General features: G+C 36.5%; 2 protein-coding genes and 1 long non-coding RNA gene across 6 annotated transcripts; 1 reads left to right on the top strand and 2 right to left on the bottom strand.

The window, feature by feature from the left end:
• Positions 1-22439: 22439 nt before the first annotated feature.
• LOC113333441 lies at positions 22440-24569 on the top strand. Of its 2 annotated transcripts, none has more exons than XR_003351991.1 (2): positions 22440-22778; positions 23778-24569. XR_003351991.1 is itself a non-coding variant. In XM_026579914.1 (2 exons), exons 1-2 carry the CDS (start codon positions 22589-22591, stop codon positions 24263-24265), a joined length of 354 nt encoding a protein of 117 aa, XP_026435699.1. In that variant the 5' UTR covers positions 22441-22588; the 3' UTR covers positions 24266-24569. The 2 variants fall into 2 exon arrangements, 1 of the variants encoding a protein (XP_026435699.1); XM_026579914.1 differs by having other exon boundaries at positions 22441-22778; positions 24102-24569.
• A 441-nt stretch (positions 24570-25010) lies between these two features.
• On the bottom strand, positions 25011-47731 carry LOC113333665 (protein ILITYHIA-like). The gene is made up of 60 exons (XM_026580089.1): positions 47334-47731; positions 46121-46497; positions 45883-46014; positions 45341-45722; positions 45072-45218; positions 44742-44926; positions 44508-44634; positions 44336-44409; positions 43299-43375; positions 43176-43212; positions 42919-43085; positions 41731-41914; positions 41266-41343; positions 40997-41116; positions 40825-40884; positions 39528-39653; positions 39305-39404; positions 39035-39204; positions 38624-38926; positions 38425-38541; positions 38208-38309; positions 37980-38129; positions 37207-37371; positions 36942-37118; positions 36667-36789; positions 36403-36483; positions 36189-36305; positions 35342-35514; positions 34915-34992; positions 34668-34815; positions 34313-34435; positions 34149-34205; positions 33966-34076; positions 33692-33883; positions 33417-33599; positions 32538-32648; positions 32346-32415; positions 32186-32264; positions 31992-32094; positions 31613-31783; positions 31356-31478; positions 31151-31264; positions 30759-30865; positions 30514-30565; positions 30317-30423; positions 29875-29934; positions 29680-29794; positions 29359-29469; positions 29123-29260; positions 28917-29039; positions 28719-28790; positions 28379-28491; positions 28059-28217; positions 27591-27687; positions 27323-27505; positions 26478-26672; positions 26223-26393; positions 25989-26121; positions 25838-25916; positions 25011-25465 (listed from the first exon to the last, which is right to left on the bottom strand). Exons 1-60 carry the CDS (start codon positions 47446-47448, stop codon positions 25423-25425), a joined length of 7887 nt encoding a protein of 2628 aa, XP_026435874.1. The 5' UTR covers positions 47449-47731; the 3' UTR covers positions 25011-25422.
• Positions 47732-53976: 6245 nt separating this feature from the next.
• LOC113333742 lies at positions 53977-57261 on the bottom strand. Of its 3 annotated transcripts, XR_003352294.1 has the most exons (9): positions 57037-57261; positions 56444-56584; positions 56096-56239; positions 55735-55918; positions 55536-55641; positions 55243-55357; positions 54898-54945; positions 54434-54532; positions 53977-54350 (listed from the first exon to the last, which is right to left on the bottom strand). It is a non-coding gene; the product is annotated as an uncharacterized LOC113333742 (long non-coding RNA). The 3 variants fall into 3 exon arrangements; XR_003352293.1 differs by having other exon boundaries at positions 54434-54945; XR_003352295.1 differs by having other exon boundaries at positions 54434-54945; positions 55744-55918.
• Positions 57262-72089: the final 14828 nt, after the last annotated feature.

Raw genomic sequence — 72089 nt, 5'->3', positions numbered from 1 at the left:
CCGGAAGAATGGCGTGAGCCAAGTCCGGAAACTCAATCCGCGAACTTCCGAAGTTCTCAAACTCGAGAAATTATGCTGGAGTTGACAAACTACTTGCGTGAAGCTAAGTCCGCGAACTCAGTCCGTGAACCCGCGAAGTTCTCATACCGAGAATTTCTGCTGGAGTTTGTAAACTCTGCCCGGTAACTTAAGTCCGCGAACCTAGTCTGCGAACTTGAGAAGGTTATATATCTAAAGATGATTTCTGAACTTAAACTTAAAAAGACTAAGGAATGCATTTTGCAAACCGTGGCTATAAAATTTCATGTACCGATTCAAGTGAATCAAATCATCTTTGATTCAATTGTGTCTTGTGTAGTACATAAGATTTCCTTGCAATTGAAAAACTCTCTAACTAGTTCATTTGAAGTCATTTGAACTAGTTATGGTGAAGAAGAACATGGCTGATATGAAATGCTCATATGTCTAAACTTTTGGTTAACTATTGTTGAACCAACAAGTGCATACATTTGGGTATGGTTAACAAACCTAGAGGCATGCATTGTCAAGTGTGTGTAACAAGCTAAGTTTTAGATCTAACGGCTGAGAAATATTAGCTTGAATCTAAATCAGGTTTTCATCTAACGGTGAATAATAAATGCTTTGTTACTAAGCTAACATTGATTGCAAACCCTGATTGGAAAGACTATATAAAAGAGACATCTAGTATTGTGCAAAACTAATCTCCACATCTTACATGTGATACTAGTTTGCGTGCTAGAGTCGATTCTCCTTTAACCTTTGGTTTTCTTCTTCTAAAACCAGGTTAACGACTTAAAGACTTCATTGGGATTGAGAAGCCAGAACGATACTACTTTTATCGTAGTTGTGTGATCTGATCTTGCATCTTCTATCGTACGAGTACAATCAGATTGATTGGCTTGAGATTGATATCTCCGATAGGCAAGATGTAAAAAGTAATCACAAACATCTTCGTCTCATTGTTTGTGATTCCGCAACATCTTGTTTTGCTACCATACGATTAAGATTGTTGTGAGGTGATTGATAACTCTAGGCTGTTCTTCTGGAATATAAGACCGGTTTATCAATTGGTTCCTGTTCACCTGGATTATTATCAAAAGACGGAACAAAACCTTTAGGGTTTATCTATGGGAGACAGATTGATCCTTTGATAGACTTGTCTGTGTGAGACAGATTTGTTTATTGTCAAAGCCTGCGATTTTGGGTCGTAGCAACTCTTAGTTGTGAGTGAGATCATCTAAGGGAATCAAGTGCGCATCATCCTACTGGGATCAGAGGCGTAAGAGCATAATTGTACCTTGGATCAGTGGGAGATTGATTGGGGTTCAACTACAGTCCAATTCGAAGTTAGCTTGGAGTAAGCTAGTGTCTGTAGCGTCTTAATACAGTGTGTGTTCAATCTGGACTATGTCCCGGGGTTTTTCTGGATTTGGGGTTTCCTCGTTAACAAAATTTTTGGTGTCTGTGTTATTTCTATTTCCACATTATATTTGTTCATATAATTGAAATAATACAGGTTGTGCGTTAGATCATCAATTAGAGTAATCCAGCCTTTGGTTGTTGATTGTCATTGATTCATCCTTGGATATTGGTCTTTGGTAACATCCAAGTTATTCCTTGCATTTGATTAGAACTCGCAGTTCATGCTTGAGTAAATCAAATCAAGAGAGAGATATAAACTCGTTGATATAATTTTAATTAATTGAGTCTTGTTGATTCTCTTAAAAGTATATTCGAGTTTGTCCATACAGATTGCTAAGAGAAATATTGGGTGGTGTTGTTAGGCCCCCGTTTTTTCAATTGGTATCAGAGCGGGCAAACACGTTCAACACCTTACAAGTCTGTGTTTGTAGTGATCTGACTCTATGGACAGAGGTTCTATCTCTATTAACGTACCGCCAGTCTTCGATGGCTATAATTACTTATGGTGGAAAATTGTTATGCGAGCTTTTCTTCAAGCACGTGATTTTCAATCATGGGTATATGTTATTAATGGCTATGATGCTCCCGTTGTGGCATATGGAGATGTAAACGTTCCCAAGAATATTGGTGAATACAGTCCTGTCGAGATACTTGCTGCAAAGAAAAATTCCGACGGGTTGAAAGCAATCATACATGCCATTACCCCAAAATATTCAGCACCATGTGTAAAATTGCACTAGGTCTAAATATGCTTGGGATATCTTAGAAATCGTATTTTAAGGCAACTCCAGTGAAAAGGAAGCTAGACTTCAAAATCTTAATTCCGACTGGGAGAACCTTCGTATGGCAGATAAAGATACATTTGATGAGTTTAATCACAGAGTGTCTGAAATTGTTAATGCATCTTTTGCATTGGGTAAGACTATTCCTGAAAAGGACATTGTGATGAAAATTCTCAGATCGCTGCCATCTAGATACGAGTCTAAGAAGCATGCCATCGTTGAGGGAAATAACCTTGATAATATTTCCAGAAATACATTGGTTTGAAAGCTAAAGATCTTTGATCATGAGAAAACATCCAAAATCGGAAAGGATGTTGCCTTTAAAGCACAGAAGAACACTAAATTACTTGATAAAGGTAAAAGTGTTTATGTCCCTGAGGATGATTGGTTTGAGGATGATTTTTCGGATGAAGATCTTGACAAATCAGTTTCCTTGATCACAAGACAGTTTAGGGATCTCTTATTGAAGAGAAGTAAACGGTTTTCAAGAGACAAACCTAGGTCATCAGATAAACCTCACAATCGCGTTCTTCCTAAAAACAGGGATGCTGACGAGGTCGATGACGAGGATATGCCACAGTGCTTTAAGTGTAAAGGCTTTGGTCATTTTGCAAACGAGTGCCCAAATCATAGAAAATACACTGGGAACAAAGGTCTTGCTATAAAACTTGATGAGATGTCAGAGATCTATGATTCTGATGAAGACAGGTGATCCCTGTCGTAGGCGTCAAAAATAATTGCACTTTCTTACTACTCAAAATATATAATGAAGCAAGGGAAAGAAAGGATCGTCCCCACAGAGAGGACTAGGTCGTCAATATGTTTCGGTATCTTATAAGTAACAAGGTTTTTTTTTTTGATTTTTATAAACTATAAACTAAAATAAAATCAAACAAGAAAAGCACGCAAATCAAGGATGAGAAAATATTGGATATAGGTTTCATCTTCATTAGCAAACAAGTTTTTGAATATATGAATAGAATTCGTATTTAATCTCGCTATCATCAAAAGCCCTAGAATACCTTATTGCAAAAATACTCCGTAAATTTCTTAATTTCATCAACACATACATTAGAGTTGCGTATGTGAATTCTACTTAAAGAATAACCTAACGCCTTGCGTTAATTAAGTTCAATTCCTAGGAGCATTAAATTTCAAAAATAGTCTAATCAATGCAATTGTCATACATTGCGCATAACAATTCGGACAAAGGTCAAACTCTACATATGACTACAAGGATGTATCACTACAAACCGTAATCATATCATGCTACTCATATTCAAGGTTATCGCTCGATGATGAACTCTAAATTAGCTATAGATATGGATGTAAGTTCAATCCATTCTAGACTCAACCAAACTAACATTCAATCATATTGCAATACGTCAATGATGCAATTATTATAAACCGTAGAAAGTGAACGATGATTTTAAGAGAAAACTAATTCATAAAAATCATAACCTGTTTTCAAAATCCAACTACATCTTTAACCAATAATAAAATATCTAGCTCATGTTCATGGAGTTCATAACAAGAAGAAAAAGAAAATATTTCATGTTTTATAAACCCTAGAACTAAAAGTAGAAGAAGAGATAATAATTCACAAAAGTAGAAGTAGAGATCTTATATAACATCCATGTTGTGTGAGTAGGTTCCAAAAACTCGACCAAAGCCTGGCCACATTCCAGCCCATTAGCAGCCATAGCCCGTTCAATACACATCCAAGCCTTCTCTGCTAACTCGAGCTAAATCACTGAGTCAACTCAGTGATAACCGATTCCTGCCTAGTTCTGACTGTTTTCTGGTCATTTCTGACCATTTCAGGCTATTCTTCCTTGCCATAATTCATACACAACATTCATATCATACCCATTCATTCACTCAAACAAACCCAGGCCTGCAACTCATACAATATCAATCTCTGCATCATTTCCTTGCCTTATCTTCAATTGCAGCCACAGTTTCGTTGCCTCTTTGTTCTACTGGCCAATTCCAGCACCACCATCATTTTCCTCCATCTCTATTGTTCATCACCAGCAACACCTTCTTATATACATCTCAGTCATAACTCTCTTAGTCTAGCCTCGCAATCAACAACAGCACAGCGCCACCGATCCACTTCATTCCCACCTGCAATTCAGTTCACAACTGCAACATTAGCACCAACAACTCCACCTGCAGTATCAATCCCAGTCACTGCTTCTTCTGAACTCAATTTCTGTAGCAACAGCATCATCATCTGCAACAATCATTTCTCTTGCCTGAACCCATTGCTCCATCTACAGCTTCTCTCTGACTTGCTCATTCACTTGCAATCGCATCTGCATCTTCCCCAGCACCTCAAACACATTCAATTTGAGCTTCACTTCAACTGCAATATCCATGGCCAGCAACCACCTCATACAGCATCACTACCAATCTATAGCTTCATTTATCTCACTTAAACTGCAGCTGCAACCAATTCCTGTAATTCTATTCTTGAAACTTTTCATCTTCTGCCACAAACAAGACCACCTGCAATGCTTCCGTTAGACTCTTCACCAGCTATATCACATCCAGAGCCATCCTTCCATTGTCAGTATCTAGCTCTCCCATTTTCTTAATTGCAACAGCATTTTATATTACAGTTGCACCTTCTCTGGCTCATCAAACTACACAAATCAACAGCAAACCCCATCTACTCCAGTTGCACATCTGTAGCTTATTCTTGCAGTCCTGCCATCACAACCAATACCGCCTTCAGTTTCCCTGCAACATCAATCTTTCCCCATCATCCTCTAGTCTGCATTTTAACAGCACCAGCACATGTGTCTTCTTTGTCATGCATCCATAGCAAGCCTAAGACTCCAGCTCACTGAACCTGCTATCAACACAACTCCCATAACAACACCATTATCTCCATCACTGTCTTCATGGCATCCCAGTAGTCAACACCAGCTACCACCTCCTTCCTTCATCACCAGAAGCACCAACAAAACCATCACAACCCACTCCATTTGAATTGCAATTTCACAGCTCTATCAAACCTTGTAAGTCTAGCCTGCAATTCCCTTGTTCACTGCAGCACCGACTCCTGATGCAAATTCATAACCACAGGTACCTCCAGTTCAGTTACCACTACTGTCTTGTAATTGCCACCAATTCCATTTTCTCCAATTTCTGCTTCAAACCCTTGATTCGTCACACCAAACCAACAACAGCAAGCTCCGTTCATCTTGTTCGATTTCTTGTTCAATAAATCCCAGAATTCATCACACAAATCCCTGTCCTAATCATTCATCTAAATCTACAATTCACGTTATCATTCAAACCCTAATCTCTGAAATCATTTCCTTTTTCATTTCTTCGAACAATCATCATCAACCATAGCAGCAACGAGACTTTATCGACCTAATCTGTAGCTTTAATTTCTCTCATCTTTGTGAATCTCGACCACTTTCTTCTCTGGTTCACATCAACAACATCAGTATTTTCTTCTTCTCTTGATCTCAGATTCAGAAACAAACCCAATCTTCTAATTCATCTGTTAAGCTTCAAACCCTAATTTCTTCATTAATCTTCCTTGCTGATCAGTTCTTCTCAAGATTGAAATCTCGAATCTCTTCATTTTTCTCTGAGTCGTGGTGCCTCAATCGGACAGAGACGTTAATGATGAGAGAAATACATTCCTCTCTGAATTCTAGGTTTCCCGTAGGAATATGCAAATGGAAATAGCCACCCTGGTAGAGTAGATAAGGGCCAACCAATTGACAGCCCCTTTTGTCCACCTCTATGCTCCCAATAGCACTGCACATGGAACGATGCTTTTCCCTTCTTTCTCCAAATGAACGCTTTCTTCTTTTGTGAATTCTTCCATCAACAGCAGTTGTCTCTTATTTCTCAGATTCACTTCTTCTCTTCAGTTTCTTTTCATCACTAAAGCTGTCATGCTTTTCAGACATATAATTTTGCATCACTAAAGCCGACATGCTTTTCAGATAGAGATGAAGAAATAAAAGCAAATAATGAGAAATAATCCGGCTCCAGCACTTTCGCCCTTTTAAGCAACGTTTCTTCTTCTTTTGTTCCAAACGACTCCAAAGTACCTAAACACTCAAAAACAAACATAAGATACATAATTTACAAGAAAACTTAGCAAAGAAAGCATAAACAATAGATAAATATCAAGGTGTTTTAGGGACCTATCAACGGGAAATCAAGTCGGTCTTCTATGTGAAAACATTGATTTTGATAATTGTAGCAATACATATATCAACCTTGATGGTTTCGGTGAAGAGGAGAATCCAATCAAGCTGGAAGAATCAATTGACCCATCCATTGGAAACTCTGGTTGTAATCTTTCAGGATCTACTATGTGTCTAGCTGCGTTCACACCACAGATGCCTGAATACTATCCAAGTTTGACGTGCTCGTTTTGTTCTCAGAAGGGTCATGAACTATCAAGATGTTACAAGTACAAACATCAAGTGAGGCACGCCAACAAACTTCAATGAATAGCAAATCGATTGGCAAGGAATCTTAAACTTGCTCAGAAGACTGCTGAGGTATGTAGGATTTTATCTTCGTCTAAGAAGTTGGTTTCCAAAGATAAAATAAGACCATTAGAGAAGAAGGTATGGTCAAATCGCTTTGATAGACAAAATTCTGAGGATTCCTCTCTAGAGGAAAATGATGGACAAATTGTTGTTCACCATAACACAAATTGATTGTGTTGTTTATTAAATCCTGTCTCATGTGCCTGATCAAAATAGATAAGATTGTGTACCACTCAGACTTTAGGGAAAGTTTTTTTAGGGTTTTTTTTCCTGTCTATCAAATAAATTAAAGGGTTATTATTGACAATTCTATTCTTTATAGGGTTTAGAGTTGGGAGTCCACGAACCTGTTTAAAGGTTGCGAACCCTACATTCCTTTTTCCTCTCTGATATCCTTTATATCTTAAGACTGCTTGATGAGATTGTGAACTTTACTCACAAAAACCAGTTGTTTATAATTGTTCTCTAAGCATCATGTCTTTGGATGGAAAAGATATCAATATGATTGTTAAGCCATCAATCAAGGAAAAAGAGAAATCTCCAGTAACTCCTTCCTTGAAAAGAAAGAGGAGGAATAAAAGAAAGCCAAGGGCTGTCCCTTCTAACTCTCAGAAGTTTTCCGATGTTCTTGATGAGTTGAAGGAAGTAAGAAAGGAGATTAGTGAAATAAATGCTTGCGTTTTAAGATCTTTGGAAATTCAGAAGGCCCTGGTTCGACATCATCAGCCAAGACGGTTCGTTGGTATTGACTCCTTCCTCCACGAACCTTATATTCCAATGGTTGTTGACGACAAGGAGTTCGGGAATGATAAGGAATTTCTCAAAGACATTGTTGCATAGTATGTCTTATTTTTGATTTAGTTGGAAGAATAACTAGTGCTTTGAATAGCAATAATTGTAACTACACATAGCTATTATGTTTCATCTTATTTTTAGGTTTATTTGGTATTAAATTCTAAAAATATTTGGAGGATGATGTTGTTGCAGTATTAATCTTTATGATTTGTTATATTGCAATTTGTTATGGGATATTGGTGTTTACGTCCGTGAACTATGTTTGTCCCATACTTTGTCAAAAGTAAAGTCGTTCGTGATCGGTATTCACGTACTGGTAAAAGAATGAATGGATTTTTTACAAATATAAAAGTTAAGCCTATATTGTCAAACATTTGATGGAAAATAGGTTAAAATATTTTGTTTTTCAAGGATTATGTCTATTAATATCGTTATGCAAATAGTGATGGAAAATAGAATGAATCCTTGTGTATTCTGCAGCATTGATCATCCCTGATCCATATTTTTATGTATTACTGTGAGGCTCCGTAATGCATTTAATGTTGAGCACTATACAACCAAGTTGATTTATTAGCTTAGTTGGTGTTTCGTGAGATATGTTATGTCGAGCATATTGAACTAAATTAATCATCGTGTTTGGTTATTTAGTTATTGCTTCGTAAGTTTTCTTATGTCGAGCAAAATAAATGACAATTAAATTGATTACTTTTATGATTAGTTTGGTTGTGTATTCCAATTAGATTAATTATGGGTTCTCTTGTAATTAATCTAGTTGAGTTTTTTCGTGTCTCCATAAGTTCTCTTATGTTGAGCACAATCAATTGAATTGATCGCTTTTTGTGTTTAATTTGATTGCATATTCCGATTAAATTAATCATGGGTTTACTTGTGATTAATTTGATTGAGTTTTTTGGATATAGAAAATCATTCTCATGGTTTTTGGTGTCCAATAAAATCCTTCTTTTCTTTTGAAATTAAGATCGCTCTTGTTGTTCTTTCGGGAATGACATCACATGGGGGAGAGTTCTTTTGAATTTGTGCTTAATGGTCATATCTTGAGGGGTGTGCGGTTGTGGAATTTTAGAGGGGTTATATTGTATCTTTAAGCTCCTTGATGAATGTATTTAGCTTCGGCTTTATGATTGCATCTAAATTTGTTGGTATGTATTTTTTTTCCTTTTGTCATGAAATATCTCTCGGAAATTTCATTATGATCCCGTTCTTGTACCTTTGCCAATTTTATTGAAAAAAAAGGGGAGAATTAATATGTAGTTCATACTACAAATACATATGGTTTTCGGATCATTATGTAAGGGGGAGTGGTTTCCATGTGAGATGGAGTATTAACTAAGGGGGAGTGATACATATCACCATAGTATTATTATTGAAGGTGTAATACAATTGAACTTTGACGCTGTGTAATAATACTATGACACTGTATAACAATGATCGAGAACTATGTTTTCTCATTGTTATAGATACGGATCTTCAACAGCGGTGATGCTAAACTTACAACCTTTGGGATCATTGGAGTACTTGGAAGTGACGAAGATTTCGAGGAATGTTGAAGATTAGACATGTGGAATAGGAGCTTAATAGACGCATTTATGTGTCTATTTTGATCTCAATTGTATATATTGTTAGTGCTCGATTCTGTACTTATTTGGTTATTTTATGTCTTTGTAGGTGTTTTTGGAGAAATAAGCTTCTGCGGGAAAATTGGCTCGAAAAGTGGTATTTGCGCTCGTGGGAGAAAATTACTATACAGACCCCCATTTTGGATAAGGGGTACTCAATTACTAAGGGGCATCCAATTGATAAGGGCTATCCTCTTTACTACTCATCACCATTTTCTATTCGCACCCAACAATGGATTAGGGAGACGCCCTCTTTCTTCACGGTTTGAGAATGAATTTAGCGGGAAAACAAGTTATACATGCGGAGTTCCCTGGAAGAATAATTAAGGAGTTTTAGACAAAGTCGGACGTGGAAATGGATTAGTACTAGCCTGTTATGCTAAAACATGGAAGGTATGCTTGTTGGATCCCATCCAATTGGGCTGGATAACTCGATTGAAGGAAAGACAGGGGAGTTTAACTATATCGGGTATGTTTGGATTTTGGGGAAACTTTTGAGCGAGATTTAATCGGAGATTATCGTGGGTATGGACTGATATTGGCCTGTTAACATAAAACAAGATTGGTAGTTGGTTCGAAATCGAGAGAAAAGGAAAGATATCACATAAACACGATAAAACAGGGAGTGTGTATTCTCGGATATTTTTGTGTTATTGTTTGAAGTTACGTATGAACCTAGGAGAAGATAAGCACTGCTATATTTGGGAAGAGTTTGAAACAAAACAGGGAAGTACGAGTCTTGGATTCGAGTAAATAGGGAAGTAATCATTGAAACAGGGGACGAGAAATATTAACGGGATTTTGTGCTTCATAAAAGGAAGTTACGTGAAGGTTTAAGGAAGAAGATTTCCTAGTATTTGTGGCATCAAGTGTTGAGATCATAGCTGCACAAGACGCGTAAGAACAAAAAGAAATAAAGGAAATAAAATCTCGGTACTTGAGGTGAAAGAAAAAAAAGGAATAGTCGATGATATCGTGGGAGACAATTTAGCATGTGGTATAAATAGTTCTCTTAAGACCCAGAGGAAAAGGTCTAGAGTTTGGGGACCTGAGGAGAGCCAGAGAAGAAGAAATCATAGTTTTATCAAACTTTGTTTCTGCTGATGTTGCTGCTGAAGAAGAAGAACACGAAGAACATTGACGCACAAGCAACTGTCTCAGAAAACTGTCGTTGTTCAACAGCAGAAGATAAGTAACGTTTATATATAACAGTAATCATTGTCCCTCTTTGTACCAGAGATCTGTAACACTTTTACGTTGTTGCAAATCAGATGCTTTACACCTTTCACTCTTTTAATCAACTTTTGAGCAATAAACATGTATTTTGAGCAAGTGGTTAATATGAGGAGCTAAACCCCATTGCTGAGGCGATAGAGGAAGCTATTTTTCCAACAAAAAGTGGTATATTCTTATTTATTTATGTATCGCAATTATTTTTATGATTGTTTTGGCTTGAGTGAAAATTGTTTGAATGATTCTTGTTAAGCAATTGTTATTTCTTTTGATAGAGGATGCTTGGACCTAGGTTTTTGATGTTCTATGCTTCGGATTTACACTTGTTATTTTGAGAATCTACTTGTTGCAATAGTTTAGAATCAAATTGAACGAAAAAATTGCATGAATATAAATATTGGATTAAATCACTTTGAATTTGGAAAATAGTGGAATCTTAGCCCTAGTGTTCTTTTAATATTGATATCAACTTTGATTGAGTTTTCTATAATTTTTAGTGAGTTTTCTACTTTAATATTAGAATTTAAGTCTAATTAATATCCTTCACAAGTCTGAGAATCGAACCACTTTTACCACTATCTACAAATTACATCAGAGCTACTAAAGTTTCTTTATCGTTTTTGTGTTCCATATGTATTGATAGTTTTGTCACTAAAATTGACAAAGAGGGAGATTGTTAGAGCATTGCTCGGTCGAACTCGCATGCGTTGTTATCTCAAGTATGTTTTTCAATGTTAGTGATCAAAACTATAAGTCTTGATTTCTAGTCTATTATACTCGGACTAGGATAGAAAGTGTAGTTGAGCTCAAGTACTTCATGGAGGTTCATCATACAAGTAGAAGAACTGCTCAAGGAACCGGTGGAACTTCTCGACAAAAAGGTATGTGAAGAGTTGAACTTATCTATCACTCAAAAGTCTATCTACTCTATCTCCTACTCTTTGAGACAAAGAGTCGTATGATATATATATAGACTTGGATTATACACATTTGGCATTTTGAGTCGAGTATACCTCGCCTATCTATATCTCGAAATATGTGTTGGTAAGATTTTCGCTTCGATCAAGTTTATCTTTACCATGTGAGGAAAGTCATGATATGTTTCAATCATATTGAAAATTGCTTTGACGAGAAATGGTGTAACAACTATATAATGTCCTCTAAGAATGTTTCAATGATTGAAATGAGAGTTTAGATTACATACCAATGGTGGAAATAAGCATTGTTGTGAAAACACATTTATGTATAAGTCCTATTCCTTGAACCAAAGTTTGTGAACTTTGTTGATCAAGAGAACCGGAAGAATGGCGTGAGCCAAGTCCGCGAACTCAATCCGCGAACTGCCGAAGTTCTCAAACCTGAGAATTTCAGCTGGAGTTTACAAACTACTTGCGTGAAGCTAAGTCCGCGAACTCAGCCCGTGAACCCAGTCTGCGAACCGGCAAAGTTCTCATACCCGAGAATTTCTGCTGGAGTTTGTAAACTCTGCCCGGTAACTTAAGTCCGCGAACCTAGTCTGCGAACTTGAGAAGGTTATATATCTGAAGATGATTTCTGAACTTAAGCTTAAAAAGACTAAGGAATGCAGTTTGCAAACCGTGGCTATAAAAGTTCATGAACCTATTCAAGTGAATCAAATCATCTTTGCTTCAATTGTGTCTTGTGTAATGCATAAGATTTCCTTGCAATTGAAATACTCTCTAACTAGTTAATTTGAAGTCATTTGAACTAGTTATGGTGAAGAAGAACACGGCTGATATGAAATGTTCATATGGCTAACCTTTTGGTTAAATATTGTTGAACCAACAAGTGCATACTTTTGGGTACGGTTAACAAACCTAGAAGCGTGCATTTTCAAGTATGTGTAATAAGCTAAGTTTTCGATCTAACGGTTGAGAAATATTAGCTTGAATCTAAATCAGGTTTTCATCTAACGGTGAATATTGAATGCGTTGTTACTAAGCTAACATTGATTGCAAACCCTGATTTAAAAGACTATATAAAGGAGACATCTAGTATTGTGCAAAAATAATCCCCACACCTTACGTGTGATACTAGTTTGCGTGCTAGAGTCGATTCTCCTTTAACCTTTGGTTTCTTCTTCTAAAACCAGGTTAACAACTTAAAGACTTCATTGGGATTGTGAAGCCAGACGATACTATTTTTATCGTAGTTGTGTGATCTGATCTTGCATCTTCTATCGTACGAGTACAATCGTATTGATTGGCTTGAGATTGATATCTCCGATAGGCAAGATATAAAAAGTAATCACAAACATATTCGTCCCATTGTTTGTGATTCCGCAACATCTTGTTTCGCTACCATACGATTAAGATTGTTGTGAGATGATTGATAACTCTAGGCTATTCTTCGGGAATATAAGACCGGATTATCAATTGGTTCTTATTCACCTTGATTATTATCAAAAGACGAAACAAAACCTTTAGGGTTTATCTGTAGGAGACAGATTGATCCTTTGATAGACTTGTCTGTGTGAGACGGATTTGTTTCTTGTTAAAGACTGCGATTTTGGGTCGTAGCAACTCTTAGTTGTGGATGAGATCAGCTAAGGGAATCAAGTGCGAAATATCCTGCTGGGATCAGAGGCGTAGGAGTATAACTGTACCTTGGATCAGTGGGAGATTGATTGGGGTTCAACTACAGTCCAGTTCGAAGTTATCTTGGAGTAGTGTCTGTAGCGGATTAATACCGTGTGTGTTCAATATGGACTAGGTCCCGGGGTTTTTATGCATTTGCAGTTTCCTCGTTAACAAAAATTTTGGTGTCTGTGTTATTTCAATTTCCGCACTATATTTGTTTATATAATTGAAATAATACAGGTTGTGCGTTATATCATCAATTAGAGTAATCCAACCTTTGGTTGTTGATTGTCATTGATTGATCCTTGGATATTGGTCTTTGGTATCATACAAGTTATTCCTTGCATTTGATTAGAACTCTCAGTTCCTGCTTGAGTAAATCAAATCAAGAGAGAGATATAAACTCGTTGATATACTTTTAATTGATTGAGTCTTGTTGATTATCTTAAAAGTATATTCGAGTTTTTTCATACAGATTGCTAAGCGAAATATTGGGTGGTGTTGTTAGACCCCCGTTTTTTCAAATAGTTTGTAAACCCTAACAACCTTCTTCCCTAAGAAACCCTTAAATACCAAAACCTTGAGTCACGTTCGCATACTCGTGGTTATTTTGGGTTGTCAAGAATGTCTTCCTCTTCACATGCTTGGGGTTTTGCTAAAGGTTTTCTTGATAAATGTATTGGTTTTGAGTCCAAAGGGAGGAAGAAAATAACTCTTGTTGAAGATGATCATCCCAATGCCTCATGTTACTTTTCCTACACACATGAGGATGTTGAGAAACAGGAGATGATCTCTGCCGAAGTGGTTCATGATTTTTTTAAATACTTTAAGGAATCTAAACTGCAGCCCGTTAATACCTTGAAAAGTCTTGATGTGTTGAAAACTGAGTTGGAAAAAGTTACCTCTCACCTTGGTCTCATAAAATCTCACATCAATGATCTTCACAAAGAGAATTTCTTTTCTGAAGGTGCAAGGGATGTTGTCAATCACAAGCTCAAAGATCTCAAGATTAATGAAGATTCTGAACCGTCTATGTGATTGTAGTTCGTGTTCGGCTATGGCACTGGAGTCCGTTTTTTTCTTAGTTTGTTGATTTTACTATTGCCTAGTAAATCTTCTATTTTTCTTGTTTTTCTTATAAGAATAACTAGAGTTTGGAATAGCCATTATTGTGATTAAACATAGCTATGTCCAACGTTTTCATCTTCATGTTTTTAGATTTATTGGTTTAAATTCTAAATTTGTTTGGAAGATGATTTTTGCAGTATTAATCTTTATGGTTTTATATATTGCAATATTGTTATGGAATATGTGCGTTTACATCCGTGAACTTGATTTTCCCATACTTTGTCAAAAGTAAAGTCGTTCGTGAGTTGATATGTATGTATTGATGAAAGAATGAATTAACTTTTGACAAATGCAAAAGTTAATCCTATTATGTCAATTTTTGTTGGAAGATAGGTTAAAATCTTTTGTTTTAAAGGATTATGTCTATTGGATTTCATTGTGCAAATAGTGATGGAAAAATAGAATGAATCCTTGTGTATTCCGCAGTAATTGATCTCCTTGATCCATATTTTATGTATTAATGTGAGGCTCCGTAATGTGTCTTATGTTGAGCACTAAAAAACCAAGTTGATTATTTTTATGATTAGATTTGTTGTTGTTCCGTGAGATACTTTATGTCGAGCATTTTGAACTAAATTAATCATCTTGTTTGGTTATTTAGTTATGACTCCGTAATTTTTCTTATGTTTGAGCGGTCTTGACTGGGTTGATTATTTTCATGATTAACTTACTCATTGCTCCATAGATTCTCTTATGTCGAGTATGACTAATTAAATTGATTACTTTTGTGATTAGTTTAGTTGTGTGTTTCGATTAAATTAATTGTGGGTTTTCTTGTGATTAATCTAATTGAGTGTTTTTAAGTCTCCATAAGTTTACTTGTGTTGAGCATTTCCAATTAAGTAAATCATGGGTTCTCTTATGATTAATTTAATTTTGTTTTTTGGATTCAAATTCATACTTGTATGTAATTTGTTATGTCCAAATAAATCCTTCTTTTCTTTTTGGAATTAAGGTCGCTCTTGTTGTTCTTTCGGGAATAACATAAAGTGGGGAGAGTTCTTTTGAGCTTGTTCTTAATTGCCAAATCTTTGTGGGAATACGGCTGTGGAATATTTTAGGGGTTATCTTGTATCTTAATGGACTCCTTGATGAATGCATTTAGCTTCGGCTTTATGATTGCATCTAAATAAGATGATATATGCTTTCTTTGTTCATGAAATGTCTCTTTCGTAAATTTCATTAGGATCCCGTTCTTGTACCTTTTCCAATTTATTGACAAAAAGGGGGAGAATTAATATGTAGTTCACACTACAAATACATATGGTTTTCGGATCATTATGTAAGGGGGGGTGGTTTCCATGTGAGATGGAGTATTGACTAAGGGGGAGTGACATGTCACCATAGTATTGTTGTTAAAGTTGTGATACAATTGAACTTTGACGTTGTGTAATGATACTATGACATTGTATAACAATGAATGAGAACTTTTGTTTTCTCGTTGTTATAGATACGGATTTTCAACAACGTTGATGCTAAACTTACAACCTTTGGGATCATTGGAGTACTTGGAAGTGACGAAGATTTCAAGTAATGTTGAATATTAGGCATGTGGAATAGGAGCTACAAAAGTTTATTTATATATTTTTTGTATTCCATATGTATTGATAGTTTTGTCACTAAAATTGACAAAGGGGGAGATTGTTGGAGCACTGCTCGGTCGAACTCGCATGCGTTGTTATCTCAACCATGTTTGTCAATGTTAGTGATCAAAACTATAAGTCTTGATTTCTAGTCTACTATAGCTAAGGTCTCGGACTAGGATAGAAAGTGTAGTTGAGCTCAAGAACTCCCTGGCAATCATCATACAAGACGAAGGACTACTCAAGGAACTGGTGGATCTTCATCGACTAAAAGGTATGTGGAGACTTGAACTTATCTATCACTCAAAAGTCTATTTATCTCCTATCTTGAGACAAAAGTCGTTTTCCTATGTAGACTTAGATTATACACATTTGGTATTTCGAGCCGAGTTTACCTCGCCTATCTATTTCTCTAAATAAGTGTTGGTAAAGCTTTCGCTTTAGCCAAGTTCATCTTTACCTAGTGACGAAAGTCATGTTATGTTTCAATTACTTTGAAAATTGCTCTGACGAGAAATGGTTTGTGAATAACAACTATATAACGTCCTCTGAGAATGTTTCAATGATTGAAATGAGAGTTTAGACTATATAACCATTTGAAGGATATGAGAATTGTTGTGGAAACACATATATGTATAAGTCCTTATTGCTTGAACCGAAGTTTACGAACTTTGTTGATCAAGTGAACCGGAGAAGTGCGTGAGCTAAGTCCGCGAACTGGCGAAGTTCTCAAACCCGAGAATTTATGATGGAGTTTGTGAACTCCATCCGGGAACTTAAGTCCGCGAACTTGAGTAGGTTATGTCTAAAAATGATGTTTAGTGAACTTATCTTTATAAACTAAGGAATGAAATTGCAAACCATGGCTATAGAGTTCATGAACCGATTCATGTGAATCAAATTATTTTTGCTTCAATGGTGTATTGTGTAGTACATAAGATTTCCTTGCAATTGAAAAACTCTCTAACTAGTTCATTTGAGTCATTTGAACTAGTTATGGTGAAGAAGAACATGGTTGATATGAAAGTGATCATATGGCTAACCATTTGGTTAACTATTATTGAACCAACTAATGTACAAGTTTGGGTATGGTTACACAAGCCCGGGAACGTGCATTTCATTTGTGTATAACAAGCTATGTTTTCGATCTAACGGTTGATAAATATTAGCTTGATTCTAATCAGGTTTTCATCTAACGGTGAATATTGAATGCTTTGTTACCAAGCTAACATTGATTGCAAACCCTGATTTGAAAGACTATATAAAGGAGAACTCTAGCAACTGGGAAACCTAATCCCCACACATTCTGTGTGATACTAGTTGTGCTAAGCTAGAGTCGATTCTTCTATAACCTTTGGTTTCTTCTTCTAAACCAGGTTAATGACTTAAAGACTTCATTGGGATTGTGAAGCCAAACCGATACTACTTTTCTTTTAGTTGTGTGATCTGATCTTGTTGTTTCTATCCTACGAGTACAATTGTAATAACTGGGTTGAGATTTCTATCTCCGATGGGAAAGATAAAAAGTAATCACAAACATCTTCGTCTCATCGTTTGTGATTCCAAAATATCTTTTTTCGCTGCGTCAATTAAGACTATTGTGAGGTGATTGATAATACTAGGCTGTTCTCGGGAATATAAGACCGATTCATCAATTAGTTCATGTTCACCTTGATTTATCAAAAGACGAAACAAAACTCATAGGTATATTCGTGGGAGACGGATTTATCTATTATCATTGACTTTTCTGTGTGATACAGATTTGTTTATTAAAGTCTTCGACTTTGGGTCGTGGAAACTCTTAGTTGTGGGTGAGATCAGCTAAGGGAATCAAGTACGTAGCATCCTGCTGGGATCAGAGACATAGGAGCATAATTGTACCTTGGATCAGTGTGAGATTAGTTGAGGTTCAACTACAGTCAAGACCGAAGTTAGTTTGGAGTAGGCTAGTGTCTGTAGCGTCTTAATACAGTGTCTGTTCAATCTGGACAAGGTCCCAGGATTTTTCTGCATTTGCGGTTTCCTCGTTAACAAAATTCTGGTATTTGTGTTATTTCTTTTCTGCATTATATTTGTTTATATAATTGAAATAATACAGGTTGTGCGTTGTTCAATGAATTAGAATATCCGACCTTTTGGTCTTTGATTTAAATTGATTGACACTTGGATATTGTTCTTTGGTACCACCCAAGTTATCTCTCTTTGATAAAGACTCGCAGATTTCTATTTGCTCGAGTATAGATCAGATCGAGAGATTGATATATAAACTCTTTGATATACTATTTTATTGATTGAGTCTAACTATCTAGTTGATTGTCTAGAAAGTATATTGGAGTTTGTCCATACAGATTGCTAAGCGAAATATTGGGTGTGGTTGTTAGACCCCCGCTTTTTCAAAAACAAAACCATGATCATCATTTTTTATCAAGAACACCATCATTGTCTACATCAAGGTATGGGACTTCAAACTTTGTGATGAAGAACATGGGAAAGTATATGTACTTTCGTATATCATGTTCTCCATCACAAAATAAAAAAAAAACAATCACAGCAACAAAAACCCATAATAGCACCAGCAGAAATCACAGACATAACATTAAAGAACTACATACCTGAAATAATGGCGGAGTTGAAGAGGAGAGATGTTTTTCAGATGATCAAGAGGCCACCATAATAAACAACCAAGAACAATGATGGTACCAAAAAAGATTTGGTCTGAACAGATCTGGGGCAGTATTGGATGGAGGCAGAACCAATAGAAGTTAAGAACAAGAAGACAAGAGGAAATTTAAGTTTTATCTGCAAAAAACAGTTAAAGAAGACAAAGACAGAGAATAAGAGAAGAATGAATGAGATAGGAGAATAAAAATTTATCACATTCGTCCCCTCTCTCTTATTTATAATTAATGAGATAAAAGGAAAACCCTCCGAAATTTAAGGAGGAGTTATTGCAAGAAATTGGGAAACGTGCCCAAGCAATAGGAGAAGTTATTACGGGAAGATAATGGAGATTTTTCTTGAAACATTGACAAAATTCAAACTTAGAAAGAAAAGGGGCAAATTGTATACACATAATCCCATTGTCAGCCACGTGGAAGAAGAATTACACGTGGGTCCCATCGAAGGAGCCATTCTATCACCCTTCGCCACATCGACATCACCAAAAAAATCCAACGGTGCCAAGACCTGGGGATACCCTATGAATGAGGACATGAGAAGCACCATAGGATACCCAAAGGGTACTTTACCCCATCCCGAGATAGATCCAATATGGACGAAGAGGATGAAATCCACTGACAAAGAGGTGACAACTGCAGGAATAGCTGTCTCACGCATGCGTCCTGCTCCAACCACCCGCATTAAATGTTGCACGTACAGGGCACGTGTCAAACATTCCATGGATCAAAGAGAGGTGGATCATCGTTACATCAGATGACCGTTAGGAGCACCAGGCAATCCCGAAGGTGCACATAGGCACCGGCCCAATTACTAAGAAGATAAGACGTTGAAGATTCAGTGACGAGGGTCCCACACAAGTCCACTATAGATACCCAGTTTGATTAACAGAGTGGGGGTGGACAAAATTTAGAAGGAGAGATTAGAGTTCAGGAGAGAGAAATTGTAAGAGTAAGTATGAGTCTTAAACACTTACCCTCTTGCATCGTTCCCTACACAAAGTCATTCGATTATCTTTGTAACCTCTTATAATACATAGTGAAACACCAACCTCCGTGGATGTAGGCCTGTTTGAGGGTAAAAACTGATTTTGCTGTTTTTGGTAAATTTGGGTGTGTTGATGAGAAACGAATTCAAACTCTAAACAAATGTATTGTACAGGAGTACTTTTGAGTTCGAGAGATCAATCTGTAAGACTTTAGCCTAAACCAAGAAATGGTCGTTCCAGATTCAATTCGGTCACAAGGTGAAGGAGAAGGGTTGATCTTAGGGAGGAAAGCGAAGAAGGTGTTTGAGATCAGAATGTTGAATTATGAAGGTGTGGTTGTTTATGACTTGTATCAGAAAATGGTTTCTGGTTACTTGTGTTGATAACACTTATGTTTTGTCTTTTTCGAAAGAGATTGAAAACCTATTTATACAAGTTATTGAGCGCATCCTGATCTCATAGGAAGTGGAGGAAGTAGTGGAGAAGTGGGTTTGTGCGGAAGGTGGTGATCATCATGTTTCCGTTATGAGGGAAGACTGATCACACGTTCACCCACTACTCTCATTACTGTTAACCGTCCGTCTTTCCTGACACTTTCTCGTAATGGGCGCGTTGCACGCCGCACACTGTAAACCTCCAGACCAATACCCCAGTGAGCATCCCCCAGTTTGTGACATGTATGATGTCTCGAGTGAATGGGTCAAGTCATGAGACTTGACGCTAAAATCAGCACATAGTTCTTTTAGGTTAAATAATAACGTTATTTGTGAAATCAATATTTATGAAGCACTGTTTATAATCGATTTGTATGAAGCATCAAACAAGCAGCTGAAAATAGTCGATGTACTAGAAGCATCGTTGTTTTAGAGCTCGATCGAATCAGTCACAGATTGAGCGTCTTAAAAGAAGTATCACGACCGGCTACATTTAAATGCTCTTTTGAAGACCTTATGGGCGATTTATCGCTTGGTCGATCGCTCCTTGGGAAGGAGTGGTCGCCGGTGATCATGGCGTCACCCTATTGGTCATCTAGAATCCGATCTAAACCGTCCGACCAGGCTAGCAAAGTTGGACTGACGAGATGATTTGCGGCAGTTATACACTATCGTTGATCGTATTTTAGGGTTTGAAGCCGTGCGGCCACCCTAACATTAGATCAAACGATTTGTGGCATTTTCCACTGATTTGGACAGGCCGATTAGGTACACGCACAGATGGGTTGCTGATGAATGTGCAAGCATCTCGTTGGCCTTCTGAAATTAGATCTAGGCCGTTCGAACAGGATGGCGAAGTTGGACGGCCGTGATCGATTTGCGGCAGTTGTGTAACGCCGCTTATTCAATTTAGGGTTTTATAAGCGCGCGATCGCCCTACTTTGGGCAAGCGGTTCGACGTGCTTCTGGATCACCACATGTAACTCGATCAGCTAGGAATAAAGATGAGTCGTCGGCGACCATGTTGATGCCTCTTTGATCGTCTAAAATTAGATCCAAGCCACTCAATTCGGCTGGCAAAGATGGGTGGTCATGATCGATTTGCGACAGTATCATACTGCCGCAAGTACAAATTAGGGTTTTGAAACGGCCACGTCCATCATAGTTCGATCGAACGACTTGATGCATTATGGACTTGCCACCGGTAGGTCGATCGACCAAGGGAGGAGTTGGGCCGCCAATGAACACATTGGTACTTCTTCGATCGTTCGAGATGCGATCTAGGCCGTCCAACTAGGCTGGCTAAGTTTGACAGATGCAATGGATTTTGAGACCGTTTTTGCCGGTATCAACTCGTTTGAACTTGTTTTGCCAACAACGCGATCACCCACATTGGGGTTAATCGTTCGAAGCGCTGCGGGTGTACTAGATGGATTCTGTTCGGCCAGGGCATTAGTAGGCCCGTCGGTGGTCACCATGATGATCGCCTAGTTCTGCTAGGAATAGGCTAGGCTTGTTAAATCGCGCGGCCAAATCATGTGGCCGTGATTATTTTTTGAGACTGATATGAATAGTCCAGATTTTCCTTAAGGAATTTAAACACGTTCGATCGCGCTAACTTTCAATTAGAAGTGCGTCGACACTAAAACCTCTTTGTAAGAGGACGATGCATCATGTGTGAGTATTTTCATGCGGATTCTCAATACTGACACTTCAGTAGATTCACGCTACTCGGCTGAGAGTGAACATTTAATCGTCATGTTATGTCAATATTGGGTGTTCGGCTGGGAACATAGCATAGGAAAATACTAGGCAAGTCATGCATTAGTGAATAATGCTGGAAGAAAATAGAATTCACAGAATATTTGGGATCGTTGCTACACGCACCATTCTGAGTGAATTTCATACATATATCGAATTTCTCAATGAGCGAAGAGCTTTTTGGCATTCATCACTTTTTTAAATGGCTTTATCCCCTTGCAGGGCCATTAGATACAGGTTTTACAATTTTAGCCCTGAACTGAAAACCACCATCAACAAGGCCTTAGTGCTGAACCACGTAAATCATCGTCTCATTTATATTCTGCACTTATAACTTTCGTACTCTAATGTTATGCATCATCTGAATCATCATAAAAACCTCTATGATGCGAAACGAGGACGAGCCCGAAGGCTCGGAGTTTATTTTATCATTATTCTGTATTACTCTACATATATTTTTATCATTTTGTCAGTTTTACCAATACTGCGAACATTGTTTGTGGACACGATGATACCATCGTTATTTCCGTGTTCACATATTCAACTTATCTTTCAAATCACCTTCAATGATGAAATCCGCTGAAACTAAATCTCACCAACTTTTCATCTCAATTTCGAGTTGATAATCTTCATGAAGATGAATTGATGAAAATGATTTATGTTTTTCAAGTTGAACCGAGTGTTTGTTTAATTATCATATTTAGATTTGGAGATTGAACAACGACACGAGAAGAGTATGTTAGAGTATAAGTCTTGGTTAAATAATAGTCAACTGTGTTTGACAAAAGTCTTGTTTGTGTTGTCGGATGTCTGTTACTAACAGTGTGTCTGCTAAATCTTTAAATATGTCTAAACAAGTCCGAGTCCTGTAATGTTTTCATAACAATTGAATACAATTCTATCTGTACCATTGATTTCTCATGGTATCAGAGGGAAAAACAACCGTTAAAATTCTTTTTCGATCCTAGGTTTTCATCTCCGTACTTTTCTTTAATGGAGAATCAGTCTTTAGTTTCCGATGCATCATCATCGTCATCATTAAAAGGTTACAAGAAGAAGAAGAAGAAAAAGAAGAAGAAGAAAGCAAATTATGATATTGAAGAAGCTTCTACTTCCGCTGCTATAATGATCAGAAATTTTGGCTTTTCTTGCTACAACGATGATGAATTCCTATTTGATAGAGGTAATTTTAGCTACACTTACAAATATTATCAGTTCTCAATTCCAAATTAGGTTTTTTTTTTTAGCATTGGGTTCTTGAAATTGCTGGTTAATAATTGTTTTCTTTAGAAAGATTTGTCAATATTTTGAACCCCAACCCTTCTCTGTAACTGCTTCTTTCTTCAATTCGTCAAAACCCAAAGTTTAAATTTTTCTCATCAACAAAATCATCAACCCTGTTTCTAAAACGAAACCCTAGAAATTACCAAATGAGGATATTAGGGTCTGATTGGATGAAGAAGTTGTTGAGAATATCAACATCAATTTTGTCTTCACTGGTGAATGAGTCCCTTCTGGGTTTTCAATTATTGGGTTTTAAGGTTTATAGTCATATTGTTCTTTGCAAAAAAAAAAAATTAGGGTTTTCAATTTTAATTTTCTAAGTTCCCGATTCTTTCAAGATTGGGTACCGTATTCGATTTAGAATTTAGGATAGAAGGGTCTTTAATTCGAGATTACAAGGCAAGTTCAAGCTACAGGAGATTAAGAATTTTTTGGATGAGTTATAGAATATTGTTGAACTGGTCTTGCCAGTACAAAATTGTGGAAGGGATAGCCTTGATGTAGTTACACCAGGGACGAGAGCAGCAGGTAATCCACAGAGATTTAAAACCACTACTGCTATTGGAACTACTAATACCAACAACAACAACAATTTCTTATCAATAACAGCAATAACAACTTCAACGTCATTCCAACAGCAATAACTTCCGGGTAGTATCAACATTCATATGGGTAATAACTTTTTAATAACAATTTTCCCCATTTGTTCATTGTTGCTTCTTTTTGTGTGAATTTAGCATATGAAGTAATAATTTTCAATACCTAACTGGTCCTAAAAACATTTCAATAACCAGTTATATGACTTGTTACTTCAAAATAAGTCATATCAATTACCTTTACAGATCTGGTCTTACAAACACCAGTTTCTAAATAACAATTTGTGTCTCTTAACCAACAGAGAACACCAAAAATAATTTGAGAATCTCAACCAACAGAGAACAACAAAACAAATACTGGAAGTTACGATTTATGCTGCTAATCAACTTGTGATGCTGCTGGTTCTAATTTTTGATAAGAAGGTTCACAGGTACTACTTGTCCTATGTTTGTACTACAACAAGGGCCTGGTGGTGCTTCTACTTCAACAACTACTTCTTTCACTTGTACTACTTTTGCTTCTCCAATATATTTCAGAGTTCTTAATTTTTTGTTGCTGCCAACATTTGCTTGAGGCTCCAATTTTTACTTTGTCGATTTGTGTATAAATGATGCTGCAATTACAGTTTTTCTGTTTCTACCGCTGCTGGGCTTGTGGCAATGGGTGCTGTTATTTCTTCACCAACTGACAGTTCTATTACTTGCATCCAGTGATGCTGCAAATTCTAATACTGCTGATATTGCTGATGTGTTACTGAACACAACGTTTATGTTTAGTTTTCTTATGTAAAGTCTTGTTTGTGTTGTCTGCAACTTTGTATGAGTTTGCTGTCAAGATTTTGCAGGTGTAACTGTTTGTTCCTTTTGTCAAACTTATAGTGGCTGTCACTATAGGTTTGAGGGGGATGTTAGAGTATAAGAGAGTCTTGGTTAAATAATAGTCAATTGTGTTTGACAGAAGTCTTGTTTGTGTTGTTGGATTTCTGTGACTAACAGTGTGTCGGCTAAGTCTTTAAATATGTCTAAACAAGTCCGAGTCCTGTAATGTTTTCATAAAAATTGAATACAATTCTATCTGTACCATTGATTTCTCAGAATAGGTTTTACGATATTTTCTTCGCTTGGCGAGCTGGTTCCATGAAGATGAAAATGAAGAATGAACTGGATTACGATGAAGAGATAATATTATATTTAGATGATGGGTAATTTTTTAATAAACCATAAAATACGACTATAAATTATTATCGAGATCATACAAAATTTTGGTTGGTAACCTAGCAACAAGTGAGCACCAATCTAGGTAATTTTGTCATCTACAAAATTATTTTTATTGGACTAAATCGTTAATTTCTACTTTTTCCTTTCTACTGTTGGTTAGGAATCATCCAAGTCATAAGCTAAAAATCACTTGCCCATTTGCTCAGTAATGAACTTTTGACAAATAAGTCACACCCATAACTTCCTTGTGAAGGTAAAAAAAAAAAAAACCATAATGGGGCAACCAATCAATGCCTAAAGATATCCTTCAACGGCCTAACTTAAGATTTCTTGGATAATAAAGACAGATTTTAAGAGAATTGTGCAAATGGCATCTCATTTCTACAAATTTCTCTGATTCTCCTACTTCTTTAATAGTGTTCTGATGCAAAAAGCCCACAAAATAGAAAGGGTAAACCAGCCGATCCTTGGATACAAAATTAATTTATCTGTGGACGATTCAAAACAAATATACACATACGTCAAAAAGACTGCGAGATAAAATTGGAGCTTTTAAACTCGTTTCCTACTCCTTTTTAAGTTTTCTTTTTGCCGTATAGATTTTGCATTACAAAAATATGATTATGTCTTGAAATGCTAACTAGAATTATCCGCCGACTTTACAAAATCTCATCCTGTCGATGCCATTGTAAAACTAAGCGTGGAGATCCACTGTAAAAAAGGATCAGCTTAAGCACTTGTCATATCATCTTCACTATCATCACTCGCATCACTGCATTTCCAGACCCATGTGTTAGATATAAGAAACCACAAAGTAAGATCATATGCATTGGTAAACAAACACACATTTTTCGAATTAACAGACTGGATGGATGGCAGGGTTCATTTAAACTATTTTCCAGATGGGACGCAAGCTTTACACATCGCCATTTACATTAGTGAAAATATGAAAACTAAAATATCTTAAACAAGAGCTGTGCTGCTACACAATTAAGGCTTACAACTAACACAACTGAGCCTAGAGCTAAGAAATTCGAAACTCTGCTAACAAAAAATATGAAACTACACTAAAACCTCCGGAATCCTACGAGGCAATCATGCAAATATGTAATTTCGGAAAGTTTCGAGAGCCTTGAACAAATACCTATTTTCTGAAAGCTTGGAGAGCCGTCTGGAATCCAACCCTGTGATAAATCTTTGGGCAGCCTGGATATTCTCTGTACCTAAACACGGCAATTTTATAATTGATTAAGTGATAAGAATGGAAAAAGCAGGGAGAGGGAGGCAAACAGTACCTTTAGTCAACTGGAAGACATGTAAAGCACATCTCTCAGCAGCAAGGCGAACAGGAGTACTGCCATCCTTCAAACACTCGGCCAGTGCAGGACCCAAACTTGGTACAAAGGCCGCAACTGCAGAAGGATTCGCCTGGAAATATTTAAAGGAATCAGGAACCAAAACTCTTTAAAGATATCTCAAGCAGTGCATTAATGGTAGGATTCTGTGTGAAGGACGATGTTATCCAGTACCTTTGATACTGCTTTTAAGCACGACAAAGCTCTTCTTCTTACTTCACTTGAATCATCCCGCAAAGCTGATGCCAAAAATGGAAGAAGTTCTAGCTGAGTACTGCGCTCACTTTTAGTTTGGTGAAGTAAAAGCCTTCCAAATGCCTTTGTTGTTACCTCTCGAATTGGGAACTGTTTGGATAAAGAAACACAGAATGTCAATAAACCAACACCAAGTTAAAAATACAATACACTACCATTGACCAGATATCTGACCTGGTCATCTAGCAAAGTATCTTTGAGGTGATTAACAATGGTTGGGAAAACTGGAGCGAGGCAAATCAAAGATGAGTTGTGCCGAAGAATGGAAGAGACTGTAAGGACTGCACCATGCCTGAGCAACCAGGTTGGTGATGACATCATCTCTGATACTGTCTGAAGTAGGTCAAAGAGCTCGCTGTCATCCATAAACTGCAAAGATAGTTGTAAAATAGCTCATCCATGTTAGTATGAAACTCATGAATATTCAGATAATGATCCCAGTCATGTTTTCGGCATGCCAACATTAATCAGGGACTTGGCACAAATATTAAATATTTCAAATATATTATATACCAGTCTCATTAGTTGTTGTTGCATATAAACCGTATTCAACATAAACCCTTATAAATGGATAAATATATCATATAATTTCACTATGTCACCCACGTTTGAGAGTGGGTAAACCTCATACAGAAGTACAATTAGGGGATATATTATTTTTAAAAGAACTTTAGTCCAACATAGAGTAAAGAGTAAAAACTCTCCTCACATGAACACATGTTGGGTCAATGAGAAGCTTACAACACATGTTGGGTCAGGTGTATGGAATATTAAAAATTAACTTCCAAAATTTGAAAAAATATGTTTCAATTGTAAAGTGAGCTATACAGCTGTCCCTCAAAAGCAAGGTTTTGTCTGAAAACCCTTACTAGGGACTTAGCACCGCCTGGCGCCCAGACGAGTACGCCTATTCGCATCACTAGTCTAGGCACAAAATGCCTAGGCGCCAGATTTTACCACACAGGCTTCAGTATCTGCTGTACAAGTTCCTATATGTATTCTCATACCACAGAGTGTACCTCAGAGATGGTGCCCAACACCCTTGCAGCAAAACTTTGAACTTTATCATTATCAAGATTAATTAAATCTTTCAAAAGACCAACGGCATGAGATCTAACAGCATTGCTAACACTCTTTCCTGCATGCTTCATGACACCCTTTAAAGCAGCTAATACAGCTTCCTGTACTCCACCTTCTGATGTCTAAAACCAAGATAACATTTCGGCAGTTAGAAACTATTCTACTTAAAAATACAATGTATCGAAAGATGTAGTAAGAAACATAAACCTGCAAACTGGAAAGAAGGTCTGTCACCAAAGGATCAACCCTTGTACTAAGAGCACTAAGCTTTCCAAGTGCAAGAGCTGCACTAGAACGCACAGTCCTGTAATGTTAACAATTTAGTAAGAAGAAGGCATAGAAGAGCGGGAATATAGACAAATTCTGGAAGTCCTTATTTAACTGACACATTCCAACTTGAGCCAACGAGTTACCAAATGCATACAGTATCATGAGAATAACGAAGAGGGACATGTTGCATCAAGAGCCTACGATTTAAAAACTCTGTACAACCTAGACAAAGACCAATCGACCTATAGCTAGAAGTTCACACATCCATACATAAAAATGGGAACACAAAATGAAATCGATGGAAGCACTGCATATACTTTACAGTGCTTGTTTAGCTAAGAGCAAACAAGCAACTCATTCAAGTGTACGGAAAAAAAATAAAAAAATAAAAGCAGCTACACTGACCTCGCGCTTTCCTGCAGGCACTTGATAAATGTTGTCTGGAGCTGAGGAAGAAACGGCTTAAGTGCAATCCCACCCTTGGTTATTATGATTGACAGGGTTGACAAAATGGCACTTTTCACTTGCCAAGGGAATCGATCGCCTATGATTCGGATGAGAGGCCTGTGACAAAAAGTGCAACGAAAAACTTAACATGGTACTGAAGCTTAAGACTGTAAATCACGATAATGTACAATCTTGGGCAGATGAGAATTATCAGACAATAATTTGTTGAATCATGAAGGCATGCACCCATCATGCCCAGGATTTAATCTAGTACATACCCGGTAATTGGGACCACGAACTCTTTAAGTGCTTTCTCACTAGTCACTACAATCAATTCCCCTAAACCTTGTGCAGCTTGTTCTCTTAGTTCTGCCGAGCCACTTATTAAGCCCTGCATATAAAAATAGACAAGTAATCATTTTCATTAAAAAAATTAGACAAGTAATCATTTTCACTAAAAAAAAAATCACAAATTGGCATCATAATATGGAAGAAGATTTTTGTTAGACGCCAGAACAGAACAGAACAGAATGACCGCCAAAATTGAAGAAGCCACAAAACAAGCATGCCAACACGTTCTGGTGCCCCACATCAACGTTTGTATTATCACAGATATACCTGGAGGAAGATCGGAATCAACGGCTGAAGAGCCTTCGGGAGACACAGTCCAGGTATAAGAACAGGCCCTCCCTGAAATCACAAATAGTCACAAGAGCTCAGAACTTCAAGAATGTCAAACTAAAATGACAACACCGTGGTGAAAATTCCAAGTATATCCATATTTATAGATGAAAAACTTTGAGCTTTAAATTGTACCTTTCTTTTTCTACGTTCCTTGTCTCTAGATGTGGATATAGCATCACGTACTAATTTTATATAAGATGGCAATACTTCCTTTGGAATGGAGCCAACAACCCTTGATAATGCTTCCCATGCAACCTGTTGGTTAGAAGATAAATTTCAGTACAGCTAAGCAACGTAAGATTATGCGAACCATTTAATTCCAAGCTATATGATTGTACCGCAACAGTAGCGGAATCCGAATCACTAAGCAAAACAATAAGAGTTGATATCATCTCTGGAGCTTCATCAACCAAGTAGAGCTTGCTGTTTTTAAAGAAGTATCCTATCAGATATGATGAACCCCTTCTGATTAAAGCCTGAAGAAATTGTAAAAAAAAAAAAAAAACATTAAACTTTAAAAATATTAGAAGCAAGAAGACAATTACAAACAGAGAAGAAAGCATAGCAAACCCACCTGGTTATCGCCAACACCTTTAAGAAGCTCGGAGATCAAAGACTCAACACCTTCCTCATCAATGACCAAAACAACTGTCTCTGCAGCCTTCTTTGCTAAATTTTGGATTTCCTAATGGGTTTTAAATGGTAAGAAAAGAGCAGTAATTAATTTCTTAAATGTGAAGAGTTATCTAGTATCTTTTGTTAACTTCTAATAAAATATCTATGAGATCCATATTCCAGGTCCCAGAATGAGGTTTCAATCTGTAGTAGACAAAAAAGGTGGGAGCAGAACAACAAGCCAGGAGCTGACTGGCATAATTAAGAGCGGATATCTCACCATGTCATCATCATCCATCGCAGGTATTAATGCTGGAAGAATGGTTCCAAGATGAAAGTTGAGGCCAGATCCAGCAACTTCTGCTACAGCTCCCACAGCATGTGCATTAAAAGCACTGTACAAATAAAAACGGCTTTAAAATAAGGAACTGCTCAAACGCAATCTGCCAAAATGAAATCGAGACGAATCACTTACGTAAGAGGAGGATGAACCAGCTTCGGAAGTATATGAGGTAAAACAGCCGCTGTCCTGACGCTGGAAAGGACAAAGAAATAATAATTATTAGGAACAGAAGTTGGGGACAGTAGCAAATACTTGTCATGGGCAATCTAAAGCAGCCACAGAAAAGGCTACCTCAAAGTCTGCCAAATGGAAATGGTTTGGCACTCTAAATATTGCAGCCACTAAATAGCTTGGGTATGAGACAAATTGATAATTTTGGCGATTGGCCCTAAACACCCCAGAACCCAGCACTTAACAATGTTGCTGACTCAACACACCACAGCGCTAAACAAAGTGATCGACAAGCATTAATATACCGATATGGTGTAGTAAGCCAAGCCCAATGTTTCTTGCTTTGCTGCCTTATTTACATAATAGGTTACACAGGAAGCAACAACAGCCACGAATACCCTACCTTAATATTTGTTTGAGTCCATCAAGGGCAGTATCAGAGGTTTCATCATCTTCCAAAGCATGAAGAAGTGTTGGGACGATTTCATCAATTGCTTGCATTCCAGCATTCTGCATCACGAGACCTTGTTAGATTGCATGATTCTTATATCTCCCGGAAAGATCACAAACACATGATCTAAATAGACAAGTAATTGGCACCTTGTACAGCGTACTGAATGCTAAGCCAGCGGACTCGCGAACCTCCACGGTGCTGTTGAAATAAGGGAACAACATCAAAAATGATAATAAATAAAGTCTATTGCTCTCCAGTAACAAGAACAAAAAAACTTGTGCTTGCATCAACACAAAGATAACATGAAATTAAACCTATTTCTCTACAAAGAAAAAAAGAAGTCTGCAAAGAGGAACTAGAAAATAAATGATAAACGACTGACACGACGCACCTATCACACAGAGCTGTCCTAATTGTAGGAATGAGCTGATCCATGAAACTCAGCAACTGGTTCTTGCCAGCACTAGCCATCACCTCACTCAAACCAATGCACACCCCCTGGTCGGCAATGAGCATCATCATAATAAATTAATGCATACAAACATACAGATACATTACGCACTCCAGAAAGGCAACTTTTACAAGCAGTTGTTACTTTTCATGGCAACTATGAGATAAGCCATGTAGTAGAAAGGTGGTTGGATGAGACTTTGGTGCTCTCTATCATAAACGGTACCATTGGCAAGAGAGAGCATAACAATGATTAAGTATGGTAAATGTTACACAATTCGCTAGTACCAAGACAGGCAAGTAGTTATATTATATGTGTAAAAGAAAATTTACTTGTCTTCTGCTGGTACTCGAGTCTTTTAAGCCATCAGCTAAAATAGGGATAATCATTGGAAGCACTCTTTCTCCAAGCTTCCTAACAAGCTCGCCAAGGGCTCTACCGGCAACCTGTGAATTCATGCCAAGCAGATGCTAACAGTTTAACTAACTCAGTACAGCAGTTTTTCCGACAAAATATGATCCTCAGAGATAAGCTAACCTGTCGCCTTTCAGCAGATGAGGATGCAAGCGAAGCAATTAATGTATTCATCAACACTGGCATTATCTCCTTGAGAGTCTTTGGAGTATTTGCCACGATGGTCTTCCACACATGCACGGCAGCCTAAAACCAAATAAGGAGTTAATCACATCAGAACGAAAATTCATGAATGGCAAGCTTAATCAAACTAGCGAATTGGTAACTGATCCTGCAAGGAAAATATTTCGCTCAAACCAACAGAAAAACAACGTTCTCACCTGTCGGACAGATAAGCTGACATCGGTTCTAACCATATACACTGCCGCAAGGACTTCATTACGCTTCTCTCTACCCAGTACCTCGATAATAGCACGACCCTGTGCTTCTGTGCTTGCACCCTCATCATCGCTACCCCCCTCAAGAATTGCTTTTCCAGATGTCCCAGCAACCTTGGTAACAAAGAAAATAAGTTTAACGACTTGGAATAAACCGTGTAGACAAAGCTATATTATAATGGAGCTCGTAGTTATTTCTCTTGTTTTGGGCAAAGCCATTTTCTTTGTCTACATTTCGTTATTGGAGATGAACGTTATGACAGCTAACACTTTCTACAAAACATATAAAATGTCTATAAGAAAAAATCAAAAAGGTACCTACCTTGAACAACAGATCACCCAAAAGCTCAACTGAACTTTGCCGAATACGCCAGTTGTCATTGAAAATACCCTCTTCAACTGTTGGCAGTAGTAGCGGTAAAGACCTGATTTGACAAAAGAATGTACAAACGTCAATACAGCATAAAAGTCATTGAAGAAGCTCCGACCGTGAAACCAAATTCAAAAGGCACCAACGTTGTTGCATAGTGTTCCACTAAAACATGACCAGCACTGAGCGCAGCATCACGTACAGACTCGTTCTCATCAGCAAGTCCTGTAAGTGAATATTGAAACTTCAGTAATCAAGCTTATAAATCAAATTCTCAAAATGCCCACAAAAGACAACGTATCTTACCATCTAGAATAGCAGGCAACACCTGCTGCAAGTAGTTCTGAAACCCAACACCTAATGACCTTGGGAAGTACTGCCAACAATTATAAAACAAAAAACGATGTGATACCCCCTGTGAGAAAAAATTGCATGTGCACCACCTCACAGAGACAGGCAATGGCCTCTTTTATCATTAGTTATTAAGGAAAGTGTTACCTTAAAAAGAGTCAAATACCCATCACGAACAGATGCCCTCTGATGAGAACAATTTCGAATAATATCTGGTAATAACTGCTCAAAGTACTCTTTCCCAAGGGCGGCTAAAACCTGCAAACAAATGGCAGATTAAAAAACTGAACAGTATAGGCAAAAATAAGGCCCTCATATGAGCAAAATCCCATAGAATAACACTACTCAGCTATCTCTATATCTAAAGAAATAAAAGATCAACCCGCCATCCATTTGTATAATACACTAGCATGTAACAAATGTCTACAAGCAGCTGAACCTGCTAATTACAGCAAATCAGAGCCATAACAGAACAGTTAGCTCAATAGTACTAAACTGTCTTTTTCGCTTGTAAAGCTGACACCTTTATACCTTCTGAAAAATTTGTACCCTTAGTCCAAAACCATGAAATATGTTCAAGACTCTATTTTTATTTATTTTTTTGATGCAAATGTTCAAGACTCTCTATGTAGTAAATGAGAATGGCCCAAATACACAAATCAGGTTTTCTCAAATAGCTACAGATATTAAATTGTAACTCTTGATTTTTTTTAGGAATGTTGAAAAATTTAGGATCATGCTAGATGCACTCGAAAATCTGGCTGAATACAAAGAGATTCTCTGACACAGACTCTCAATTAGGTTCAACCATTGAACATATACGGAGCTGAGTACACTTTGAAACTCATGGAAGTGCAAGAGACAGTTCCAATCCAAGAGGATGTTGTTCAATTAAGGAAAGTAGAAAACACTCAGGAAGAGGGGAGGATAATGACTTTTATGTCGTGAACTTATTTCTGTTAAAATGAGGCAATGAAATGAATGACATCAGTTAAAGTTTGAACCTTTGAACTATATGATTATTACCTCACTCAATCCTTGGGCAGCTCCGGAGCGCTCAACATTACTACTATCAGATTTATCAGATTTAAGTGTATCTAGCAACCAAGAAACAAGATCTGGAAACCTCTCTTCTCCCATTCCTCTGATAAGAGATCCAAGAGCCCGAGCAGCAACACCCCGAACTTCTGGTATAGGATCTACAAGAACCTGTTTTTGTAGGGACCAATAATGAACACATATTTCGAGATAACAGCAGCAATCTCGAATGACATTTTAAATATTCTACTCGAACATCACACCTTTTTGACTTCAGGAAGCAGCAAGGCTATGTAAGGAATCATGTCCTTCGGTTCCGTGACTAATGAACACATATTTCCAACTATCTGCGCTGCCTTCTTTTTAGTTTCAGCACTCCTCTGCCTCAATCCCCTATGGACTATAGGTACTAAGAGCGCCAACGAAGGAGAATCAATTGAGTTGATAAAAGTTGTCTGCCAGCCAGTAAAAAATGGCATGTGAGCGCAATTGAGTATAGAAAATAAATGATGTCGAAAAAATTGCAAGCAGCCCTACTTGCAGGAGAATATCCAGAGAGTGTTTTGTATATTCGTTAGGATCACTGAGCCCCATCAAAAGCTTAGGGACTAGAGCTGATATTTCAGGATTCTTTATCACACTCCCAACCTGACGAGAAGAGAAGAATTAGTCACCAGACTATATCAACTTTGTATTACGATTCTGAAGACAATTTATCACCTGCTGAAGTGCCATTTGCCCTGCTGACTGAACTTTTGGATGAGTATCTGTCATAACCTGTATCCAGGGACAAAAAATTGCAAATTAGATTGCCAAACTATATTAGATTGCTATAAAATCATCATTCTGAATAGAAAGACAAAAGAAAAAGTTGATGAATAGACCTCTGTAAGCTTGGGTACAATCCGAGGGAGGCACTGAGACAACTGTTGCGGAGCGCAGTAAGCCATTGCCCCAAGTAGTTGCACACTACTTTGCTTTGTTCTCCAGGCTTTATCCTCTAGCCCCTGAGAACATAACATAATCAAAATCAAAATGTTTATAGAGAAATTAAGCCCATGCAGCACAGTAAGCAGACAACCTATGAGACCTCATTCAGAATAGGCTGCATTCAGTGATGCTGATTATAGGCCTATATTACAGCCTAGATAGATAAGGTAAGCTATAATCACAACCATGCAATAGAGCAATCCAGACAACAGTAGAATAGAATATACACTAGAATTTTCAGAAATTTACCATAAGGAGCGAAGGAAGAACAAGTTTCACTCCCTGACCACTAAGTTGTGACATCATTGCACGAGCAGCACATTCAGCAGCTTCACGCACAGCTAAAACTTGGTCCGAGAAAGATACTAACAGCAGCGGCAACATTTGAATGACGTACCTAAACCGAAACAAACAAACAGATAAATAATTAAGATATAAGGACAAACTTGCAGTACAACAACAATATTTTCATTTGCCATGTGAAACTTTCACATACGGTTCAAACAATCTTCCAAGCTTCTCGCAAAGACACTCAAATCCAAGCAGAGCTCCTTCACGAGCTTTTGCAGAGTTCCTGAAAATCGACACGAATTAAAATGTTTTGCCAGTTTCACAATCTACACGAATTAAAATGTAACATACAGAAAGAAAAAAAGATGAATAGGACTTTAATCATAATTGTGTAGAGGCCACGTCAATGTACATTGTGCACATGTAATATCTCAGATTTTCCCTAGACCATAGAGTGCACACATGGTTATCATATAGAAAACAGATTCATCTTATTCTCCCAACATCTCCCAACAGAAAAGTAATATTTTGAACCCACAAGGATGGAACAAACTCGTCTCAAATTTTTAAGCACAACAATGCAATTTCCAAAGCTGCATCTTATCTATTTGTAGCAATGGAAAGTCACAAACCTATCCTGCAGCCCTTCTTGCAGTACAGACGTAATACCATATTTCTTCAAAGAAGAGATTCCAAAACCTTTGACTACCCCAGCAAGTCCAAATGCGGCACCACGGCGCTCCCCATACTTATCACTGCGCATCAACTTATCCAACAGGCCTGAAACAAGTGCTTGGGCATCTTCCTAATTTGATGAAAATTTACAAACACATAAATATACTGAATTCCATCCAGGTAATAAAATAACTGAGACCTGTAGCTATTTTACAGATAGTGTTATCAGTATACCAAGACAATAAAGGAAATAACAAGACTTGTCTGTAACCCCCTTTAAGTTAACCTTGAAAAAGATTAATCATGGGCCCAATAAAATTAATTTGACCACTTCTATGGAAGAAACAATGAGCCTCTAGCCAATCATCGACCCATAACCAATTATTCAAACAGTAGTCCATATCATGGAATCTTGATATTTCATATTCATGATGGTGCGCGTTAGAGGTGGAAGCTTTAGAAGAGAGAAAACAGAGTAAATGAGTCAGACAATATATCAGTATGATGAAGCCCAGGTGTTCTAGGTTTAGTAGGGTCATGACCTAAAATGTCACTATAAAAATGTAATATGGTTTTACGTATTCGCAGTCACTGGAAAAATGGTATACATGAAGCAGACATGGCATGTTTTCTAGAGCCACTTCCTAGTAACATGACATGTAAAAAAACGATATGATAACTTCCACTAATTTAAAAAAACAACTAGCACCGCATGGCATAAAAGATATATTCTGAAATAACTGTAACATGAATCAGAAGGAACATGACATGTCAATATCAATGCAAGATGACATAGCACCATACTTGCTTTGAATGCATGAGTGGTGATAAGCAACTAGAAACAGCTCGCTGAACCGCCTCTGATGGAGTGTTTAATACATCCAGCAACTTCACAACAACTGTGTTGACCTTAGGATCGTCCTGCCCAGAAAAAATAAACATATTAGCATGCAAAAAAGTATTGACATTCATATACACCGTGCATTTTAATATTGAATACACAACAGTAGTTTCAAACCTTTGCCAAATGTTTTGCAAGAGCTCCAGTATATATCACAACTCCCTCACGTACTAAATCGTACTTTCGCTCATCAGATGCCTGTACACATACAGAAACTCAAAAGCATATCTATAGAATCATGAGATAATGGACGCATGCTCTACATGCACTGAAACTATCCCTTATGAATATTCCAAATAGCAATACTGAACCAGTGGTTCTGTACACAAACAGAATCTGATAAGCATCTCCAGAGAAAAGTACGATAGAACATAAATGTACCTTCTTATTCAGATAGTTCTCAAAAATAGGAAACAACAATGAAACATTATCCTTTCCGTGCTTATCAATAATCATAATTCCAGCATTAATCATTCGCGCTCGAACATCCGTATTAGTGTCAGCCTAGAATAATAAAAATTATCCAATTATTACAAACTGTCCCAAGGATGTGTATCCGAAAATGTAGAAGGAATAATAGCAGTCAAACTTATAAACTCCAAAAACTTATAATCACCATTCTGCATCACCTAAGTGAACAGTAAAGCAATCCTTACCAAGGCCCGTGATATAAGGAAAGTCATGACAACAGGAAGGTCCTTCGTTCTTAATACATCAGCTGCAGAATGTAATGCGAGAGCTACTCCCTGTCTACTGAGCCAACAAGAATCCACGCTGTCCTCTCCAGAAACAAGATCACGGATATATAGAGAAAAAAGGGTTGCCAGAGTTTCCTAAAGATAACACTGAGTCATGAGAAATATCTGTAGTTTATCAAATAATATGCAAGAAGGGGGGAAAGAAAAAAGAGGAAAAACCAACCTGTATGGTATCTGGATTTTCATCCAAAGTGGCTGCCATTGCCTCGGCAGACGCTAGACGGACATTATAGTTGACATGAGAAAGTGCGGTAAGCAGTCCCGAATAATCAGTTCCAAAATCATGTCCATAACGGTCCCAAACATCCTCTGCTACTTCTGCAACAGACTGTACGGAGAAATTATGAGATTAACATTGGCTATGGAACGTTAATAGTAAAAGATGAGCAAAAATTCCACAAAGTACCACAGCAGCATACTCGACCATTTCAAAACACAGTGCTGACATAGGATCTCGTGCAAAAAATAAAAAAAAATACCATGGAAAGTATCTCAAATATTTTCTAGAACTCTTCTTCCACAAAGAGATGCAAAAAAAAAATGAAGAAAAGCAAAAAAAGTTTTAAACTTGCTGAGCTAGTTGTTTTTGTAGCTCTTCCACAGCTATTCATGTCTTAGCTACCCCCAGTAGTTATAAATTGGTTGAGTACTCAATACTTCGGTTGACATAGTGAGAATTTAAAACAATAAACCTAACAACTGATGCAAGCTGCAGCAGGACTGCTCCTATAGAATACAGTTAATTTAGATTCTGGTAACCCCCAAGTCGATGGAACTCATTCCCCGTTTGAGAGCCAGAGAAAACAAAGCTAAACTGCTAAAGGCTCTAAAACAGTGAAAACCAGGTGAAATTAAAAAGCACAAGAACCTCAAGCTGGTCCAACTTGAAAGACTTAGAAAAAACTGCCAATGCTACAAGTAGCTGAGTGTCAAAACCTTTTCTGCATCATGAAGAGCAATCCAAATGCTTGTTCCAACTTGAACATTCTGAGGAAGAGATCGGCCAGAAACTGAGGGGATACATTTAATGGCATTTAAGCAAGCAAGCCTCACATGAACATCTTTTGCGTATACTCCACAGAGAGCCTGTATCAAATGTAGACGAAAAATCGCATTAGTGTGTTAAGAGAGGACTAAATAGACAGAGAACTGGGTGGCGCTTACATGTGCAAGTTCTTCAGTTTGTAGACCCAAACATAGCTCATTCAACATTGGTCCAACTAATGCTTGATAAGCTGGCACAACGCCCAGAACATGATAAAGAACCTGCACCAGAAAAGATGAATATAAGGAGCATGCTAAAAAACCATGAAAATTACTCAATGTTTAATAATAAAATTACAAATATGTAGAAATTAAGGGTAAGGTTTCAAGATGTAACTGATAACATTTGAAGCCTAGGAAGTGGTAATATCGGATCCAGGTGCAGAGAGAGTATGCGAAGCACATCATCATGAAGCCCTGTTTTCTTTGAAGACAACAATATCTGCTCCATTATCTGCATAATTTCATTTATGCAGATTAGTGTCTAAACCAGAACAGCATATTAACAAATGCAAACACGAGAAGAAAAAGGGTACCGGGAATATGAAAATAAAGCTATCTACTGGAAGAGGTCCATATTTGCAGGATGTAGATACTCCATTAATAATGTGCTCAAAAAGCCCCATGGATGGGCGTTTCCGGCCTTCCCCTTCACCAGCTATAGGAATCAGGTCCCATATAACACGTACTTCCTCAGTGGCAATAATACGCAAAGCAGCAGTAATTTCAGGGGCCCAATTACATAGAGGGGGAGCAACGCATCTTGCAAGTTTCAACATGGTTTCAAATGCTACATCCCCTACAATCGCTGACCGCAGTAGAGGACTAACAAATTTAACCTAACACCAGTGACACGATATCAGGAAAAACGAATTGTCATTCTGATTAAAGGGAAAAAATTGTTCTTTGAACGGTATCAGAGAGGATATGATGGTTTATGTGTCTACCAGTGAAGGCAACTGACTGTGTGTAAATACAGGACTAGCAATAGCAATTTCTCCAAGAGCTCTGAGCATCAAACAAAGATTGCTCTGAATACTCTGAACTTTCTTTCGTATTATAGCTTCCTCTTTTAGTTGCAAGTCACGCGCCTCTTCCTTTGCAGTCTTAGACTTATCTATATAAGCTCGATAGAACAAACGAACCACATATTACAATTTGATATGAACACTATATACAAGTTTCAATGACTAAAACAAGAAGAAACAATAACATACCAACTTTCTTTGCTCCCTTGCCAGTGTCCTTTTTTCCAACACCAGTAGCTTCTCGCTTTGTTGGTTCTTTCTGAACAGAATGACTAGGTTTACCATGTTCCTAAGAAAGAAAACACACCCAAAAAAAAACAGCATCTTTATCAACGTGTATATATATGTACACATACATACATATACAGAAACAAATAAAAGAAGAGACGACAGCATAAATGATCTCGCTTACCAGATCATCTTGGTCATCATAAACTCGGAAGCGACCCTTTGCTTGCTTTGTGTTCTTAGAAGCAACAGACTCTGCAATGTAAACACCAAGCTCACTGGAGAGGACACCTTCTGGGGTATGAAAAATCTGGAATCAAATCAAGACAAATGGAAGAAAACATCAGCTGTTATTCTGAAAATAATCAAACAAATCTAATTTATAAGACTATCACGATTTCAACAATTACTCATGCATCGTACATCAAGATCTGCAAGCCTGTAACATGCATGTCTGTTGGACGGCTTTTCATTAGGTCATTAATTACTTCAACGCTCAAGTTATGCACATCTATCTGATTCCCGAGCTACAATTACTACACAAGAACATACGTAACGCTAATGGTTTTGTAACCAAACCCCCTAACACATCACTTTGCAGTTGTAATTGTTGACTTCGAATTTTAAACACAGATTAAGGTTAGGAAAAGACCATCACATCATTGTTCTCCTGCATCGCGAGCTTCGAATTACTTTGGCATCCCAAAACTCCAATTTGAGAAGAGATAGAAACAACTTTAGCCTACTTCTAAGAAGCTATTGGCTATAGCAATACCAAGGATTCACACCCTTTTTTACATCCATACTACCATAAATCCAAGAGACCAACCTAATTTTAAAGGGAAAAAACTGTTATTTGATAAAGTTGGTGATGTAGGTCAAACCGTTACTTCAGTAAGTCCTTATTTTGGACAATTTTTTGCGCTATGAAAGATAGAAACCCACCAAATTTGATACTTCACTAAGTCCTTATTTTGGACATTTGATACTCAATATCTAGAGACGAGATCGCCGAATAGCCATGCCCAATTTAAATAGGGAAACTACTTTTACTTGTAGCTGCACCATGTTGCCTATGGTTTTAGCGGGGAGAGAGAGTGTGTGTGTGTGTGTGTGGAACAGTCATAATTCAATTTTATAGGAGGGGAAGTGATTAAACGCATATGTCAGCATGGCCAGAAGGCGTGCAACATGAGCCATATTCGAACCTATCAAGCCACATCGTGAGAATATAGATAAAGATGTATAACTTGGTTTACCTGGAATAATAGCTAAATGACATTTGAAGAGCCTATGAACTATTACATGCCACTGAGGATGGGAAACCCATGTGAAGAGACTTTACATCTTAAACTCACCCGTGGTAAGAACGCTTATGGGTTCGAATCATTGTAATTTTACGAGGAACAGAGAAGATGCATTTTTTATATATTTCTATAAAGAATACTAATAAATTAAGCGCATAAGCTGAAGAAATTCACCTGAATATCACTTTCAGAAAGTCTGTCATGTAAACAGTGTTCTGGAAGCTTGTTCAAATGCTGATTGCAAACAAACAGGACAAAGTTAAAAAACATAAAGCATTAAGTATTCAAGAGGCCTAATAGTACCAGTTGAAGACAAGATTTCGAGTTAAAAAAGAAACAAACTAACCTTTTCAAATTCTATATAGGTGTCTTTAGGAACTATCGACATCAACGCCGATAGAGAAGTTATAGCTGCATCCTGTTCAAAAGAGCAAGGACTCAACAGCCCCATATGTCCAACTAGATCCTGTCATGTAAAAAAAAAAGAGCACTTGAAAGTTAAATGAGGAAGAAACCTTGAGTTTGCAACCCCATCCCATGTAGTCCCCGAACTAGCATGAATCCAAGTGACTGAAGAACAAGCAAAGTTATAAAAATGCAGAGTTTCACTTTTACCGCGCAGATGTTCTCCAAATTGGTAGAAATAACACTGATAACATCAAAACCATGTGTCTGCAAACTCCTGCTGAGCCTCTGCAGAAGGCAAAAGGGGAATAAAATTCAAAAACATGTCACTAACCCAAAAATATTAAAAAAAAATAATACAGGAACAGTAAGTTGCGATTGATGGTCTATTGGGCAGCAAAAAACAAATGCCTATCACATTCAAGTGTAACTTGATCAAGAAACCTGGAAAATGATTGGATATTCCAGGTTATTGTTAGATCATACGGCACAGAAAAAATCAATTTCACACCAAATAATCAATGCGGCGACTTCTGTGTGAACAAGAGAAACATTTTAAGATACTGGAAATCGCTAGCTTCAAAGGCCTACAAAATACTCCAATAGAAAGAGAGAGCTTTGTATAAAACAAAAAATTGAAAACTAAATAAGTCACCAAAGATGAAGCATCATTACCTTCCATACTGCGTCTCTTTTCTTTGTGTTAACTAAGCATGGATGATGTGAACAGAATAAAAGTTTTCCACAAGCATTAGGTCCTGCATCAAGAGCTCGTGATGAAATGACAAGCAGGGCCTTCACTAAAACCTCGATAGATGGAAGGAAGGGCGCTTGGGCATCCACCAAAGTCCCTGCATCACTATACAGCAAACATAACTTTAGAGATGTTGCCAATACATAAGACCAAGTAAGTGACTACCTGTTCACAACACTTTGAACACACCAGTGACTCATAATTTTAGTCAATATTTTCTCTTGAGACACGCAGACACATGGAGAGAGGGGGAGAGAGAGAGAGAGATTATTTTATCAAAAGCTGAAATATACAACGATGATGAAAAAAAGAACGTAAAGAGTGAAGACTATAAGAAATGACCAGAATAATCTGTTTTATGAATGCTGATAAATTTTAGACCAAAGATTCCTATTCTCTTCCAGTGTAGTTCCTTCTCTTTTTTGGTGCACCCGTTTAGGCAAGTAGAAGAACAAACCTGTTATCAACACTTGCTAGTCATCTGCTTGGAAAATCACTGAGTGTTCCAAGATCAGACTTGATATAAAAGGTGTCCAGGTTTTAGCCTATGAAGTAAATTCAAAAGCAGAAAATGGTGGATGCTCCAGAATACATGATATCCAACACTAACAGAAACTAACTCGTTAAATGAATCGCATGCTAAACAGTATTTCCTGGAAATCATCAGAGGATCCGTTTAGAGTCCAGCCATTATTCCCTACTAACTCAAAATGCCACATTAACCAAATGCAGTTTCTTTACTATAACCAATTAGACTCTTTCTTTGACCATATGTGGGATATAGTCATCTCCCAACACCCATTAGACTACATGTCTAATATAGCCATCACCCACTACCCATAGAACTCTACTTATGTAACTTGCACTGTAAAATTTCAACGGATGGATTCGAATTGTTGAGTCGCATTCAAATGAACACTTTCTACACTTAAATCATTATCTTGTCTGTTTGTTTCCTTATCCATTTTTTGCCTTCAAATGTGAGAAACCGTCATCAACCAAATTCAAATTTCACAAAGGTAGCCGATTCACCTATAGGACTAGCTATTTACGGAAAATTTGAAGAGGAGCGCCAATACTTATGCCAAATTCTATAGTCTTGAGTGTACCTTAATTTAAGAAGCTGCATTCGCTCCCCAACTACAGAAAGAAAACTTGTAAATTCAAGCAAGAGATCATCACACAATTGTGGCGAGCCCGTGATGACCTTCTTCAGAGCATCATAAGCCACTTTACGCACATCCCAACTTGAGTGGCAAACTAGGTGCAGCAGTGACTGCAAAATGATGTAATCAGCAGTCCACGGATGAAATGAAATGCTTAATAGGAAGATGTGAAAGAACAAGCCTGCTAGTTAATTACTTACCTGTAACAGTGACCTCACAGAGAAGGTTTCCAGCACCCTGTAGAAGAGAGTAAATTAACAAGAAGCACTTTCAGATCATTATCAGGAAAGAGGGACTTGAGTGGATTTTATGTGAGTAAGAACCTAGGCAAATGCTCCACAAGCAACACCTCAAGAAGTTCCACGCATGCAATACAATCGTCACTAGATAATTTTGAAACCTGAAAAGAAGCCAAGTATAAAGGCGGAATGATCCACAAACAGATAACTACAGATGAAACTAAACAAAACAAAATCACTACTCATATACAGTCAAGCTTTATAGATTGCAGCACAAGGGTGTGTCTTTGGTGGACCATCATCGTGTAGCCAAAATCGGCGCCTAGGCCCGATTAGGCACCGATAAAACCCCAGGTGGCAGAAGTCCTCGGCAATTTCTGGGCCTTCTGCGCTTATCACCGATCTGTGGGTGATTAATTATTACTCGCCCGAATTTTGGGCACCGGGCATATTAATGGAAAACCTAGAGCTTTAAAACATGAAATGGGCCAATTCCAAAAAAAAAATTATCACAAAACCTAGGGTTTTAAAAGTAAAAGAAATTACAGGAGAAGACAGAGAAAGAGACCGAATAAAAGTGTGCAGACCCCCTCCTGTTTCCTTTTCTCTTTTTCTCCGCATTGGATACTACTATTTAATTTACTTCTCCATCTCTTTCTCTTTCTAATACATCATAAGAATTTATTTACTTATACCCGTGTACTCCCCCGACTAACCCTACAAGCGCCAGGTCCACTCAGCCGCTAGGCGACCATCTAACGTGTTATGCTACATAGACTATGATCACTCCATATACTAAGGGAACTTATCTTCCCTATGTTGTCTATCAAGCACGTGGTAATACATTAATATCACCTAATTTACTGACGTAAATTGTCTTCTCTATGTTATATAGACCATCATCACTCCATATACTAAGGGAACTCATCTTCCCTATCTTGTCTATCAAGCACGTGGTAGTACGTTAATATCACCTAATTTACTGACGTAAATTGTCTTCTCTATGTTGTCTATCATCAAGCAAGTGGTGGCACATTAATTTTTAATTAGAAGGAATGTTGTCTTCCCTATGTTGTACAGCATTATACACAATTAGTTTAAAAAACAAACCCAACACTTACAAGTGAAATGGACACCACTGAAGGTTCATTTTGGGAAATCAATGTCCAGAGCTTCTCTTTTGACACCAGATCTTCTGAAAAGACAATAACATGAGCATTCTAAGATCTTAACGATACAAATACACAGGTAACTACTGACAAGAAGGAAATAGCGAAGACTTCAGATTCGAACCTGCTTTGATATCAATTGCTGCAATCTTTGCAATTACAAAGAACGCATAAATTCCATCCAATCTTTGTGCTGCTTTGGTAAAACCAGTTTTCACGAGATGGACAAGGGGGGCTAACAAAGATGATACCTGAAGATAGGGTCCACAATATGTTGACGTAAGCTTACAGAAATATGGGCTAAGCAAATGGCCAGCAACATTATGAGCACTAAACCATATGCAAGTAAGTTTCTCACCCGTACACAGATATCAGAGTTCTTGCATATGGATCGCAGTAAACGAAGATGTCCTCTTCTTATGGGTTCCTTCTCCTTAAGGCCATTAGCAATAAAAGAAAGAAACTCTGTTTGGATAGATTCTGAGGATCTTGCAGCCAATGATGCTAATGCAGATAAAACTGCAAGTTTAACCTCTTCATTTCCTAATGAAAAGAAAATTGAGCACAACACTCAGTCACAGCAGACCAGACAAAAGAGGAGGGGGTAATAAACCAGAAAAATAGCAAGGGGAGGATACGCCAACTATTAAAAGGAGAACAAAAACAAGATGAGGGTTGGGATACCTACCGTCCTCTTTGTAACAAGACAAAAGAAAACTGCATACGGTAGGTGTCAGGTTATTCATCGCTCTTCCATCAGGAGCTTTCGACAATTCTCGCAGTGCATTAATCATACCAACCCTCTGGTAGGGAAAAGCTAGTCTTCCTTCTGAGCCTGTGAATGTAGAAAAAAAGTCCACACATCCTTAATGCAGTTTAAAGATAACAAACCTTCTGTATATGTAAAATGGATAGTAATCATGAAGTTGTAGAACACCAGCACGGCAAAAATAATACCTCCAATGACAGCTTTGATACAGCTAAACATCGCTTGTATACTATCAGGATCACTCGTCTTTTTGCTTAAAACCCCTACAATAGCCAGAGCCCCCAGTCTTCTTCCTTCTTCAGCATGACGGGCCTGAGGTAGTAGAACCGAAAGAATTTCGGCAGCGTATTTACTCAAATCAAGATTGACTGACTTCAACAGATCTCCAACAGATTCTAAGACAATCTCTGGGTTCCTTTTTAACATTTTTACAGATGAAGGGACCACGAGACTCTTGAAATCTTCATGCGACATATGCGTGAAAAGTGGATTAAAAGCTTCACTGAGTTCCTTTGATGGCTTATCTTTTGCACTTAGAACTGCTTTGACATAAATATCGAGAAAAATTGGCTGGACAAGCAAAACTTAAGAATAAGCATTTAATCAAATTCAAGATAAAGATCAGCAACATAGCAACAAACTCCGTTTGACATCTACGAAAGGATAACTGAACTCGAAAATGCAAAAACCAGAAATAAGTCATATATGGTAAACAGCGTAGATTGCTTACCTTGTGTTGCTCAAACTCGGTCTGCGATTTAACCGAAAAGTCCAGCAACAAGAATATCAGCTCTGCGCTATCCTTGCAAGGGATTTTAGAATCTTTTAGCTCCTCTACATAGATTTTGTACAGGTTCGGTAGCTGAAAAGTCAAAGATCCAAAGATAAGAGAACCGAACTACTTGAAATTATTATGGTAAGGAAGGAAGCCTTTTAAAAACTCAAAAACAGTAGCAACAAAAAATGACCTGTAAAAATAAATGAAGAAATAACTGTCTGCAAGCCTTTTGAACTCGAACAGAGCCTTGCAGAAGAATATGAAGTAGGGATGCCTGAGCAGTGGCTATTCTCCACAATGCATTCTTTGATACAGTGGTAAACTGACTCTTCGTCAGGAGTAGACAAGACCATTTGAGAAGTTTGTAACATCCAACATGAGACTTGACCTTGAGTTGCCTTTCAATGGTCTGAATTAGGGTGGAAGCAAAGCTCTTCATAAAGGTGACTTCACCTAAACCCTTGGCAATTACATCATCAACAGATTTTCTTGACTCGTGATCATCATACACAAACAGAGTTTGGAAAATGATATCAACCAACTGTGATGCAGTATCAGCTGACATCTCTGTGAAGTTCAAAAGAAAAAAGAACCGAAACTGTTATGAACCGTCATATGAGCAAGCTGAGTTCAGGATTAAACTCCAATGAAACATGTACCCTATATAACCAACACTACATCAAGAGGCCAGTAAAATAACAGCATAAGATTACACTAAAGGTCAACCATCAGCATGGCAATTCTTTGCTGAAGCACGCCAGAGATAATTCTGTAATACCATGTAGCCAGGCGTTGCCTGCTAGCGTAATATGCATAGTGTTCATGACAAGTGTAATATGCATAGTGTCCATGACAAGCATAATATGCAGAGTATACATGACTTGATGACAATATAAGCTGGTGTTTCGTACATGCTTCACTCGGCTTATTATCCTCCCAATCACTTATTCTTATTATCCTCCCAATCACTTATTTCTAATGACTCATGACCATGTTTGTCTTAGATGTATAGCATATTATCTGCTTATTACTTACATTATTGAAGTAGCTTTTTGACAAAAAGTATCTCAAAACTTTCTTGGATTTTCGCACGTCTCAGTAATTCATCTCCACTGTATAATCTAGTTGAGTACTAGCTATATAAGTCATTTCTGAGTTTACTTGACTATCCTGAAAAAGTGGTTGACTATTTATTCTTTTTACAAAGTCGGACTATTAACATTATGTACGTTCACCATTGGTAGTTCCAAGTGAGCAAACCCAGGTAAACCTAATACAAATTTTTCACTATTTTTCATAAGACCTACCACTTAACAGTAAAAATTCACTCAGAAGCTTCGGGGTCTACTATCGAGAAAGATATCGGTACACTTAATATCAAACGAACTGTAAATGAAACTCACCTGAACCGTTTACGATCGATTTTAAATCATTTCGAAAGATCCGAACTCGTTGTTTAGTAGATGAGGTAGATACTTTTTCAGAAACGCACTTGAACACTTCCGCTGTTTCCGCCATTGTTTGAATGTATACTTCAAATCGGAGAACTGAAAGTAGAGTTCTGAATCAAGAAAACGATTTGGTTACTGAAACATTATTTTTATCAAGGGTTTTCGAAAATTATAGTGCGTTCGTCGCCAAGACTACTGCCGGGGTCTTTAGTGTGAAGATGATGAAGAGATGTCGGATCTTTTTTTTCCTCCCTGAAAGGGAAAATTAGGGTTTTAGGATGAGGAAAGAAGAAATCAAAAACTCTTTTATTAAGAGCATCTACTGCTCTGCTCACTACTGATAACGGGCGCAAATGCAGCGGGCTTAAACTGATGGCTTTATGCATTGCTGTTGGGCTAATGAGAAGTTTTGTTTTGAATGATTTTTCGGGCACCGCTCCATTTGTATCCTCGGGGGAATACTCAAATCTTTCGAGGCATACAAAATAAACATACCTTTTAGGCATGGTCATAACGGCATTCTAGATATGGAAATTATTAGATTATGCTTTAATTGGATTAAATTATTTAAATACCCGTTAGCCTAAACTTAAAACTAAAAAAAAAAAACAGCTTTAAACTTAAACATTTTTCCTTCTTCTCTCGCTTTGAAATCAAAATCTACATTTTTTTCTTACATATTTACTAGCTCAAATTTATAGTATTTCTTACTTCTCTATTTTATACATATTTGAAATTTTTGATTATTTATATTTTTAGGAAATAAAGCTCGAATGGCTAACATGCGGAATTATACTGGTAAAAAGGGAGGAAATGAAGTGTTGTAATGGACTAAACATGAAGAAATATTGTATTGGCCTAATCATTTGGATAGGTGTTCATTATGATAAAATGAAGTGTGATAAGCATGACACGACGTGTGTAAAAAGTGTGGAAACCATTTGCAAAGTATTCATTATGATAAAATGATATTTGAAAATATTTGGTTTAACGAAGAAAATAAGCAAAATAAATAAGAAAATTGAGATTATGAAGAAATATTATTATTTATTTTTGGAATTAATAAAAAATGATATATTTCCCAAATAATTCTGACTCCACGTGGTTTATGTTAACTGATGCGTGGTGCATTTTTATTGGAGGATTTTGTATTGTCCTGACACATGACGCTATTCTATTGGCCAGTAAATAAAAAAGTGACATCATTTCATGTCGCAAATTATGGAAGGAGTTCGGAATTCCCACCAAATGAGTCTTACGGAGTCGGTTTTTGGAGGGAGGTTGTAGCCAACATTAGAAGTAAATTAAAACTTTATTTCTTTTTTTTGTTCTTTGTAATAATAGAGAGCTAAACGTCATCACTGGGCAACGGAGTAAGCCATATTTCATGATTGTGATAAATATAATCAATCATTTTATCACTTTTTGCATAAATTTTAGGGCTTTTTACAAATCTAGGCCTGTGTTTTTTATGGTTTACAAATCTAAGCCTCTTTTTTTATTTCTTACAAAATTAGGCCAGTTTTGGTGGATGGAAAGTTAGCTGCAGTTATCTGACACCTATCTATATTTTTCAAGTTTAAAAGACGATTTAGTCTTTCAAACTCCCCATCTAAGATCAACGACGGAGATTACATTATAAAGTGAATGTCCAAGATTTATCCACAAAAAATCGAAGGTCTAGAGACTCCGGCTATAACAATTCAATTTTTGCATGTTCTGTAGCTACAAAACCCTGCATCTGAACACTACTTCACTGCATTGCAGACCCTTATTTTTGTCCTCAACTGAAACACGACACCAATCCAAATTAACCAACATCATTTATGTAGCTTCTTGACCTAGTAGCACCATTACATCGTTTCTTGCAGCAACCCATTGCAGCTTCAATACAGCTGCAATATCCATGAGCAGCAACCACCACAACCACTTCAGTGCCTGCAATATCATCTCAGCCTCGAGTAAAGCTTTACTCCATCTCATCAGCATCACTAGAACCATGCAATTCTCTTCATTTGTAGCAACAACATCATGTCAGTTCCTGCACTCTAATATATCAACACAAACCCTTGACTGCCAGCTCCAGACTCCATCATTCTTCCATTGCAGCGGCAACAGCAACAACAACACCCTCAAAAACTCGACCTGAATCTTCTCTGAATTCCACTACCATCGCAAACCCATATCACCAGTGATATCTCATTCACCTGCAACTCATACAAGCCACCAGACATAACCACTACTGCAAAACCTAACATACATTTAATTTCAGCTTCACTGACATACCATTACACCATCACTGACATACCACCTGCAGCATCAAACCCTTCACAGTTCAAACCCATCTGCTCATCATCGTCTCTATCAGAGACAAGGAAATCTCATATTCAATTCAAACCCTAATTCCATTTTATTCTCCTTCAAAACCATATCTGTAATTTGGTTTTCTCATCTGATCTTTACTGAACTAGAAGACCCATCTTCATATTTCGAGCAACAAAACTCAAATCTTGACCAACATCAAACCCTCATCTCCATCTCAGATTCAACACCCATGAACATCAACACCACTCCCTGTAATTTTCGCATTCAACATTCTTTTCAGCTCAAATTCATACAGAATACAATTCAAATCTTCATTGATATAAACCCTAACTTGGTTGTTGTCATGATCTTCATTGAAATTCACATAACTGCTCATGCGATACGACCAACACACTGAAACCCCCAAATACCCATTGTTGCTGCTGTGAAATCACGAACCGCAGAGACCCCATAACGCAGATTTGAATTCCGCCTGTAGAAGATAGGTTCATGGTTATTCTCTTGATAATTGCAGACACAATCCATCATCACCGGAACCTATTTCATCACCTGATTTTTAGATCTCAGTTCCTTTCCTCCAGCTCAAGAATTTGTCAACGAGCTATACAATTTCAGACCACATCAAACCCATGAGATCCTAAAATATGTTGATGTACTTTTTAGAGAAATTGAAATAGCTTGCTTGAACTCAACCACAAAAACACCACGGATCGAACTCGAACTATCTAAAGTTTGTATCATCTTCTATTTGTTTTTGTTAATCGCTCTCCAAAACCAGAAACCCATCGATGTTGCTGTGTAAACACCATCGATTCAACCAATTTCATCTCCTTTTGGAAACTTGCTGCTGTCAATTCTTAATATGAGAATCAAACTGCCAAGAAAAATACAGATTCGCATCGAACAACCCCAAAAACAGATCCATTAAAAAAAAAACAAATTCAGCTGATATTGTTGTTGTGGAATGAATATCACTTCCTGCGAATCTTCACATACCGGTGTTCCTGGTCGTGCTAACATCCACGATTCAATCTCTTTTAAACATCCACGATTGATTAACGTTAATTGGGTTTTATTTGAGAGAAACCCCTAAGTTATCTGTTGATTTTAGCAGAAGAAAATTTCTATTTAGAAGAACCACAGAGAAGAAGGAAGATGAAAATGAGAATCGATCTCTATCTTCTGCTATTTGGTTTTCACGCGTATCATCTAACCATCTTGACTGTCCAATTTCACATAGATCTGGATATCTCCGATTAGGCTTTCAGATTGGCACATGCGGGCGAGGGTATTTAAGTAATCTTCGCACATCCACGAGATATCCTTGTATGAGATTTTGAAGATAAATTGACTAGTCTACCCGAAATATTGACTGAGATAACGGATTTGGATGGAATCCGTTCAATAGGCTTAGTTTTGTAAGAAATAAAAAAAGAGGCCTAGAAACGAAAGTGAGGGTCCAGAACAGGCCTACTTCTGTATATAATCCTAAATTTTAATCGATTTATGATTTTTCTTAATTAATTGTGATTTTGATTTGATGGCATATGCTTAGTCTTAAGTACTTTTGATACATCATGCTTATAATTTTTCATTTAATATTTTAAAAATCTACTTTTGGCAAAGAATTAGAGTCACTAATTTTATTATATGAGCTAAAATTGTCTATAATTAATATATGAATCTCATAAATAAGAATCATGGTGGAATCTTGAGTCCCAGTGTCTATTAATCTTGTTATTATCTTTTATTTATTTGTTATTTTATTGTTGAACTTGTCAGAGCATTGGTCGGTCGAACTCACAAGTGTTGCTATATCAAGCTTGTTGTCAAATTTAGTTGATCAAAACCATATCTTGATTTATAGTCTACATTCAGTCAAGTCTCGGATTAGGATTAGAAATGCGTGGTCAAGTATAAGACATCACTGCGTTCAACGGTTTGAAGGCGGAGATCAACTGAAGACATTTGGAGAACTTCATCGACAAAAGGTATATGCAACTGAACCAACCTATTACTCAAGTTTTCACCTTTATATCCATGAGACTAAGTCGCATGACTAAGTAAAATATTGCACAATAGAAATTTCGAGTCAAGTTTATCTTGTTAATTATTCTCGAAATATGAATGACTAAGCTTAAGAACATTTGTTCAAAACTTGATGAATTTGGTTAAGAACAATTCATTGTTTATGACCTAAATCATGATTCAAGTCAGTCATTTGAAAATAGCATGGAACAGTGATATGTGTCATTGATGTTATTCGGGAACGTTTCAAATCGATTATTAAAGAGATATAAAACTACTATAAATATGGATACATGACAATACACATACCAGTTCACGTACTGGCGTAACTGTTATGGGTCTGGAGCCGCAGTACACATACCGACGTAGTTGTAGTTCAACAACGACCTTTGGTGCATCTACCCAGTATGGATACCAAAAAGTTTTTTTGACTCATGAACTCAGAATTGTACGCATACCTAACATGGATACCAAAAGTTCATGAACCGTTTTTGTCTTAAGGGTACATATTCCCGGTATACGTACTGTGGCAAAAATAACTCACAAACTGGAAGTAAGTACACGTACTTACCTAGTCGAATATTTTCAGATGCATCCGAATTATTTTTATGAGATAATCAGCATTTGAATGACTCTCTAAAACACATCTACACATATTTGATCACATTATAACCTATGCTTGTGATTTAAGATTAAAGTCTAAAAGTGTTATATGAAAATGGTTAAGCTTATAGTTCATTTGGCTGGTTTCGGCTAACCTTTCATGAACAAGTCATTATACACGGTTTGATCACGGTTCATCCTAACCAGAGTGTATATTTTGTTGTGTTTATCTCGAGTCGAATTTTCATCTAATGGTGGAAAAAGATTGCTTGATTATAAAGCTACCTTAGCTTAAATCTAAAGAAACCTTCGATCTTGAAAGTCTATAAACGGAGAGCCTCGAGCAACTAGGATTTTTGAGTCCCTGACACTCTTCTTATGTGTCCTAGTTGTAAACTATGGTCATCCTCTCCTTCAAACCTTTATAGGTTTGGCGACTAAAAAGACTTCTCTTGGAGATTCGTGAAACCAGGTTCGACTATCTTTATCTTGATAGTTCGTGTATCCTGATCTTACTACTGATTATTGAGTCTCACTCCAATCAGGTAAGATTGATAAAATCTCAAAGTTCTTCGTCTCAGACTTTGTGATTCCACAAGTTAATTCCTCTATATTCTATAACTATTCTTTGTTGAAATCGGAGTAGGTTTTACTTGTGGGGTGAATAATAATCTAGGCTGCTCTTTGAGACTCGTAAATACCAAATTTTAAGGTTTGCTAGACCTAGTCTACTGCAAACGATTTCCTATCTCACATTGATCTAACGATAAGAACAGAAATCACATATAGGCTTCTTTATGGGAGGCAGATTGGTTTAAAGTCTTTACCTAGGTTGAAGCAACTCATACGATGTAAAGGAACTCAACTAAGGGAATGAATTGCGCAGAGTCTTGCGAGATTCAAGAAGCGTAAGGAGCGCGATTGTAACTGAATTACGATGACGGTGGATTCGATCTCAACTACATTCGGTCCGAAGTTTTGATAATATGCTAGAATCTGTAACGGCTTAATAAAATTTGGTGTTCAAGTCTAAACAAGGTCCAGGGGTTTTCTACATTTGCGGATTCCTCGTTAACAAAATTCCTGGTGTCTATGTTATTTCTTTTCCGCATTATATTGTTTATTTATATAATTGAAATGTCACAGATTGTACGTAAAATCAATCAAAGTAGATACGTCCATCTTAATTGTTGGATACGACTTGATTGATCTTGGATATTGATCTTTGGAATCGTCCAAGTACTCTCACGGTATAATCAGGTTCACGGACTTGTCTCCGTTTACATATTGATTGTGAGAGAAAGAGATAGAAACTCTTGATATGATTCCTGATTGAGATTCATTAAGTTGTAACTCTCGGAACTATATTTGAGTTAATTTAATCCATATAGATTGCTACGAAAAAGTTGATGGTGTATTTTGGTACCCCGCATTTTCAAAACTTAAATCTAAAATCGAATCATGTTAAAGTCCGAGTAAACAATACTTTATTTACAGCTACTCTAAGTCAGATCAATTAATGTCGCCGCCGACGTGGACTTGTTTTTAAGTTAGGTTCTAGATTTATTCTTTGTAAATGTTATGTTAGTTTATATTTTACTAGTAGAGGGCACGTGCTAACGCACGTGTTATTTGAGTTTAACAATTCATACTTTTATTTAATTTTTAGAAACATAGGAACAAAGAAAGTATGTACACGGTTACAAAAGAAAAGAAGAAGAAGAACGGACAGGCCAAATTTGGCTAGAATACGAGCACTTGAACTCAGTGAGCAACCTTTCTTGCACCAACCAGATATAGAATGACTTCAGCGAGAAGGACTTGTTGTCTGTCTTCCACTTAACCATTCACTGCCCAACAGAAAGAGGAGGAGGAATCGAGCCAATACAGTGTACAAAAAACCAATTAGGCAACCTGGTCTCTTTGAACTTCAGCTGCTTTCCTTCTCATTGAAGATCTCCGAGATGGAACTATCTTTGAGGGCCCTCCGGAATCCAGATCCTTCAAGTCCTTCTAAAATAAAACATATATCATTCAATAACTTGGCTTACAAAGAGAAACAGAGTAAAGCGAGGAAGAAAATGAGAGGTGCTAACCTCGCTTTTCACAACCATCATCCTTGAGATCATTATTCTCAGCAGGACACATATAGTATCCCAATTCAGAGATGTTTTGTTTCATCAATAAAATTGTGGCTGCCAAATATATAGGTAACAACCAAGTTGGATAGACAAATATTTCAATGGAAAACGTATTTATTACTTCTTTTGGCTGTTTGCACCATTTTTTATTGCACGTGGTTGCAGATTAGAACAAACTAAGTGATACCAAGATCAAGCTAACAAAGAACAAAAAGAATAACCAAATAAATAAATGGAAGCAGATGATAGGCTGGCCTCTTACAACAGCTAACTCATACTCATGCTTAGATATGAACGCGTTACTAACTCTGCATTTTTAAAGTCCCATAACACAGAGTGGAGGTCTTTTTAGGTTTTCTAAATCACACTTAGGTTTATGTTTTAGTTTTGTAGAGACCAAAGCTTAAGTATTTTCATACCTCAATCTGCAATATTTGTTTGTGAAAATTTAATGGTTGTAGGAACCCCTGCAAAAGGAAAACAATTTTGGCAAAAATCAAAATTTTAAGAAAAAATCAAGAAAACTAAAAGGAAGCCGCGACTGGAACATCAACTGAATTAAGGTTGAGTTGATTTGACCATAACTTGACTCAAGTAAAAGCCATTAACCTAGAATAATATTTTATTAATAGCGTTTTTCTGCTCGCCGTCAAGATTATATGAAGAATTTATGACACTTGCAGTAGTAAACACGAAGCATCATTTAAAGTAAATACGATGAGAAGATTACATAGAAAATTGAAAGATATAAACACGAAGATTACCTCCATGTTTGATCATAGCATCATTCGCAGTAATTGAACTTCATCAATTAGCGACATGCTTCCAATATTTGGCTCCCATAATCAAGAAGATAAGCAACTTGAATTACTCTAGAACCTGCAACCAAAATTAAGAAGACAATTCTTGAACACTTCAAATATGACTAAGATCAAACTACAAAAATCAGTACATACTTACCTGCACTCTAAACCTAAGCCTACTGCATTGTGGTCTGTTGATGCTAAGTAACACCATAAACAACAACAAAGTCAAATAATAAGAAACAGGGGTTTACCTAATAAGAGATCCTTAAACAATCAGATACACCTTTTCTCATGCTGGAAATATCTCCGTGTCTGTTGATGCTAAGTAACACCTTGTCTTCCTTTCCTCTCACGGTACTTCATTATAATTTATAAGAGAACTAATTCATAAACATCCAAACGCAACAAATCTACCAAAACAAAAAAAAAGTCAGAATCTAGTTCACTTACAATGGCTACCTTGGTACGGTTAGTTTCTTGTCTGCTGCTATTGATGTTGGGTTCAACATCATTACCCATAACCTGTGCAATGTCCACCACCATCACCAATAAACTGCGAGGCCGCCTGATGCAAGCTTCAGAACTCATCCTGTGGGAATCATCGAGAAGTGTCGGCTGCCAAATTTTCTGGAACCTTAAAAACAAAAGAAGAACTACGATTAGCAATTTGCTCAAGCAAATCAAACTGGTTTCCCTTATACAATCCCTGAGCTGGCGTGCCTAGGAACAGAATTGTGAACATATTATGTTCTTATTACTACCGTTAAGTACAATTCATGGATTTAAGGTTGATGTTAAAACAAAATCTTACCTCTACGTCAGATTTGGGGTAGGTTTGCTATTAGGATTAAAGAACCTACATTGAGATTAGTTGCTTCACCGTATAGGGAAGGTGTTTGCATTTACCATTTAAGGACTAAAGTAGATTGCTCCCAGTTCTAATATAGGAAATCACCTATAAAAATACCACTTTATTAGATACATTATTAGGTAGAATCACATTAAAATTTCACAAAAAATAACTGAAAAGGAGCTCAAAGTAATTAACTTTAGAATGTTCTCTACCGCTGACCTCTCTGGTTTTCTGCACTGCAAAAATCCTTACCTGGCTAAAGGTATAATCTATGTGAATTGCAGAAGATATCCAAAATGAACTTACCAAAAACCGAAAATCCATCTACCACTTCGCGTAGCTTTCTTCGAAAGTTTCGCTTCATCTGAGTTCTCTTCAGGTTCCCTCCAATGAAGTTGTGTTTCAGCTTCAACAACAGCCTTTATTCTCTTTTCAATTTCCACAACTCTAGGAAAATTAAAATGTGACCCAAATATTAAACTACAACTTCTTTTCCACTAAAATCTCAGATCTTGTACACATTAGCTCTAAGGACTTAAACTAATCAGGACCCAAAAGTCTCCCCTCAACAAAAGAGACTTCTTTGTGACATTTCTACAAATGGTTACCATGCATTAGTATGACAGAACTTTATATGCTTTGTACGGAACCTTAAGAAAAATCTAATCATTTTTTACAAAAATAGGAACTCTTCGTGACAATTCTACAAACACTTATCGTGCATTAGTATAGCAGAATTTGACTTGCTTTTGTATTATGTATGGAACCCTAAGAAAAATCCCATCCATTTCTACAAAATAGCTCAAACGGACTATGGGTTAGATTCATATTGAATACAAAGAAAGAAGAAAGTTGCGTGAGAGTGCAAGGACTAACATACAACCCTAAAAAAATTATACCTTGGTTTTCGGATTTCCCACTTTTGCAAATAGAAATTGAGCTCTTGGTTTAAATTTAAAATTGAGACTTGAGAGGAGAGGAGAGGGTGGAATTTGAATTTTGAATTTCAAACTGCTTCCAAAATGTGCTAACAGGTAAGGACCGTAGGGTAAGTATAGGTTTTTATCCTTTGGTTTTTAGAGATACAGTTGACAAAACAACCCGCACATTATTTTGATTTCGTTTTTCTGTGTATGGTATGGACATTTCAGTCAAAAGCTCTTATTTGGCCTCTTGGCATTATAATAGTAAATTATTAGATTTATTTTTTTCTTTATTCTATTATAGATTTTATTCTTTGGGTAGGAAGAGATGTCGCGAGAAACAGCAGGAGCAGTGGGAGGTTTGGCAACTGAAGCTCCAAAAATCATATTGAACGAGAAGGAATGGCAATTCGAAAGAGAAGACAAAAAAGCATATTTTGAATATGTGCTAATAAACGGTGGAAAAGTGATGGATACTGTTAAAATCTTTGTTCCTTCTAGCAAAAGAGGTCAAGGTCTTGCTTCCATTGTCTCACATGTGAATCCTCTTAGATTTGTGCTCGTGGACATGCTTAGTGTCGACCAAAGTAAATTTTTGCTCAACATATCAATAACCTGTTTTGTTTTTGATTTGAATGTGAACGGACAACTCAGCTTCTTATATTCATCAATTTCCTGTTGTGTTGTCGGTGTTGCCTTCATTTTGTAAACAAAACCGATAACAACGGTCGGTACTGGCTTCATTCGATAAATAAAACCAAAAACAACAGTCGGTGTTGTATCCATACTCCTACCAATACCGACTGCTCACCTTAACTTAATTTTGATAACCCGTAATAGGGGCGGCATGATTTATTAGAGGGACGGCATTTTAATGGGACAAAAAGGGTCATTACATGATCATTCAAGGTGTCCCTTATAAAAAAAACTGGAAATAACAAATTAACCCTCATAATTGATAACCTAGTTTAGTGATGATAATCAAGTTTAATGTTAATGATTAATTTCACTTATATTAACTCAAAATCAAAACAAAATCAGATTTTAGAGTTTAAAAAAAAAATTGGAGATGGTAGAGAAGTTTTAACCCGAAGGTGAAGGTCAATCTCAATCAATTGAAGAAATTAACCAACAAGTGAAAACCCAATGTCTGAAAATGACCAGGTATACTTCTAAATTATTCCCAACTAGCTTTTTGTTGCTCAAATACGTAAAAAAAATTCAATTTCTTACATTTTCAGAGCTAATTACGGTTGGCATTTTGCTTGTAACCAACCGTAATTCATAGTTACGGTTCGTAAAAGATGAACTACCCACCGTAACTGGTTAAATTTGGGGAAAACCCAATTGTAAAACCAGTTACGGTTTACTAAATGCTCGATACGAACCGTAACTCAGTTACGGTTGATAACCAAATGCTCGATACCAACCGTAGCTGAGTTACGGTTGGTAAATAAAAATGGTTACCAACCGTAACTGAAGAAAATTCTCAGATATAAGAACATATGGTTGGTAATTGAACTATTACCAACCGTAACAACATCAAATTCTCCAGTTACGGTTCGTAATAGAGTTAAAATCAACCGTAACTCACATAAACCCAGAAATTTGAATTTCAATTTTCACCTAAAACCCTAATTTCTGATAGAAATTAAACTTAAATCGAACAAAATAAACTAAACCCTAACTGGGTTTTTCATAACATACCTCATATAAGTCATTATACTTGATTAATTTTCGAATCGCTGATTAATCGAAGACGATGAAATTTTAAGTTTTAATGGAGGTTATGGTTGATGGGAGGAGAAGAGAAGAAGAAAGAAAACAGATTTTCAATTTAGCTTTGATTTAGGTTAAAACATGGGGAATGTAATCTAGACAATTTACAAAACCATTTGGACACTCCCTAACCAACTAGAGGGACACTATTATCATACTGCCGCCCCTCTAATAAACCATGCCGCCCCTATAACTAGATACTAATTTTGACCTAGTTTTTGTTTAAAACCTAAACAATCTAATCATAACATAACAAATTAACATTAAGGACGAAGAGATTATTGGAATCGCCGACTAATGGACGACTAAATGAACAAGATGTGGAAGAAGAAAACAAGAACAGGAGCAGTCGGGCTTTTGAGTGATTAGGGGATACCAACTTAAGAGAATTTAGTTTTTTTAGTTTTTCTTTTTAGTTTTTACTAGGTTAAAGGACGATACTGACATTTCAGAATTAGAAAAAATATCCCCTTAGCCAAAATCCATCCCCATATAACTGTGAGTATCCCCCAATTATGGGTTATTTTTTTATTGCTTGTCCGATGTGCGAGTCTTCAACCTTGATAATTCCTTGTGATGCAGAAAAGCTCCACCTTTACTACAATTTATTCTCGAAATTATATAGTGATTATTCACGTTCCACCATTATCATGTTCCGTTTAATGATGTATAATTTCTTAATGTTGTGGCAGAATAAAGAAGTAAACGATATATTCAGAAGGTTGTTGCTGCCTATGACTATAAAATTGTTTAAGGTGTGCTCAGCCATCAACTCAAGCAGTTTGTGGTAGATGGAAACAAGATTTTACTCGGTATCCTGATACCATAGTCAATGATGCACGATTTCAGGAGAATTAAGTTTACGGTTAATTGATTTTTAGTACTTACATTTTGTCCAAAGTTAGTGTTTGGTAAAACATTTGTCCAACTTAATGGTTGGTACCTCGATATGACGTTGACTTCCATTGACTTGATTAAGTCCAAAATTAATTAAATTAAAATCTTACACAATATTATATATTTATTCATTTTACCATCCCACTCTTCATTTACTAAACGTTTACATCACCACTTCTGAAATCACCATCAACACCTACCGATGCCACTACCATCGCCACGTAGAACATAAAATCAGACCATCTCTACCATAACCACCCCGTACCACCACTATAACATTTAACTCATTGATATCTTACAACTGATGATTTTCACAATATATAATTTTGAACCATTTAAAAATCTTAGGTAGAACTGGTAAGGAACTTATGTCGAGCATATAATATGCCTCTCAACTGTTACTCTTGTTATCTCCATTTGGTTCTAGTTCCCTGCAAACAATTCAGATCTAAAATAATCCCATGCTTCTTCATCGGGCACAAATACCAAATCAGTTCTCAATCCACACCATTTATGACCAAAAGCTAACGGCAGCGAAATAAATTCTTGACTGGTTTTTCGGCAATAAAATCAACCTAAAACAATACTAATCCAACAAAAATCCCATTCAAATCCCTGTATCAAACTCGAACAGACCCATCTCCTATTCCTTCGCTTTAATTTTTTTTTCATTTCCATTAAATCTCTTCGATTTCTATGGTTGATATCATATATTATCACACACAAAGTTTGAGGGTCGGAAGTGTTGGATGGTAAAATACTTAAATGATTCTGACATCTGAAAAAATATAGAGAATAGCATCGTTGAAGGGAAGTTGTAAAGATTAGAGATTTTATGGATCTGAGGATAATTTGAGGTCATCCATCACCATCTTTTATCGGAAGTAGTAGCAACAACTATTCAACTCAAAACTCCTCACAAAACTCAAACACTTATCTTAATTACACGCTATCCACAACCAAATCGATGGCATCAAGTACCCAATCCTATCCTGTATTCTCGGCTTCGCACTCGAGTTTGAGGAGAAATAAACTCTTCCATCTTTTCTTTCTTCTTTTTACGTCGGAGGCGGAAGAACAATAAAAAAAAATATTGATCTCTTATCGTTGGCTTAATGGTTTCATCAAAGTCGTTGGATCTTAAGCCACTTCAGGGTATATTTAGGTCACCATTAGTTTCTTTGAGTACTTTTTATGTAGAGTTCTTGTAGAATGAGGTACTTGTAAGGTACACATCGTTTATGACTTCGAGGACGAAAACCTTAGGGCGTTTTAATGATCATTGGAGAATCTGCAACAGTCATGCCTTGCTACTCCGAAGGATTACTTCGCTCAACTATTATTTACGTTGTGAATGTGTGACGGTTTATTGGTTGGTACAACTTTATATTTCAGTATACATCTTATTATATGTTTATGTTTTATCTGTTTTCCGTGTTTTCTCGGTTTTCTATAAGACCTGCATTGTCTTCAATTCATGTTAGTGATTACTTGAAAGTTAGTTGTTATTTCTACTTGGCACCCCTTTTAGGGATGATCACCCAAGTTCCACTTTTAGTTTCATAGACAGATCAAGTTGTGCACGTGATGATAGTCTCTCAAGTTTTGGAAGCTTCGAGGAGTTGAGGACGTTAGTTGGTTAGCTTCTGCTATGTTTAAATTGTTGTATATTCTATTTGCAAACCAAATCACTATTATATGTGTATCATCTGAGAGGGATTCTTGTAATTACTTCAGAGAGGGTTTAGATTTGGGTTAATCTTTGTTTAAAAATTCTAAATTTGTTCTTAAATAGATGTTTTAGATCCTTAGTGCCTCATTATAAAGTTGATCTCTTGGATTAGTAAGCTTCTAGCTTTTGGGGGGCTACAGATACAATGATTAAATGTTGAATGAAAATGTTATTCTGAATTTGAGTTTAAGTTTCAGTTTCATTAGAGTTTCAGGTTGAGTTCCATTTGAGTTTAATTTGATGTTCAGTCAGATCATTTCAGATTCTGCAGGCATTTCAGCAAATCTGAATCTATATTTTTTTTAAAATAAGAATTTAAATCTACGACTGATTTAATCGGTCCATACCTCTTTACTATTAAAACCGGTCGTTATACTGCGACCCACGACTTCGGGTCGTACAAAAATAAAACGCTTTATCAGTGACCCCATCCGAGACCGTTAAAACAGGTCATTTAACACGTATGTATGACTTGTTCTGGCAGTCGGGGAACTTCTATTTTCCACTAGTGTATGAGAGTCATAGAAATGCTAAACATATTTATAAAATAAGTCTTTGAGCATCTGTTAACATTACCGGGACCATCTGTGAAACGGTTCGTGAACCGTTAACCAGTTCGTGAATTCAAGGCGCAACTGTTCGTGAATCATCCATCCTTTCACGAACTCAGATGTCTACGGTTCGTGAACCGTTGGGTATTTCACAATTTCAGATTACCACGGTGAACTGTCCCATTCAGAACCCTACGGTTTGCGAACTGGTTCGCCAACCTACAATTTCAGTAGTTCTGAAAAACTTTCTTTTGATGTTGAAACATTCTCATTTGCTATATATATAAATATCAATGCTTGGGCAATTTTCAAATGATTCATATAACACCAAAATAGTTTTTGAACAATAAATTGTTTCGAACTAAGATTGCTAAGGACCAATGAACATCCATTGCTTGAACCATATTTCAAGATGTTTAACAAGACAATCTTGACTCGGAGTTTATTATTTGCAATATTAAATCTACTAGAGGTCATATGACATAGTCTCATATAGATAAAATGGTGATGCACGTGAGTAAATAGAATGGTTCAGCCTGCACACGCCTTTATTGATGAAGTTCTTCAAATGTCTTTGTTGATCTTTAGTATTCGAAGGTTACTTAATACAAACCTTTATACCTAGTCCTGGACTTGACTTAGACTAGAAATCAGGATATAGTTTTGTTCAACTAAAATTCACAATAAGCTTGAGATACCAAAACTTGTGAGTTTGACCGAGCAATGCTCTAACATGCCTATTGAAATTACAAGCATAAGTGGTATTCAATAACACTCAAGACTTAAACCATGATCCACATGCTCGAGATTTTTTGTTAACAAAGTTGTCTTAAAATTGTCCATGGGAGTTTAGCAAAGCCAAACATATTTGTAAAAATAGTCCATGAGCTTCTGCTTAAATCAGAACTGGGTAGGTATGCATACTTATGGGCAGTCCACGAACTCATGCTCTAAAGGTACGCGTACTGGGTTGAAATAAAAATAGTTCATGAAATAAATTGTTCTTAACCAAGATTGTTAAGGGTTTAAGAACATCCATTGCTTGAGTCATATTTCGAGAGATTTATCAAGACAAGCTTGACTCGAAATTTCTTCTTTGCGATATTAAATCTACTAATATATCATATGTATAAATGTGAAGGAGATCTAGGTATAAATGTGACAGTTCCGGACTCGTATGTATAGATGTCGACAGTTCCGAACTCGCAAACTGCCGACCAATATATCATAAAAGCTATAGGGATAAATGTGAAGGAGCTTATCTTATATACCACAGGTGGAAATTCTTATTTCCCATAAAAATTCATATTGACAACAAAACATTACAGGTCCTTTCCAAACAATGGAAAGATCAACAGAATCAACAGAATTATCGTAAAACAAGTTAAACAATGCATAGAATGCACAAACAGAAATGCATGAGGTTGTTAAACACAAAACTTTGTAAAAGAAAACATCAATGGTTACAAGAAAGTCAAATGTATTCCCACCTCTTTTGATGAAAAGCCACGCCTACCTCGAGATCCACGATCCATTGGTTCATCCTTTGAATCGATCATTGTTAACACTAACTGTTAATCATACAAGAACTCTAAGAATCTAGAAAAAATGGATCACAAAAGAATCATCCCAGTCTATGTAATGGTTCTAAGCCCAAGATTCACTAAACTCAGTTCATTAGCACAAGGCCTGGTCCATCTGGATCAAGTAACGGTCAACCTAACAGTCCACGTCAGTTAAAGGTCAAGTCCAGAGTCAAAGGTCAAGGTTAAGTCAAAGTACAACTAGTCAACTAAGTCAATTAAGAAACTCAGTGGGTTAACTCAGTCTACAAGACTGATTCAGGCACAATAATTTGATTCACCTAAACTGAATGATTCATACTTATTCAACGGCACAAGCCACTGATTCTATTACACCCTCATTCTTTATACATTAACATCACCTTTATCAATTCAAATCTAACAATTCACAATTATAATGCATATCTTCATATCAACATTCATTTCATGACATCTTTTAAAATTGATATACAAATATAAACTCAGCTTACCTGCAACCAGAAGTTGCAAGCCATGCCACCACAATTCCAGGGCTACAATCACTCTACTCATTACATCAGCACTACCATTTGTATTTCATACTACATCCACCTTGAATTCACAACACTAACACGAAACACATTCAATCAATCACCACTCTAACATATCTTCATTTAACTAACCCATTGAAGTGAATAACAATCTCACCATGATTGCAGTTCAACCTTACTCTCTGCAACTTTAACATCCACTGCATTACTAATCACAGTATAACATACTTAAACATTGTCTCAATATTATTTCATAAAAACAACCCATCTTCTTTACGGACATTGTCCTGTTAGAACAACTAATACTCAATAACACCACTACTGCAGTTTATCATTACCATATGTAGTTCAATTCCTTACTCAACAAAAATGCGTAACTTAACTAAGTATACTGAGAATACAATTACCTCAAATACCAACTCAGAAGTCTTCTTCTTCCGTTAATTATTCAACATCATTCTCATCTTTTTCATCTGCAACAGTTATACCCTTTCCCTGGCAGTCTGAGCAACTTCAGCTTCATCATTATACATACCAACACCATACCCATTAACAACCAAAGCATTTCCACAAATGTTCGTCGAATACACCCACATCTTTGTACCTCAAGTTCATTATCAGCATCTCTACCAGCACAGTTAGTTCTATCATCACTATCACCATTTCTTAAGCCATGTTACTCATAAACTAACACCACCTGCAACAGTTCATCACAGCCAATTCCCAATACTCTTCATGCTAACAGAATCAAACCCCAATTCTTCAATTCACTACCAAAGCATCTTTACAACCCTAATTAAACAATAACCCTTTTGTTTTATATCTATTTGTAACTCAATAAACCTATTAATTCCATTTAAACTCAGAATCAATCTGAAACCCTATATTAAATTTACCTTTTCTTTTGATTATGAATTCTCCCTCTTGAATCATCACCACAACAACATAACTGCTAAAATTAAACATCAACCCCCTTGTTATTTAACCTTCAACAACATTATATCATCGTCAAATCCACACAAACCCTAGCTTCGGAAACTCGATCTTCATATTCACAGCAGCATCAATTCCTTCTTCTCCAAATCCTAATAAACCCTAATCGTCACCACCACCATCTCTTATAGAACTCGAATCCTCTGAATTGAAATCGATAGATAGAGAAACGAAGAAGAACGAAAAAAAAAAACAGAGAACAGAAGAGAAGAAGAGGAAAGAAGGATAAGAAAGAAGAAGAAGAAAAAATATGAGTTTATCTTCTCGGTCGGTTGGGGATAAGGTCGAAAGACAAATGGTAAACGCATTCACCCAAATGATATGGGAAGACCAGGTCGGTCTGTTTGAGAAAAGACTAATCCACCCTTCATACACATCCGATGACATCTTCTTCGTCCGATATCCCACTGACACGTCCGAGTAGTCTATTCTGTATAAGTTTTCGAGATCTATTCAACGGTACTAGTTTCGTATCTAAATCGTTGTTAGATTAATTCCTATTAACCAACGTTCGTGCTAAATTAAACGGGATATTATTGGCTAATACGTCTCTTGACTAGTCTAATAGCGTTGATGAGCTTGAGGGTCCTTACATTCTCCCCACCTTATACATTTTCGTCCTCGAAAATTAAACCATCCTTCTGGTCTTCGAAAACTCCGCACCTTAGAGAAAAATCTTATCTCTGATACCAAAGCACAAACCTATACGGCTTTCTACTACTAAATTTTTTGGCTCTAGGTTCAGATGACTAGTTTCCATTTCAACGAGTCACCGGTTCTAATTACGAGAGAAAATATTCTATAAGCTTCTAATTAAATTTCGGGATCTATTAGTTCACTATTAGAAGCAAGTGTCCCTTCTATGCCTAGTGATACAAGAATGTAGTTGCCTTGTATAGGTTCGCGACGCCTGACAATGCCTGCCTACGTAACAAGTATCACCCGAACACATCAGAATTACCAACCTCACTATTCCCTAGTGCTGGATTAACTAAGTATTAATTTACTAAGATTAATTAATCTCTAAACTTTTATCTTAACTGGCGTAATTTAAAATTTTACTTCATAAATAGTTCACGTCAGTTCAAGCAATTTAATCATCAAAGTTTATTTTATTTTATTTTATTTATTATTTTTATTATTTATTTAATTAATCAATATAAGTAATCCCAATTCGATTTTTCGTCAATTTATAATGTCTGATATTCTTGACCTTACTGTAATAACATATACAAATTTTCCAAATATTATTACTATAGATTTGTTACTAGTTTAATTACTTAAATATTATTAACAACTATGTCATCATTCTCATTATTCTTAAGTTGATAGTCCAGTTTGTTCGTTAAGCCCTAATCTTCTAAATATAACTCTACATTCAAGTAAAGATTGATATAATAGATTTTATTTATTTATTCATATTGAATCCGTATTCTATAACTTGTTAAATATTGGCATTGGTAATTTATTATGATTTAATGTTTTGAGTTTGCATAAATTTATAATATATCCTAATAGTCTTTAGATTTTGCAATTAGTGTAAAGTATCCTATTAATATACGAATTTAATTTCTTTTAATTCTAATATTACACTAAGTATCCGATTACTATTATTATGGTTTCATGTATATTTGTTTCCTTTTAAAGATTTACTAATTCATTTGTTAGACTAAAGATAATTTCGATGCAAGGTTACTAACAAGTTGAGTCTTTTTATTTTATGCATTATATCCTCACCTTCTTACGTCTAAACCATAATAAGTATTATATTAACTATCTAGTTTAAACGCAAACCATTTATTTCTAATTTGTCATTAGTTTAATTTACAAAATTTAATCATAGATAAGCGCTATTAATTTTCCATAGTTTATAATTTATTATTTTCATCGTTATATATTTTTATTGCAATTTTAGTTAAGCTAAGTTCAATATGACACTAATTGATAAATGCTAATCATTACTTTATTAAAATTATTATTACTTTTATGATCATATATAATTACTATTATAATATTTTTACTACTAATATTAGTGGTCAAACTATTATTCTAACTACTCTTACAAAAATCATTGAATCCCAAAAATATTGTATTATGTAATTATAAATTGTTTACTCTTCATTTAAATCAATGCGTTCAATAAGTTTCTATGTCATTTACAAGATCTATCAACAATACCAATCTCATTATTTTTATAGTATTAGATTGTCTACGTGTTCATACTTTTTAGATTGTTTATTCTCAAATCCCTATTAACTAAAGTTATTGGTGTACTCTACAATTTTACTTCATTACACAAACAAACAACCAAACAAGCAAATCAATCGATCAAATAAATCTTTTAATTATTGGTAGCTTTTAGTTATTAAGATTTATCTCACAACCCAACCCAGTTCTAAACTAATCTAATTCTCTAACTGGCACTATCTCTCTATCTTTTCCCATATAAGATCTAATAGTGAGCTCTGATACCAATACTGTAGCGCCCCCTAAGCTAGCAGCTGACTAATCCAAGAGATTAACTAAATAAAGAGGCACTACGAATCTAAATCAAATACTTAAACTTTCAATTAAGAAATCTGCTACAAAAACTTAACCCAAAACTAAACCCGCTCAGAAATATATATACAAGAACTCCTCTCAAATGATACATATACAATAGTCATTTGGTTTACAAATAGAATATACAACATAATAAACATATCAGAATATAACCAACTAACGAAGTCAACTTCTCGGAGCTTTCGCTGCGCAACTCTGATCTATCTCTGAAACTGAAAGTGGGAATGGGTGAGCACATCATCCCTAAATGGGGTGCCCCGTAGGAATAACATTTAACTTTCAAGTAATCATAAGCAAGAGTTGGAAAATAATACATGTTCTTCCGAAACATTAAACAGTGACCAAGTCACTGAAACAAACAAACATGTATACGGACAAACTCCTTCTTCAAACAATGTATACTATGGCTGTGCAATTCTGAACTCGCAAATCCACACCTAATCGTATGTATGGATGTCGACAGTTCCGAACTCGCAAACTGTCGACCAATATATCATAAAAGCTCTAGGTATAAATGTGAAGGAGCGTATCCTATATACCACATGTGGAAATTCTTATTTCCCATAAAAATTTGTATTGACAACAAAACATTACAGGTCCTTTCTAAACCATGGAAAGATCAACAGAATTATCGTAAAACAAGTTAAACAATGCATAGAATGCACAAACAAAAATGCACGAGGTTGTTAAACACAAAACTTTGTAAAAGAAAACATCAATTGTTACAAGAAAGTCAAATGTATTCCCACCTCTTTTGATGACAAGCCACGCCTACCTCGAGATCCACTGGTTCATCCTTTAAATCGATCGTTGTTAACACTAACTGTTAATCACACAAGAACTCTAAGAATCTAGCCAAAATGGCTCACAAAAGAATCATACCAGTCTATCTAATGGTTCTAAGCCCAAGATTCACTAAACTCAGTTCATTAGCATAAGGCCTGGTCCATCTGGGTCAAGTAACGGTCAACCTAACAGTCCACGTCAGTTAAAGGTCAAGTTCAGAGTCAAAGGTCAAGGTTAAGTCAAAGTACAACTAGTCAACTGAGTCAATTAGGCAACTCAGTGGTTTAACTCAGTTTTCAAGACTGATTCAGGCACAACAATTTGATTCACCTAAATTGAATGATTCATACTTAAATGGCACAAGCCATTGATTATATTACACCCTCATTCTTTATACATTAACATCACCTTTATCAATTCAGTTCTAGCAATTCATACTTATAATGCATATATTCATATCAACATTCATTTCATGACATCTTTTAAAATTGATATACAAATATAAACTCAACTTACCTGCAACCAGAAGTTGCAAGCCATGCCACCACAATTCCAAGGCTACAATCACTCTACTCATTACATCAACACTACCATTTGTATTTCAGACTACATCCACCTTGAATTCACAACACTAACACAAAACACATTCAATCAATCACCACTCTAACATATCTTCATTTAACTAACCCGTTGAAGTGAATAACAATCTCACCATGATTGCAGTTCAACTTTACTCCCTGCAACTTCAACATCCACTGCATTACTAATCACAATACAAAATACTTAAACATTGTCTCAATCTTATTTCATAAAAACAACCCATCTTCTGTACGGACATTGTCCTGTTAGAACAACTAATACTCAATAACACCACTATTGCAGTTTATCACTACCATCTGTAGTTCAATTCCTTACTCAACAATAATGGGTAACTTAACTAAGTATACTAAGAATACAATTACCTCAAATACCAACTTATAAGTCTTCTTCTTCCGTTAATTATTCAACATCATTCTCATCTTTTTCATCTACAACAGTTATACCCTTTCCCTGGCAGTCTGAGCAACTTCAGCTTCATCATTATACATACCAACACCACACCCATTAACAACCAAAGCATTTCCATAAATGTTCGTCGAATACACCCACATCTTTGTACCTCAAGTTCATTATCACCATCTCTACCAGCACAGTTAGTTCTATCATCACTATCACCATTTCTGAAGCCCTGTTACTCATAAAGTAACACCACCTGCAACAGTTCATCACAGCCAATTCCCAATACTCTTCATGCTAACAGAATCAAACCCCAATTCTTCAATTCACTACCAAAACATCTTTACAACCCTAATTAAACAATAACCCATTTGTTTTATATCTATTTGTAACTCAATAAACCTGTTAATTCCATTTAAACTCAGAATCAATCTGAAACCCTAAATTAAATTTACCTTTTCTTTTGATTCTGAATTCGCCCTCTTGAATCATCACCACAATAACAGAACTGCTAAAATTAAACATCAACCCCCTCGTTATTTAACCTTCAACAACGCTATATCATCGTCAAATCCACACAAACCCTAGCTTCGGAAACTCGATCTTCATATTCACAGCAGCATCAATTCCTTCTTCTCCAAATCCTAATAAACCTTAATCGTCACCACCACCATCTCTTATAGAACTCGAATCCTCTGAATTGAAATCGATAGATAGAGAAACGAAGAAGAACGAAAAAAAAAACAGAGAACAGAAGAGAAGAAGAGGAAAGAAGGATAAGAAAGAAGAAGAAGATAAAATATAAGTTTATATTCTCGGTCGGTTGGGGATAAGGTCAAAAGACAAATGGTAAACGCAATCACCCAAATGATATAGGAAGCCCAGGTCGGTCTGTCTGAGAAAAGACTAATCCACCCTTCATACACATCCGATGACGTCTTCTGCGTCCGATATCCTACTGACATGTCCGAGTAGTCTATTCTGTATAAGTTTTCGAGATCTATTCAACGGTACTAGTTTCGTATCCAAATCGTTGTTAGATTAATTCCTATTAATGAACATTCGTGCTAATTAAACGGGATATTATTAGCTAATACGTCTCTTGACTAGTCTAATAGCATTGACGAGCTCGAGGGTCCTTACAACAGCTCTCTATGGTAACGATCTCTTACTACCTCTATATTACTAGTTAATTAATGGGAAATATTTTTATTAATTTGTTGAGCCTACGACTGCCCATACAAATTTTGGCGCCGCTGCCGGGGAGCGGTTATTAATTGATTTGTTATTTGTTTAGATTGTTTGTTTTTTTAGATTTTTTTTTAATTCTTTCTTTTTTGTGAGTCGTCATGTTTCCTTACGGAAATAACAAGTACGGAGCACAAGATCAATCATACAACAACGACAATCAATATGGTTTTCAATCTCATTCATATGACAGCTACCAACCATCCTATGGGTATAATCAAAACCAAACTTTTGGTTACGATCAATACCCTATGGAACCTTTTGGTTATTCTCATACATATCAAGAACCTTATGACGGGTGTGTAAGTGAACAATCGCAGGGATGAGAGGATAGTTATGTTTCTAATCATGATTCTTCTAGTCTTACAGATCTCATGCACCAATTTATGAATAGTTTAGATCAGGAAATACAATGTTTGGATGAGCATAGTAAAAAGACTGAAGATACACTCCAAGAACTTCAAAGGTCTATAGATCTCATGAAGAATCGCATTCTCAACTCAGCGCGACAATGAATGAAGAAGAAGTTTGGCCTCAAAACCAAATTAATTTTGAAATTCCTAAGGACAACAACAAATATTTTGTAGATGAGCAACCTTTGGAAAGTCCATGTAACAATGATGAAGTTATTCCAACTCCGAATCTTAATAATGATCATTTGCCTATTCAGAAGGAGGAGCCTTGGTATGACCGAACCATTGTTATGAACGGTGTAACATACTCAAATGCATATCAACGTTACAATGAATATTCAGATTACATTGTTTTTAGGCTGGTTGATTTGCAAATAGTAGAACCAGTGATTCTTTCACCGAAGAATCATTTTTCCAAGATTTATACCGAGGAAGAGTTCATGAGAGCGGAATTTGATTCAGATGATGAGAGTGTTGAAGAGATGGAGATTGAGAATGAAATCAAATTGATCGATTTTGTGGAAGACCCAATTGATATAGATAATAATAGTTCGATAGAGGACCACAATATACTTGAAGTAAATAATTCAATGGACTTAATTAAGAAAGATGAGGATCTGATACAAGGTTTGTCTATACCTTTGCTTAATTTCATATCCATTGATCCTTGCCATCCAATTGAAGTAGTTCCCCAAAGAGTTGTTAATCCAGCTTTTAGGAAAATACTTCACTTAGGATTGGAGTTTTATATCCATTGATCCTTGCCATCCAATTGAAGTAGTTCCCAAAAGAGTTGTTAATCCAGCTTTTAGGAAAATAATTCACTTAGGATTGGAGTTGTGTGCTTCAAGAGTTTTAACGAATTATTTTTCTTCTAAGTATCTACCACTTGATGTGTTTGATTCTAGTATTGTGCAGGTTCACCAAGCTGAGGAACCTTTTGAAATTCCCGAGCTATATGTTCTCTATCCACTTCCGAG

Source organism: Papaver somniferum, unplaced genomic scaffold, assembly GCF_003573695.1.
Source record: "Papaver somniferum cultivar HN1 unplaced genomic scaffold, ASM357369v1 unplaced-scaffold_133, whole genome shotgun sequence".
Classification (NCBI taxonomy): domain Eukaryota; kingdom Viridiplantae; phylum Streptophyta; class Magnoliopsida; order Ranunculales; family Papaveraceae; genus Papaver; species Papaver somniferum.
The sequence above is the reverse complement of the archived record's forward strand: the minus strand, read 5'-3'. Positions and strand labels throughout refer to the sequence as shown.

What these genes read in the sequence shown, in the direction of transcription:
- LOC113333441 (XM_026579914.1), top strand. Translation starts at nt 22,589, where the DNA reads ATGGAGAATCAGTCTTTAGTTTCCGATGCATCATCATCGTCATCATTA. An exon ending in TGAATTCCTATTTGATAGAG is followed by an intron (nt 22,779 to 24,101) that starts GTAATTTTAGCT and finishes CTGCAATTACAG; the next exon opens with TTTTTCTGTTTCTACCGCTG.
- LOC113333665 (XM_026580089.1), bottom strand. Translation starts at nt 47,448, where the DNA reads ATGGCGGAAACAGCGGAAGTGTTCAAGTGCGTTTCTGAAAAAGTATCT. An exon ending in CTGTGAGGTCACTGTTACAG is followed by an intron (nt 43,086 to 43,175) that starts GTAAGTAATTAA and finishes ATCATTTTGCAG; the next exon opens with TCACTGCTGCACCTAGTTTG. An exon ending in CGATGGATGATGATGACATG is followed by an intron (nt 29,470 to 29,679) that starts GTGAGATATCCG and finishes AAAACCCATTAG; the next exon opens with GAAATCCAAAATTTAGCAAA.